The sequence below is a fragment of the Stenella coeruleoalba genome, assembly GCF_951394435.1.
Source record: "Stenella coeruleoalba genome assembly, chromosome: Y".
NCBI classification, from domain to species: Eukaryota; Metazoa; Chordata; class Mammalia; order Artiodactyla; family Delphinidae; genus Stenella; species Stenella coeruleoalba.
The window spans coordinates 2,373,374-2,445,462 of NC_137168.1; the positions used below are offsets into that span (position 1 = coordinate 2,373,374).

The 72,089-nt window shown below is 40.9% G+C and overlaps 1 protein-coding gene across 2 annotated transcripts; it reads left to right on the forward strand.

The window, feature by feature from the left end:
- The first annotated feature begins 5,661 nt into the window (after window positions 1–5,661).
- On the forward strand, window positions 5,662–33,954 carry LOC307181037 (protein WWC3-like). Of its 2 annotated transcripts, XM_079911794.1 has the most exons (3): window positions 5,662–6,021; window positions 32,387–32,614; window positions 32,761–33,954. In XM_079911794.1, the coding sequence occupies exons 1-3, from the start codon at window positions 5,896–5,898 to the stop codon at window positions 32,803–32,805; spliced, it is 399 nt and encodes a 132-aa protein (XP_079767920.1). In that variant the 5' UTR covers window positions 5,662–5,895; the 3' UTR covers window positions 32,806–33,954. The 2 variants fall into 2 exon arrangements, with proteins under 2 accessions (XP_079767920.1, XP_079767919.1); XM_079911793.1 differs by having other exon boundaries at window positions 32,387–33,954.
- The last annotated feature ends 38,135 nt before the right edge of the window (window positions 33,955–72,089 follow it).

Consider the following 72,089-nt stretch of genomic DNA (forward strand, 5'->3'; position numbering starts at 1 on the left):
CAACACCAGGGAGCCCAGGGCGTAGGAGCAGAGGACATTCTTCCTGCCAGCAGTATCATGCTGACCTTGGGGAGGTAGCTGGGCTGGCAGAGAAGTCCTGGGGAACAAGGATTTGCTGGGACAGGGCCTCTTTCCCCAAAATGATCTTCTGTGCTATCGCTGAAAATTGCTGTCCCTTTGGAATGTTCAAAGGGCACAATGACTAGAAGTCAAAGGTATGGACAGGGCCCTGTGCTCTGAAGGGCTTGTGCTTGTTTTAATTGTCTACCCTCTTGAAATTATTAGTATTTTTTTAAACAAGGGGTCTGCCGTGGTCTGAATGTTGGTGTGCCCCCCAAGTTCATGTATTGAAGTCCTAGTCCCCATGTGATGGTATTGGAGGTGGGGCCTTTGGGAGGTGCTTAGGTCATGATGGTGGAGCTTCACGAATGTGATCAATGTTCTTTTCAGAGAGACCTCACAGAGCTCCCTAAACCCGTCCACCATATGAAGACGCACCGGATCACGCTGGCACCCTGTTCATGGACTTCCCGGCCTCCAGACCTGTGAGAAAGGAATGTCTGTTGTTTATAAGCCGCTCTGTTTAGGGTGTTTTGTGGAAGCAGTCTGAAAAGGGTCCCGCCTTTTCATTTGGCACTGCAAAATGTAGACAGCAAACTGTGTAGCCAGTCCTGGGTGGGGATACCAGGCAGGGGAGAGGCAGGGAAACAGGCAAAAATCAAACATTGCTGACAGCATGGTTGGCTCGGGGCTGGCTTTTGCCCATTTCTACTTCTGTGCCAGGTTAGCCAGGCTGAAGTTCGCGGAGGCTTGGCCTACGGTTGAATGACACACAAATCCAGACTGTTAAATATGCTTCTCATGGAAAGCTGACTAGCTCTTGGCACCTCTTAAATGATAAATAAAGCCCTAACGATTATGAAGTTGAGTAACGGAAACACTAACCAGATGGCTCTCTGAATGAATATAGTAAAATCGTTTTTTTAGATGCCTGCACCCCCGTGCCACCCCCTTCCATGTGTGTAACATAGCGCTTCACAAACCAATGGGTCCGGGCTGGCCGTTTGGATGAGATCCCCCGCACTGCTGATGCTGCGGTCCATGAATCACTCTGTGGACATGAAGGGTTGTAGAAACACAGAGCAACTGGATATCAAGTCAGGAGGTGTAATGGGGAGTTTACGCGTCCACCTGACTGGACCACAGGGTGCCCAGATATTGGGTCAAACATTCTGGGTGTGTTGGTGTGGGTGCTTCTGGAGGAGAGGAAAACTTGAATCAGGAGACTGAGGAAAGCAGATGTGGGTGGGTCTCATCCAATCCGTCAAATGCTGGAGTAAAACAAAAAGATTGACTCTCCTGTGAGTCAGTAAGTAAGGGGGAACTCCTCCTGCCTGACTGATTGCACTGGGTCATCCGCTTTTTCCTGCCTTTGGACCTGAAGTGAAACATCAGCTCTTCTGGGGTCTCCAGCCTGCTGGCCTTGGACTGAAACCATATCATTGGCTCTCCTGGGTTTCCCATTTGCTAAGTCAACTTTCCTTACTCAACCTGCATAATCACGTGAGCAAATTCCTTATAATGAATCTTGGTATATGTATCCTATTGGTTCTGTTTCTCTGGAGAACCCTAATACAGAGGTCAGATGGGATAGCTGAGCTTTGATCTCAGGGCTGATGCTTTTTAGCAGTGGCCAGATCACATTGGCCTCGTTACTTACATTGTCTGGGCCTTGATTTCCCCACTAAAAGCCTAGGTAGAACAAATGTTACCATCAATTACACGCGTATTACAGGGCTTCTCTACATCAGCACTGACATTTGGGCTGGATAATTCTCTGTTGTGGGGTGGTCCTGGGCCCTGTAGGATGTTGAGCGGCAGCCCTGGCTTCTACTCACTGGATGCCCATAGCAAACATCTCCAGGTGTTGCCAAATGTCCCCTGGGGACCACAATCGCCCCTGGTTGAAAAGCACTGATATATAACAAACATCTCGGGGTGGTTGTTTCAGGATCTACCGACGTTGCCTGTGTTCCAAAACTGTTCCATTCATGCTACAAAAGAGACTAATTTATAATGCTGGTGTCATCAAATGTTAATAACCCAGAGACTGCTCATTTCTGTGTCGGATAAATCCGCCTTCCTGTTTCTGTAAGCCTGAGGCTTCCAAGCTGGTCTGCTTGGCTCTTAAAGCAGAGGTCTGCAGTTGAAGAATCTGTTTTTCCAAATCCACAGGGGACCAGAGTCATAATCCTAAACAAGAGAGAACCCAGCCAGGAGGAAGCATCGTGTAGTATGCCGGCTCATGGCAGCTGTGTCTTCTGAAAATTATGGTTTGCTTGGAATACATTTCCATTTGGCTCATTACCATTTTGTGCAACACAACCCAAGGGTTAGGAAGGAGAAGTAAAAATATAGCTTTGGGAGGGGAGACCTGGAGAGGAAGCAAGTGGGTGACAGCAAATATTCTAAGTTTGGGAGAAAAATTGGTCTTACTTTTTTTTTTCTTAAAACTGAAGTTTAATGACCCAGGTACAAATGCCGAGTCCGCCTACAACATGACAGCCATGAACCAACACCAAGGGCATTGCTGTACGCGAAGAAGCCAACACACAGCAGAATAAAGCACTAAAATGGCCAAACAGACGGCCTGGTTTATTCACACAGCTGACTCTTTCAGAATACTCTGCATCTCTTTGGAATGGAAGATCAGGACATGAGAAAAACCTCATCTCAAAATTGCACAAATTTACCCAAGTCAAGGAAGTCCCATTTGAGAAAAATGTTCCCAGGCTCCCCGTCCACACTCAAAATCCAAACAAGGGCGTTTCCGATCACAAGTCAAATAAGTGTCTAAAGTTGAAGACTTAAAGTCAGGAAAAATAACCTCAGGGAATAGCCCCACCCTCCCGCTTTTAGTTCCTGAGCCACAGGAGAGGTCTCAGGTTAGGCAGGCAAGACTTCGCCAGCAGTATTTATTTCTCTTATTTTCGACATGACGATTGCAGCCCTCCCGGTGCTCCCTTTTCCAGAAGCTTCCCAAGTATTGAATGTGGATAGAGGCAATTTTGTACCTTCCTTGATAACTCAAGGTTATCCTTTGGGAAGAGAAGGCGGAATCCGAGTAAAAATCTTCACACTCTGGGCATGCTTGCCTGGCATGCAAGGAGTGTGTTGGATTTACTCCTTAAGAAGCATTTTAAAGAAAATATTCTGCAAGCTCCACGTGAGGGCATTTTAACAGTTTGCGCAAGGGGATTCCCCAAAGGGTCTGCAAGGAGAACAAGTATCAATATTTGCGTCTCCAGTACCCAGGGCCTAAGTGGATTTTTCCTGAGCTGTTTTTCCATCAGAAATCTTGGTGCCAGGAGAGGTCGCTACAATGTTTGTACTTTTCCTTGTTGGCAAGGCTGTGGTATGAACATGGAGGCAATAAAGAATGCATAATTGTGCCTTCGGCTCAGACGAAAGCCTCCTTTCCCTGCAGTGCTTTGTGTATGCTTGTGTTTTTCAGTCCAACATGGAAAGCCCCACTTGACTGTGAGAAAGACAGGCTTTATTCTCCCTAACAATTAACACACGCACACAAGACTTCCCAATATATGGCAAAGCTGGGGAGGCAAGATTCCCCTCACCCCCCCCCCCCCCCCCACCAACATCTCTACCATCCCAATGCCCCGCACAGGTCTTTAGGGACCATCAGTTTCTGCCTAGGGCAAACATTACAAGGGAAGATGGAGGCCTCGGTCATCCCAAGTTCTGGTCTCTTCCTTTTGTTGGCTCATTTTAGGAAGACAAATGCGGCTGGCCTGCTTCACTTCTCTGACTCAGAGAGGTCCAGGGGCCGTGGGTGGGCCTGTGGATAAAGCCTTTTCAGTGAGGGGCTTCCATCTGTCTCCACTGGCACGCCGTGTGACATTTCTTCCCAATTCTCCTCTGTTAATGTGCAAATGAAGTTAGGACTATGTGTAGATGTCGCCACGATGGTCAAACGGTTTATATTCGCTAAGTGCTTGGAAGAATAAGCACAGCAGACTCTCTGGGTTCAGGCTCCCTAGAAGCAGTGCTCAAGGAGGGGTAGTTCTCATGCAAGTGATGGATGGGGGTAGGGGAGGCAGGCTAGAGAGGAGAGGAGCTAGCAAAGCCATGGTAGCCCAGGTGGGGGCCCTGGAGGGTGAGGTGCACTACACTTTGTCCCACCAAGGCCAGGGGCCTGGTCTGTCATACTGCAGGAGCAGTCCTGGGGCGGGGGCGGGGAGTATCACCTCTCAGACATCTGTCAGCCAAGGGTAATCCTCTGAGAAGGGTGTGCACCCCAGCCAGGGAGATCTGGCTGAGGCGCCATATCTGCTAGTAAATCAGCAAGTACTTGAGGACTGCGGCTACACGTGCCAAGGGGCAAGGGCTCAGGACTCGAGAATCTAAGGACCGGAGCCTCAGCTTCCTCATCCAAGCCATCTTCCTTTCGGTCTCACAAGGCCTCCCCTGAGTTCCCAGTCTGAACTGGCACCCTGGCTTGGTCTGTAGACAGGCCACAGTCCTAAATGCCTATTCTTAGTTTAGTCCCCGACTTGCGGGCTGGGGGTGCACAGACTCTTTCCTGTTCTCTGCAGCATCCCAACGCCCAGCACAGTGCCTGCATATGGTGGGTCTGCAGCCAGTCTGAGGAATCCAGAAGATCTCATCCTCAGGGAAAGGCCCATCAGCACTTGCCTCTTAGCTCCTCATGGGGTGTAGCTTCCCCCACCCCTTATTCTTTACCTGATACTTTTTCATCTTGCCTTTCCTTCTGTGAGTCCTTTGATGTGTGTGGCTGTTCTCTCTCTCTGTTGAGGTTGGCGTCACTCCAATGCACTCCAGCCCCATTCAGGATAATTTTTAGTGATAGCGCCCAGATTTGCGAAATTCTGAAAGGACACGATGCCTGGCAGGGAGGGCGGGATTGCAGCTTCAGCCCAGCCATGTTGGGTGGTAAGGTGACTGCAGCGTGGGCCGGGAGGGAGGGACAAGGCAGTGGCAGCCTCCTTGGTAGTAAAGCATGCCGATCAGAAGGGAAGATGTCAGGGTAGGGACACTCAGCACATGGGCATTCTCTGGAACATGCAAGATCACAAAGTATTTGCTTTTTTGATACGCTCCATCCCTTTCCCTTGGACATTTAATAACTGTGCACGTGTAACTAAAAGGACTCCCGTGGTGGAATTTCCGGCATATGATGTTCGGGTGGGGCTAGATTCTTGGGGAGCAAGGAAGTTTCTGCGTTGTGGTGGGAGAAGAGGAGGAAAGGCCTCCCTCGGATATGTCCCAATTACAGTCTCCATGCCTTCACATTCTTTTTAAAACAACTTTTCCCCTTATAAAAGTAATATAACCCTTTACAAACAATTTAGACAGTAAATACGATAATTAAAAAAAAAATCATCCCACTGAAGGAATGCGGCCGGGCGCGCCGCGGGAACTGAGGGGCCGCCTGTAGCGGCTGCGGCAGCGCTGGGGCTGTGACTCCATGAGCGGCGGCGACTCGAGTGACCCAGGCGGCGCGGGCGGCGGCGCGCAGGGCCGGGCGGCAGACGGGCGGCAGGCGCGCGCCGGTGCGCGGGCACCGGGCGGAGGATGCACCGAGCGCGGCGGGCGGCTCCCCGCGGCCGTCCCCACGCCCCGGACGCCGGGCCTTAGTGCTGGCGGAGGAGGCGGCGCGCGTGGGGCGGCCGGGCGGCGGTGGGGCCCGCGCCGCCATGCGGTGGCTGAGCGGCGGCCGGCGGCGGCGGCGGCGGGGACAGCCTCGCGAGGCCCCGCGGGAGCCGCCTCAGCCCGCGCAGCCCCCCCAGGAGCCGCCTCAGCTCGCGCCCCAGTCGCGGCCCCCGCGACCCCGGCGCCCTCCGCGCCGCCGCCCCCATGGGCCCGGGAGAGCGCCGAGCTGCTGCTGCCCACCGGCAGGGAGGAGGCGCGCGACTACGACGGCCGCGTCTTCTACATCGACCACAACACGCGCCAGACGTCGTGGATCGACCCCCGCGACCGGTAAGGGGGTGCGGACCCCGACCAGGATTAGGGCGCCCTATACCTTGGGCCCAGGGAGAGGATCGAGGATCCGGGAGGCCTCCGGGTGTGGGCGAAGATCGTGAGTCCTCCGCGTGTGGGCGAAGATCGTGAGTCCTCCGCGCCCGGCGACGATCCGGGCGCCCCCATCTCCGGACCCCTGGCCGAGGGTCGAGGCTCCCCCTCTCCCGGCCTCGAGCCCCAGGAGTGCGGAATCCCCGACCTCCACCGCGGGGCGGACACTCTGACTTGGTTCCCTCACGTCAACCGCTGACCGAAGCCTGGGAGCTGGGCATCTGGAATTTCCTCTCCAGGCGCTGACGGATGGCCCTCTCTTCCTTTTTCCTCCGCGGTCTCGCCCATCCCTGTCGGGCCTCCGCGGCCCACAGCCCCCAGGCTGTGGCCCTACAGGCGCCCCCGACCTCGCGGTGGCCAGATGAGCTGTCATCTTGGAGCACAAACGTGCGCCCCAGCCTCGTGGTGTGGGCTCCTTGTGTGGCGGGCTGAACCTAGTTTCCATTCGAAGACTGTGCCAGATGGGACACTTCAGGGATTCCCGATTCTTTGGAGTAACCATCAAACTTGTGACGGTTACTCTTTAGCGCCTTAAAAATTGAGTTAAAATTCTGATTGAAAAAGCCTGTGTACTGCGGTCAGAATGGGCTATGATTAGACCCATATGCTTTTGGAATAACGGCAACACAAGAGTTGAATTTTAGGTTTCCTTTTTGTGCAAGATCCGAGTAGAGCATTAAATTGTCTTATTATTCACGTAAATAAATCCTACGGAGTGAAAAACGGATGCTTCTAAAAGCACCACCAGATTACGATTAATTAAGTTCATGTAATGACTTCTTCGTTAACTTTTTGTTCGATTGTCTGTTGGTTTCAGTGGTTCAGCTGCTTTTGGGGAGAGGCATTTTTTTGTGGAGCTGGAATTCTGTTGAAACCAAGGGATTACAGTGATTATCTGATATCTTGTCCTGTCTGGAGCAACTTCTTTCCACACTGGGCCTGAGTGCCAGAAAGGAAATACTGCAAGCTTCCCAGTGACTTTGAGAGTTGAAAAGGCCCAGCGTGGTGAGAGGCTCCTGCTTCCTCCTCCCTGCACTGGAAAGGCAGCGCTGCATAGGTTCAGACAGGGAAAAACAAAGAAAGGCAAAAGGATCATGGTTCCCTAACATTCTCTTTGAACATGGCAAGCTTCTGGACTCAGAAACTTAGAGAGATTATAGCACAGTTTATTGGCTTAAAAAGATGCATAGTTATTTTGAAAATCAGGTGAGATCATATTATAATTTTAACCAAAGGCTAGAGCCACAGCTGTCTGATCAAGCCTTGGATGGTTCTGGAGTTGGTAGAACTGCTTGGAATGTGGTGCCCTTTTATGCTGTGTGTCTGTTAAAAATCCAAACAACTGGAAAATGAACCAATTAAAAAATACTGTTTTGCTTAGAAAAGGCAAAGACTCATTTTATGAGGGTAATATGAAACAGTTGTGGTTACATTGCAGTGTGGATTCATGATGAAAAGTATAAATGTAAGAGTTTCCATTGTAAACAAACTCTTCTAGGGTTTTATAGTAATTCCATTCAATGTTGTATTTAACAACATTGGGTCTTACCAGCTCAGGGTGTGTTGGTGAATTATTGTAGCTGTACTTTCTTTTTCAAGCTACAACAAAGAGGTTGCAAACGTGAGGAGACATCTTTACAGATGTGGCTACAGATGTGTAAAAAAAAATCTCAGTATTTTCAAAATGGAATTTCTTTAGTTGGAGTATGAACCCACTTAGGTTTAAATTCACTATGTCTGCAGATCAGTACTGTGCATATAATTTTCGTGGTTAGTTTTCTGGGAATCATACCCAAAAACTTTGTTAAAAAATATAACGTTGGGACTTCCCTGGTGGTCCAGTGATTAAGACTCCTCGCTCCCAATGTAGGGAGCCAGATTTGATCCCTGGTCAGGGAACTAAGACTCCCACGTGCTGCATGGCGTGGCCAAATAAATAAATAAATAAGATTAAAAATAAGGCTAATTCACCATTTTTGTGACTGGTAGTTTCTGTCGGTGAGTTGTATGTGGTTTACATTAGTGATACGTATGTGTTCCACATACATCAACACAGAGTTCAATGGCCACTTTATTAAAAGGTATTTACCATTTAGGTGGATAATATGGGAAGAACTTTTTTGCCTCTTTTGGAAAAATTCAGTGCCTTTGACATGTATATGTCTGCTTCTTGCAGGGTTGTATTGATATTAACCTATAGGTGGACTGATCTGTTGAAACTTAGTGTTCTGTTTCCGATAGCTCAGTTGGGGTTGTACGTTACTGGAAATGCCAACCTCGAGCAGTCTGAGTGGTGGACCATGTCACATTTGAGATCAAAGCAGAGTATTAAATGATCAGGATGATGGTGGAAGGCCCAGATTATATCATGACAAAAGCTTTTAGGGATCCATTTGTTCATGAGATGGGGTTTGACCTGTGCCACATGGAGAAATTCTGTGATATATTAAAAGTCTTTTGAACAGGCTGTTGCTTTAAGGAGAAAACAATCCACGGTTCCAGAATTTGCCAGGTTGGAGCCCCACGTAACAGGGCCAGATGGCATCATTGCTACCTTCTTGGAGCCTTTATTCGGTGTTAATTAATAGGAGGCTTACTATATTTACCCCACAGAGTCTATTCTGGGATTATATAAACTTTCTGATAAGCAAATAATGATTTTTCCATTTTTCATTCTTTAAGATTATAGGTAGTCTCTGTATACATGGGGGAGTGTCTTGTTTTTCAGGCTATAAGGAGTGGGCTTCTGTAAGAATCTTCTTCCATTTAGATGGTCAACAACCACTTCTTGGTTTGTTCTGCATATAATATCTTTCTTTCTTTTTTTTTTTTTTTAAGAGGAGTGAATGGAAAAGTCATTCATTTCCAAAAATAGCTCCCGGATGCTTGGAAATCTCTAAGTTTCCTTTTCTTCCCTTTCGCTCTGATTTTGGAAGTGGAAGCTGTGTTTCACCTCTGGTAGGTTCTAGTGCATAAACCGTTGGGTCAAGTGACATGTTAAAAGTCACCGGGTGAGCCCGGTGAACTGCTTCTAGCCTGGGTCCTTTTGCTAATTGGCTGCCTTTCCAGTAAATTCAGTAAAATTAATCTGATGGCATAAAAGCAGAGCTAAGTTTTCCTGAGTTCAGTTATTCCCTTTCAAATCCAGTAAAATGAAGTAATAGTTATAGATTCTTGGCCTCCTGTGTGCTGGGATGGTGGATGGAGACCAAGTTTGTCTGGGAGATGGGAGACACATAAAATGGAGACAGTGATGGTCGCCAGGCACCATTTTCATGTGGTGATGGCTTCAGAGAAAGGAGGAGGGCTCACTCAAGCCTGGGGGTTCTGTATCCTTGTCCATCATCTCCTAGGTCGAGCGTTTCTCGTGCTTTCTCAGTGCTGGGGCTGAGAAGGGGGAATGTGAGGAAAGTGCTGCGGAAGAGGAAGTGCTGGGTGCGTTTGGAATAAGAGAGCGAACCGTTCAGTTTGACTGACCCCGAGTCTTCGTGTACGGCAGGTCAGGCTCGGGCAAGACCACGCGTGGCTTGAATCCTCCAGCTTTGTTCTTGGAGGAGCCAGGGCCTCTTCCTTCAAACCCCTCATCTTGTATCTGAGGGCTGTAGCCAAGGCGTGCGCCCCACCGGCTGTGGGAAGGACAGGGACCTGAGCTGAGTCTTCTGACCCTGATGCAGTGCTCTGTCCCATACGCCACCCCATTGCCCAGTCCCTACTCGGTACAAGCATACCGCCTCTGTTCATTTGTTCATTCGATCACCCATTCATTCATTCAGTAACTTGCACAGCCTCTCCATCTCAGGCACGCTTCCATGTTCAGGGCTCCAGTGGTGACCGCCAGCAGACAGGTACCTGCCTCCATGGCGCTCACACGTGCCCGTGTCCTCTTCCCTGAGGCCTCACCGTGCTGTTCCTGCCTCCTGTTCTCCCCGCTGGGATCCCTTGGGTCTTAGGACCACGTGGAGTGTTTATCGTGTGCCAGGCACTCTAGGCACTTGGTGGATGCTCTCCCTGAAAGCCCACGGGGGCTGCATGAGTTGTAGGTGGACGGGTGGTGGAGCTGAGGCCAAGGGGGTTGACTTAGTAACCTCGCTTCCCAGAGCCAACGAGGAGGCGTCTGTCTGACTCCGGAGTTGAGCCGAAATTCACTACCTAACCTGACCTTCCTTCCCTTGGCTAGGTAACTGTGTGCCCCTTGTACTGTGTTATACCCACTGGTTACTTTTATCTTATATTCACTGTTGTTTGATATTTAACAGACACCTCCCCCCCGCCGCCCCGATAGAATAATGGCCCTCCAAAGATGGCCATGTCCTAGTCTCCTAAACCTGTTAGTAAGTTACCTTCCAACACAAATGGCATTTGTAGGTGGGATTAAGTTAAGAGTCTTGAAATGAGGTGATCATCCTGGATTATCTGGGTGGGCTCAGTGTCATCAGAAGAATCCTTACAAGAGGGCAGCAGGAGGGTCAGAGTCAGAGAAGAAGATGTGCCAGCAGAGTCAGATGTTGGAGTCATGTGGCCACGAGCTGAGGAATGCAGGCAGTTTCTGGAAGCTGCGAGAGCCAAGGAGGTGTATTTTTCCAGAGCTTGCAGATGGAACACGGCCCTGCTGACACCTTGATTTTGGCAGAATGAAACTGATTTTTGACTTCTGACCTCCGGAACTGTGAGGTAATAAATGTGTGTTGTTTTAGGCCACCTGGTTTGTGGCAGTTTGTTACAGCAGCAGTAGGAAACCGATTCGCCCCATGTGTTGTTTTCCCAGAGACAGTGGAAGCATGTGGTCAGCTTGGTGTCCATTGATAATATTTGGGGGTGGGTAATTCTTTATTGTCACGCTGTCCTGTGTAGTGTAGCATATTTCGCAGCATCCCTGGTCTCTACCTAGTGCCTGCCAGTAGCACACCCCTCCAAGTCATGACAACCAAAAGTGTCTTCCGACATTGCCAAGTGTCCTCTGGGGGCCAGATGGTCTGATGGAGACTCGCTGAGCTCCTTCTATCTACCTGGTTGCAATGATTCACATTTAGGAGCTGAATTTGTTTCGAGCAGATTGGTGGTTACTAAGATGTTCCATAACAGGGGATAAGACCACAGAGACCTGCTGTCTGTTTTTTCCATGAAGAACGGACGTTAAACATATTTATGTGAAAACCCCTGAATTTACTAACCATGCAAATGGTGATACGAGTACATGAAACTTTGGAAAAGTAGTATGAATGTATTCTTCAATTTGTAGAATATTCTCAATCAATGCGTAGATACTGAATGTCAAGTGTATACAAGTGTATATGCAGTGGAACAGAAGAAAATGAACCTTGGGACTTCCTTGGTGGTACAGTGGTTAAGAATCTGCCTGCCAGTGCAGGGGACACGGGTTCGAGCCCTGGTCCGGGAAGATCCCACATGCTGCGGAGAAGCTAAGCCTGTGCACCACAACTACCGAGCCTGTACTCTAGGGCCTGCGAGCCACAACTACTCCCACGTGGTGCAGCTGCTGAAGCCCGCATGCCTAGAGCCCATACTCCGCAACAAGACAAGCCACCATAATGAGAAGCCCATGCACCACAGCAAAGAGTAACCCCCGCTTGCCGGAACTAAAGAAAGCCCATGCACAGCAACGAAGACCCAACACAGCCGAAGAAAGAAAATGAATGTTAATACTTCAGTGTTCTGCAGTAATCCAGAGAGAGCTGGCCTGGCCTTCTGCGTGTGTGTGTCTGTGTGTGTGTCTGTGTGTGTGTCTGTGTCAGAGAGAGAGAGAGAGAGAGAGAGAGAGAGAGAGAGAGAGAGAGAGAGAGACAGGGATCAGGTTGCCTGGGATGCCCCCAAGAGACATCCCCATCCCTCTGTGGACGGAACCGCTGGTGAGAGGATGGCCTCTGCCTTTGCTCAGAAGCTGTAGAAAGACAGGGCAAGGGCATCCTGAAAGGTTGCTTGTGGAGCTGTGGAATCCTCAACATTTTCCATCTGGAGGGCCCTCTTTTTATTTCGTTAAAGCTCAAGGGGTTCAGGGAGGGAGAGGGAAAGAAGAAGGGAGCTGGCTGGGCCAACCCCTGGGGGACAAGCCCCACAGTTCAGTGCGTGGGACATCGAGCCAGGCAGAGGGCTCCTGTGTGCCAGCCTCAGTGCTGTCAGGAGATCGGGCACTGCCCCGGTGAGTGTGACATTTCCAGGCCACCTGGAGCTCGGGCAGGACACCAGAGAACCACTGCAGGAGGTGAGCTCCGTCCTGTGCAAAGGTGCCTGTGTGCAGTGTGGGGCAGCCCTCTAGTGTACGGGTCAACTGGGTTTGTCCTGATAATTACCGCGGTTTTTAAAAATTGAGATATGCTTCACATACCATAAAATGTGCCATTTTAAAGTGCCCTGCTTAGTGGTTTTTCGTGCACTCACAAGGTTGTGCACCTCACCACTATCTAATTCCAGAACATTTTCATTGCCTCAAAAAGAAACCCTGTGCCCTTTAGCAATAACTCCCATCTCCCTCAGCTCCTGGCAACCACGAATCTGTTCTCTGTCTCTATAGATTTGTCTGTTCTAGACATTTCATGTACATGGAGTCGTGCAGTCTGTGGCCTTCTGCGTCTGGCTTATCTCACTCAGCATCATGTTTTCGAGATTTGTCCGAGTCGCAGAGTGGATCAGGGCTCCATTCCCTTTCGTTGCCAAATACTGTTCCCTGGTGGGGCTGCACTGCGTTTTGGAAGCCGTCCTGAAGCGCCCTCCCTGTCCAGGTGTCCTTGCAGAATCTAGGAAATAGCTATGTCTTTAATTCCACGATGTCAGAGAAAACTGACCATTCATAGGTTTAAAGTGTCAAGATAGGTCTGTGTGTTTATTCCTGTCTTACCCCTAGGTTCTTCATGACATTTTTCCCCTTAAGTTCCATATATATGTGTTAGTATACGGTATTTGTCTTTCTCTTTCTGACTGACTTCACTCTGTATGACAGACTCTAGGTCCATCCACCTCATTACAAATAGCTCAATTTCATTTCTTTTTATGGCTGAGTAATATTCCATTGTATATATGTGCCACATCTTCTTTATCCATTCATCCGATGATGGACACTTAGTTTGTTTCCATCTCCTGCCTATTGTAAACAGAGCTGCAATGAACATATTGGTACATGACTCTTTTTTTCTTTTTACATCTTTATTAGAGTATAATTGCTTTACAATGGTGTGTTAGTTTCTGCTCTATAACAAAGTGAATCGGTTATACATATACATATGTTCCCATATCTCTTCCCTGTCGCATCTTCCTCCCTCCCACCCTCCCTATTCCACCCCTCCAGTCGGTCACAAAGCACCGAGCTGATCTCCCTGTGCTATGCGGCTGCTTCCCACTAGCTATCTACCTTACATTTGGTAGTGTATATACGTCCATGCCTGTCTCTCGCTTTGTCACAGCTTATCCTTCCCACTCCCCATATCCGCAAGTCCATTCCCTAGTAGATCTGTGTCTTTATTCCTGTCTTACCCCTAGGTTCTTCATGACTTTTTTTTTTCTTAAATTCCATATATATGTGTTAGCATACGGTATTTGTCTTTCTCTTCCTGACTTACTTCACTTTCTATAGCAGACTCTAGGTCCATCCACCTCATTACAGATAATTCAATTTTGTTTCTTTTTATGGCTGAGTAATATTCCATTGTATATATGTGCCACATCTTCTTTATCTATTCATCTGATGATGGACACTTAGGGTGTTTCCATCTGTGGGCTATTGTAAATGGAGCTGCAATGAACATTTTGGTACATGACTCTTTGAATTATGGTTTTCTCAGGGTATATGCCCAGTAGTGGAATTGCTGGGTCATATGGTAGTTCTATTTGTAGTTTTTTAAGGAACCTCCATACTGTTCTCCATAGTGGCTGTATCAATTCACATTCCAACCAGCAGTGCAACAGTGTTCCCTTTTCTCTGCACCCTCTCCAGCATTTATTGTTTCTAGATTTTTTCATGATATGGCCATTCTGACTGGTGTGAGATGATATCTCATCGTAGTTTTGATTTGCATTTCTCTAATGATTAATGATGTTGAGCATTCTTTCATGTGTTTGTTGGCAGTCTGTATATCTTCTCTGGAGAAATGTCTATTTAGATCTTCTGCCCATTTTTGGATTGGGTTGTTTGTTGTTTTGTTATTGAGCAGCATGAGCTGCTTATAAATTTTGGAGAGTAATCCTTTGTCAGTTGCTTCATTTGCAAAGATTTTCTCCCATTCTGAGGGTTGTCTTTTCATCTTGTTTATGGTTTCCTTTGCTGTGAAAAAGCTTTGAAGTTTCCTTAAGTCCCATTTGCTTATGTTTGTTTTTATTTCTATTTCTCTAATAGGTGGGTCAAAAAGGATCTTGTTGTGATTTATGTCATAGAGTGTTCTGCCTACGTTTTCCTCTATGATGTTGATAGTTTCCAGCCTTACATTTAGGTCTTTAATCCATTTTGAGCTTATTTTTGTATATGGTGTTAGGGAGTGATCTAATCTCATACTTTTACATGTACCTGTGCAGTTTTCCCAGCACCACTTGTTGAAGAGGCTGTCCTTTCTCCACTATACATTCCTGCCTCCTTTATCAATGATAAGGTGACCATATGTGCGTGGGTTTGTCTCTGGGCTTTCTATCCTATTCCATTGATCTATCTTTCTGATTTTTTGCCAGTACCACACTGTCTTGATGACTGTAGCTTTGTAGTATAGTCTGAAGTCAGGGAGCCTGATTGCTCCAGCTCTGTTTTTCTTTCTCAAGATTGCTTTGGCTATTCGGGGTCTTTGGTGTTTCCATACAAATTGTGAAATGTTTAGTTCTAGTTCTGTGAAAAATGCCAGTGGTAGTTTGATAGGGATTGCATTGAATCTGTAGATTGCTTTGGGTAGTAGAGTCATTTTCACAATGTTGATTCTTCCAATACAAGAACATGGTATATCTCTCCATCTATTTGTATCATCTTTAATTTCTTTCATCAGTGTCTTATAATTTTCTGCATACAGGTCTTTTGTCTCCGTAGGTAGGTTTATTCCTAGGTATTTTATTCTTTTTGTTGCAATGATAAGTGGGAGTGTTTTCTTGATTTCACCTTCAGATTTTTCATCATTTGTGTATAGGAATGCCAGAGATTTCTATGCATTAAATTTTGTATTCTGCTACTTTACCAAATTCATTGAGTAGCTCTAGTAGATTTCTGGTAGCATCTTTAGGATTCTCTGTGTATAGTATCATGTAATCTGCAAACAGTGACAGCTTTACTTCTTCTTTTCTGATTTGGATTCCTTTTATTTCCTTTTCTTCTCTGATTGCTGTGGCTAAAACTTCCAAAACTATGTTGATTAAGAATGGTGAGAGTGGGCAACCTTGTCTTGTTCCTGATGTTAGTGGAAATGCTTTGGGTTTTTCGCCGTTAAGGATGACGTTGACTGTGGGTTTGTCATATATGGCCTTTATTATGTTGAGGAAAGTTCCCTCTATGCCTACTTTCTGGTGGGTTTTCATCATAAATGGGTGTTGAATTTTGTCGAAAGTTTTCTCTGCATCTATTGAGATGACCATATGGTTTTTCTCCTTCAGTTTGTTAATATGGTGTATCACGTTGATTGATTTGCGTATACTGAAGAATCCTTGCATTCCTGGAATAAATCCCACTTGATCATCGTGTATGATCCTTTTAATGTGGTGTTGCATTCTCTTTGCTAGTATTTTGTTGAGGATTCTTGCATCTATGTTCATCAGTGATATTGGCCTGTAGTTTTCTTTCTTTGTGACATCTTTGTCTGCTTTTGGTATCAGGGTGATGGTGGCCTCATAGAATGAGATTGGGAGTGTTCCACCCTCTGCTATATTTTAGAAGAGTTTGAGAAGGATAGGTGTTAGCTCTTCTCTAAATGTTTGAAAGAATTCGCCTGTGAAGCCATCTGGTCCTGGGCTTTTGTTTGTTGGAAGGTTTTTAATCACAGGTTCAATTTCAGTGCTTGTGAAAGGCCTCTTCATATTTTCTATTTCTTCCTGATTCAGTCTTGGCAGGTTGTGCATTTCTAAGAATTTGTCTGCTTCTTCCAGTTGTCCATTTTATTGCCATAGAGTTGCTTGTAGTAATCTCTCATGATCTTTTGTATTTCTGCAGTGTCAGTTGTTACTTCCCCTTTTTCATTTCTAATTCTATTGATTTGAGTCTTCTCCCTTTTTTTCTTGATGAGTCTGGCTAATGGTTTATCTATTTTGTTTCTCTTCTTAAAGAACCAGCTTTTAGTTTTATTGATCTTTGCTATCGTCTCCTTCATTTCTTTTTCATTTATTTCTGATCAGATCTTTATTATTTCTTTGCTTCTGCTAACTTTGGGGTTTTTTTTGTTTTTCTTTCTCTAATTGCTTTAGGTGCATGGTTAGGTTGTTATTCGAGACATTTCCTGTTTCTTAAGGTAGGATTGTATTGCTGCAAACTTCCTTCTTAGAACTGCCCTTGCTGCATCCCATAGGTTTTGGGTCATCGTGTCTCCATTGTCATTTGTTTCTCGGTATTTTTTATTTCCTCTTTGATTTCTTCAGTGGTGACTTCGTTATTAAGTAGTGTATTGTTTAGCCTCCATGTGTTTGTATTTTTAAAGATCTTTTCCTGTAATTGATATCTAGCCTCATAGCGTTGTGGTTGGAAAAGATGCTTGAGACAATTTCAATTTTCTTGCCATTCGATTTTTAACTGGCAGAATGGCAGTGTCACCAGGGCTAGTGTAAGGCACAGTAAGCCCTTTCTTAATGTAAGCTGATATCAAAAGTTCTGTTTCTTCTGTGGCTTCCCGCCTCGATAGGTATTGACTGATATTGGACAGGGGTTTATTTTGGTCTGTGGTAATTTTAATGGCTGCTGCAGATGTATTTTCCCTATGTCAGTAGGATCAAGTGACCCCAATTCTTCAGGTACTAAGCCTGGCAGTTTCTTGTTCAGCATCACTCTCAGTCACAAACATTATATGATGAAGAAATCTGAGTAATCTTTTAGGGCTAAAACCATTTCTCCCTTAACAGTAAAAGAAATATGAGCATCATAAGTTTCTAATAAATCTATACCTTTCAGGTTCATAGGGGTATATTCTACTAGGAAAAAGGAGTTCCTTTGTTTAAGTTCTCCTAGTTATAATTCTAAAGGTAATGATCTGAGCGTCTTAATATTTGCATTAGAAACCCCTACCATCTGTACTGAGGTGTTAGAGAGAGAGAGCCTTTAATTTTGATAGGGTTCAAAATGTAAAAGGTAGCTTCTGTATCTATTACTGCTTTAATTGTTTTCTCCTCATATAATCATTTGTATTTCTTCCAGGGTGTTAGAGAGGAGGAGGTTCCCTCAGATCAGCCTTACTCTTGTTTAACTTGAAATTACAGTCTGTATCTGGTTTCCCTTCTAGGTCTCTCTTTTCTTGTCTTGCAGTTTCCCCAGTAATGACCCGGTGTTGTTCAGTAAAAGCAAATTTCAGAATTTTACCAGTCGCGGATTGAATAGGGTTGGGTTAACTTTAGACTGACGTTGATTATTTAATTGTTGCAACTGAATGTTCATAATTTTTATAGAGGCATCTTTTTCTTTTTAGTACTTTTGAAAAGTTGGTCAGCCAGCATGACAAGGGCATTTGTATGTGATACAGACAAATCATGTCTAAATGATTAACATGCCTAAATCGTGTTGTTTAGAGCAGCCGATTCCTCATCCAGACCTTCTAAAAAGATGGAGTTAAGCAAAGAATCATCTTGGTGGTTAAAGAATGATTCGGGTGTCATGCCGTAATATTGTTTAAAAGTTTCCTTGAACCTCTCATAGTGATCCAGGATTGATTCATCTCGTGTTTGTTTACATTGCTGAATCTTTGACCAGTCGGCAGTTTTTGGAAAAAGCTCTGTGATAATTCTGAGTAATTTGTGAGCTAACTCCTTGCATTCACCTTGAGCCTGTGGGCTGTATAAATCAAACTTTGTTAAGGGGTCTCTCCATCCTGCTTTCTCTACTTATTCCTTTGTTTGACTTTTAGAAACTAATAGCTGTATTACTTGATACAAATCGGAAAACCTGAGCTCATAGGTTTGGACGATTAGCTCAAATTCCTTAGCAAATCCCAATGGATCTTGACTACATTCGAGAAAGTCCTTAGCTAAACTAAGTTCTGCTCGGGTCCAGGATGTGTACGTAAGCGCAGAGTACAGTTCACCTCTTCCTGTAATAGGTTTCTCCTTCAAGGGAGCTATGAGTACTTCTGATCTTATGTCTTCCTTTCCTGGGGAAGGGGAATCAGCAGGAGAATGGTGGAAGAGAGAAAGAGAGCGCGTCTGGGTTAGGCAGTTCGGATAAAGGAGGATATAAAGAAGGAACGGAGTGAGAGACAAGGTTAACGCTAGTGGCTTTTAAAAATTCTAGTAGCATTTTGAGCAACCTTTTGTTGATTTTTTGCGAAGAAGTTACTTTATCATTTCCCCTTTTAGACGCTTCTAAATACCAATTGAAATAAGCATTCCATTTCTGTTTGATCTTTTTCTAGCTGCATATGCAAAAAAAAATCCCCCGGTTTTCAAATGTCAAAACAGACCCAATTGGGCCATTTAAGGTTGAGATCTCTTAGTGTAATTGCCCTAATTCGGTTGGTCCTTGCAAGCGTGAGCTCCATACGTATTGCACGTGAATCTGGCTAGAGTGTTAGCGAGGAGGCTGGCTTTCTGACACTCCATGTTTCTCTGTTTGAGAGTGTCTGTTTCCCATTTTAAAGTTGAATTTGTTGGGGATAAAATTTTCTAGTGAAATTGTGGGGTGGGCCAGTGTGCTGCTTGTGAGTCTAACTCCTCCGGGATTTTGCCCTAAAGTCGTTTTAGCTCCTTTTACGTGTCTTGGGTTTTCCCTCTGGTAGTGTAAAACCACCACAATGCTCAGAACTTATCCGTGCTCCCAGCAGAGCAAGCTTTCGTTAAAATGAGTGGGTTTCCGCATAGGGATGTTGCACAGTACAAGGACTTGCCTCCACCACTGCTGCAAGTTAATTATAGAAAACCGGACATCTCAAGTGAATGAATGCAGCACTTTTCTACATAGGGGAAGATACAAGAGTCTGGGCTCACTGAAAGCATTCCTTTGATATGCACCTTAGCTATCTAGGGTCAGAATCATGTTCTTTCCCATCCTGAGTCCCCTCTGGGTGCACCATCGGGGGCGGCTGTAGTGGCTGAGGGCTTGATGGTGGGCTTCCTGTTTTTATCTTGAGTTCCCTCAGGGCTCAGCATTGGGGGCAGCTGTAGTGGCTGATGGCTGTTGTTCACTGATATGGCAGGTGGCATCCTTAGTCCACAGCTTCATAAGTATTTTTTAAAAGTTAGGTATTTCCTTTGAAGTCCTATTTGTTTATTATTTAGTTGCATTTTGGTTTGTTTCTTTTGTTGTTTATTTGGGATCCAGTTAACAATCAAGTGTTCCATTTACTTAACATGATATAATTTCTTTTCTGATTTGAGAATACCTTATAGATATCATACCCTTTTCCAGTCAAATTCTTCAGTGTATTTTCCTAAAAACAATGATTCTGCCTCATTACCATAGTAATCAAAATCAGAAAATTAACTAATTAGTACTATTTTCAAATCTATAGACATATTTAAATTTAACCAATTGAAACACAAATGTGGTTTAAAGAAAAAGAAAAAAAGTTTGTCAAGGTTCCAATAAAGGTTTATGCTTTGCTTTTACCTCTCAAGTCCCTTTATCTTCATTATTCTGGAACATTTTTGTCTTTTATGACCTTAACATGTTTGACAAATTCAGGCCCATTATTTTGTGGGGTGTCCCTGCATGTGGCTTTGTCTGATTTTTCCTCATTAGATTCAGGTTTGTGTTTTTGGCAGAAACATCTAGAAGTGACGTCGAGTCATATGTGTACTATCAGGAGACACATGTTGTGAATTTGCTATACTGCTAAAGAAGTCAGCTTTATTTATGTTGTTAAAATGACGTCTGTCAACGTTTCTCCACAATAAAATTAATATTTTTCCCTTGTAGTTAGTAAGTGTCTTGGGGGGAAATCGTCCCCCTTAATTTTTAAAAGTAAATTTTTTGTTATAAGTTTGGAATCACAGCTTTGTTTTCCTGTCCTCTGTATCATAATCCAACACTGTCATTTATTTTGATGCTAGTTTTATGCTTTTAAAAGAAAACATGAAGTTGTGAGTTTCGGTCTTTGCTAAAAATCCTGAAGCAGTCCTAGGAAACCATGTCCCTAGAGAGCAAACAGTTTATAGATCTAAAAATCAAAATATCGGTCAATTTTAGTCCTATTTGATTTATGTGAATGGATCCATAGTACAAGTGTCTGATTTTAAGTTTTTTTTACATTACTTTATTGTAAACTCCTAGATTTAATCATGCCATTCTCTTTTCACAGCCAGTTCTTTAGCCTAGGTCTGAGGTCCTCAACCTGATAATCATATGCCACACAACGTATATGGATTTTTTTCTTGGGGAGAGGATCCATAGGCTTCGGTATATCTTTAACGGATCATTATGGGAACTTTTTGCATAAATTGCCTTTATTTTCCACCCACATTAGTTTATTTTTCATTTCAGCCTCAGATTGATTCCCTTAAACATCTTTCCCTTAGGTCATCACTTTGCTTAGGATGCTGTATCTTTTTTCTGACTCATCAGTGCAAACCTAGGTACTTTATCCTAACTTGCAGACCTGCTATTAGCTAAATAGATCTAATAGGCTTTTTATGGCTTCCCCCAACCCCCTAGTCTTTTTGGTGCCACTTTAAAGTTTTCTCCTGAATTTTTACATTTGCTTTGTGCCCACTCTATGCCATTTCAGACTGCGTTCTTTTTCCTTTTATGTCGCACATTACTCAGATTTTCTTCTTGATGATTTTCCCGTAGTAATTCATCCTGAATTCCGTGAGTATTTACATATTACAGTCAATACTACACTGTTGCATATTGTTTTCATGTTTCTTTGGAATTCTTCAGGTATTTAATGCGTGTAACTGATCTGCTCAATGGATGACACATTTATTGATAGCAGGGACAATATATAGTTTTCTTTAATTTTTGTAGATACCAGTACCTACTCTCCATATCTATTCTTTCCTCAGGTATTTATTGAACACCTGTTATGTACCACCGATTGCACATGCAACAGCACAGAAAAGAAACAGCCCTGCTTTCAAGAGCATGCATGCAAGAGACCAAATAAATCAGTAAAGTATAATACTGATTGTTTTGAGCTTTTAAAGCTTTATTAAGTTTTTTATTGTGGCAAATATATAACATAAAATTTACCTATTTAACCCTTTCAGGTGTATAATTTAGTGGCATTAAGTACGTTCGTAATGTTGTACAGTCATTGCCATTACATTTCCAGAACTTTTCCGTCATCTCAAACTGAAACTCTGTACCCATTGAATAGTAACTCCCAGTTCTTCCCAAACCAGGTCTTAGTAAACACTGTTCCACTTTCTGTTTCTCTGAGATTGCCTAGTTTGGCTACCTGCTATAAATGCGGTCATACAATATTTATCATTTTGTGTCTGAATTATTTCACTTAGCATATGTCTTCAGCGTTCATCCATGTTGGTTGCATCAGAATTTCCTTTCTTTTTAAGGCTGAACAATATTCCTCTGTACATATGTGACACATTTTGTTTATGCATTCATCTGTCGATGTACACTTGAGTTGCATCCATCTTTTGGCTATGATGAATAATGTTGCTAGAAAATTGTTATACAAATATCTGTTTCAGTCCCTGCTTTCATTTCTTTTGGGTGTATACCTAGAGATAAAAATGGGTCATCATATGGTAATTCAACAGTAAATGTTTTAAGAATCCATCATATTTTCTTCTACAGTGGCTGCACAATTTTGCATTCCTGTGAGCAGTGCACTTGAAGTTCCATTTTCTCCCAGTCTTTGCCAAAACTTGTTGTTTTCTGCTTCTGTCACAATAATTATCCTAATGGATGTAAAGTAGTATTTGTTGTGGATTTGCTTTTTATTTCCCTAGGGATTCATAGTGTGATCATATTTTCATGTAGTTTAATGGCTATTTGTATATCTTCTTTAAGTTCTTTGCCAGTTTTAAAATCAGATTTGTTTGTTTTTGACTTGTAGGAGTTCTTCAGCTACTTTGGATATTAATTCTTTACTGGATACCAGATTTGGGTATATTTTCTCCCATTCAGTGGGTTGTCTTTGAGGTCTGTTGATTGTGCCCTTTTTACTTTTGTGGCCTGTGCTTTTGGTCTCATATCTAGAACATCATTGCCACATTGTGGGAAGTTTTCCTCCTCTCTACTAGGACGGAAATTAATGGCTATAAACTCTTACCTTACAAAGGAAGAAATATCTCAAATCAACAAACCAAAACCTTACAACTTAAAGAACTAGAAAAGAGGAGCAAATAAATGACAACTAACACAAGGAAGGAAATAATGATTAAACCAGACATAAATAAAATAGAAATCAACCCTGCTGACAACCCTCCTGACCTAGGACTTGAGTTCCATAATTGTGAAAAAATACTTTTCTGTTGTTTAATCTCCCTAGTCTGTGGTATTTTTTTAATAGATCTTTATTGGAGTATAATTGCTTTACATTGTTGTGTTAGCTTCTGCTGTATAACAAAGTGAATCAGCTATATGTGTGCATACATCCGCATATCCCCTCCCTCTTGCGTCTCCCTCCCACCCTTTCTACTCCACCCTTCTAGGTGGTCACAAAGCACTGAGCTGATCTCCCTGTGCTATGCGACTGCTTCCCACTAGCTATCTGTTTTGCATTTGGTAGTGTATATATAAGTCCACGCCTCTCTCTCACTTTGTCCCAGCTCACCCTTCCCCCTCCCCATGTCCTCAAGTCCATCCTCTGCGTCTGCGTCTTTATTCCTGTCCTGCCCCTAGGTTCTTCAGAGCCTTTTTTTTTAGATTCCATATATATGTGTTAGCATACAGGTATTTGTTTTTCTCTTTCTGACTTACTTTACTTTGTATGACAGACTCTAGGTCCATCCACCTCACTACAAGTAACTCAATTTCGTTTCTTTTTATGGCTGAGGAATATTCCACTCTATATATGTGCCACACCTGCTTTATCCCTTCGTCTGTCAGTGGACACTTAGGTTGTTTCCGTGTCCTGGCTATTGTAAACAGAGCTGCAGTGAACATTGTGGTACATGCCTCTTTTTGAATTAGGGTTTTCTCACGGTATATGCCCAGTGGTGGGATTGTTGGGTCGTATGGTGGTTCTATTTTTAGTTTTTTAAGGAACCTGCGTATTGTTCTCCATGGTGGTTGTATCAATTTACATTCCTGCCAACAGAGAACCTCAGATCCCAGGGAATATTCATCAGAGTGAGGTCTCATGGAGTTCCTCATCTCAGCACCAAGACAGCTTTACCCGATAGCCTACAAACTCCAGTGTTGGAAGCCTCAGGCCAAACAACCAGTAAGACAGGAACACAATCCCACTCATTAAAAAAAAAGAGAGAAGGCAAAAAAATACGGCACAGATGAAGGAGCAGGGTAAAAACCTACAAGACCAAATAAATGAAGAGGACAGAGGCAATCTACCCCAAAATGTAAGAGCAGACGCTGTGCTGCTTTTTAAGAGCAGCTGTGGCAAACTAACACCTGAAGAAAAAATGATTTGACCACCGTCATTGTCAAAACACTCAAGGACTTAAGTAGAAATAAAATCCCTCAACATATTAAAGTCCATGTATTGAAAATCCATAGCAAACCTCATATTAATGTTTGCTTCACATACTATAGAGCTCTTACGTTTGGTTCAAATGTATTTATAATTGTTAAATTTTTCTGAGGAATTGACATTTTTATCAATAGACTTTTCATCAATATGTCAATATTAAATTGACATATATATCAATCTTTGCATTTTGTAATGGTTTTTGGCTTGTATATCTCCCTTCTCTCTTCTGGTTACTATTTCCACAGAATATTTTTTCTTTTACTTTCAAGCTATCTGTGTCTTTAGATCAAAAATGGGTCTCCTGAACAATATGTTGTTGGTTTCTGTGTTATGTGTTCTGTCAGTGCATGTCTTTGGGGAGTTTAGTCTCTTTACATTTAAAGTAATTTCTTACAAGGATGCTTTCTGTTGCTGTGTTGTTACTTGTTTTCTCTGTATCTTACAGGTTTTTTTGCCCATGATTTCCTCCATTTCCTCTTTCTTTTACATTTAGTTGATTTTTTGGTTGTTTGACATGTTTCGTATCCCTTCTCATTTCCCTGTATGTATATGTGATAGGTTTTTTTGTGTGTGTGGTTATCATGGGGATTACATGTAGGATCCTAAAGTTACAACAACCTAATTTGAATTGACACCAACTTCACTTCAGTCGTGTACCAGAGCCACTGATAATAATCCTCAGAGTGAGAAATCAACAAGATGGCAGACGAGGAAACTCTAGGCTCTCTTCCCCCATGGAAACATCAAATATATAATATACAGGTCAAAATAGTTTATAAGAACTTTAGAAATGAGTTAAGAACCAAGTACATGTCTAATCAAGAAAAGCTGCATTCAAAACAGAAGGAAATTTCATGCCATTTTGCTCACCTTTATCCCAGACCCTTTCCAATGTAGCACAGCGTGTTTGGGAAGAAAATGCCAATCCTCATTTCTTCTCTCAGGCAAAGGTAATGAGTGGAACCTGCTTACAGTGTTCTGCCTTACCTGGGGACTACCGTAAGGGCTGGTTCTTGTCTTGCCAGACTCACACCACTAATGGTATAGTTTGGATATCAGCTTTGAGGCCACATATATCAGGGCTGGTGCCGCAGTATGTTAGAGCCGCAGGGGGTCTGCAGTCCTGCTGTCAGCCAGGAATAAGAGGTTATAGGCAGATGAATATAACAGAAAATACGGTCCAGAAAAGAACCAGGGTGAGAATTTAGTTATATTAAGACGTTTAAAGGCAGCTGTATATACTGGTAACAGGAATCAAAGCAAGCCCAGTCCTAGGAAAGAAACGTCCTCAGACAACTTTTCTAATTGCCTGTGTCCTCCACGCTTCTCCTTATCATCTTACTGTGGTTTCCTTAAATGTGTCCAGGAATTTCTCTCTTGCTGCTTTCTGTGTTACATCATTATCTTTGTTCAGTTTGATACTAATGTGTCTTGTTGTGGGTCACCCTGAGTTTATCCTACTTGTAGTTGTGAAGCTTCTTGTATTTATATGTCTATTTTGTCAAATGTGGAAAGTCTTCCTATATCTTCAAAAAAATCTTTCTACTACTTTCTCTTTTCTCCTTATAAGGATCCCATAATGGTCCACTGACACAGTGTCCTATAGATCCTATGGGCCGTGTTCACTTTCCTTCAGTCCTTTTTCTTTGTTTGCTGGATTCCTTCTTTTCAATTGTCCTGTCTTCCAGTTTGCCTCTTGTTTTTATATCTAGTTAAATATGTCATTTTACCTCTTTAGTGAATTTTTTCTTTCACTTGTTTTATTTTTTTCACCTCCAGCTTTGCTTTTTTAAAAAGTAATTTATATCTTTTACTCATTATCATCATTATTATTTTATTCATATATTGTTTCCTGATTTCCTTATTTTTTGTCCATGTTTTTTTCCTTTTGCTCTTTGGACATACCTAATACAATTATTTGAAATTGTAGGTTTGTTGTCTGTGCTTGCTTTGAGATGATTTCTGTTGCTTTATTTGGTTCCTTTGAATGGGCCATCTTTCCATGTTTCTTTCTATGCCTTGTGATTTTTTTTGGTTGTTGTTGAAAATTGCACATTTGAAAAAACAGGCACTTTTCCCAGATTTTGCAGACTGTGAGCCTCGACATCACCTTGAAGTGAAAGCTTATGACCTCCCCAGTTTTTTCCGTCAGTGTGTGTTGAGTCTTTCCTTCAGCGTGTGTTGCCTGACCCCGCTTTCTGCTTCCTCAATTCCCCTATATAAATAGCTCAATTTTTGAAGGCTCAATTTTCCAGATTGTGTGTACCCAGCTTATTGTAGGGCTTTTTGTGGTCTATTGTATGTTTATACCAGTAGGTCAGTCCAGCAGCAGCTTTCAGGAGTCCCGCCTGCTGCTTCTGATCCTTTTCTATGACTAAGATGGGCCATGCTGCTTCTCCTGCACCTGAGATTCAAGTGAGGCAAAACTAGTCCAAACCTTTAGCTCCCTAACATGTAAAAATGTTACAAGTAAGGTCTACCCTACTTTTTCTAGTTTAAGGGAGGGAATTGGGAACTAGGCTGCTGTCTCCTCTAAGTTAAAAGACCATGGTCAAGGGTTAGTAAAAAATGAAATGCTGTAAACTTTCCTACCACTTGAATATTTTTTCACTTTGAATATTTTATCATTTTTCTTCATTCATTTGCTCACTAAAGACTGCGATTGTTTGCAGAGCTCCTGTGGGTCTATTCAGCAGTGTATGGTTTTGTTTTGTTTTGAGGTATAGTTGAGTGCTTTTTGATGTTTCCATGAAGAAACCAGGACTTAGAGCTTCCTAGTTCACCATTTTCGCAAAATCACCCTGTTTTAAGAAAGCATTTTAACAGAGAGGCTAACGAACAAATAATATCATGAGGGTTTAGATTTTTAGGAATGGTGGTCATTTTGAGGCATCTCTGAGAAGGTGAATTTTGAGTAGAGACCTTAAGGAAGGAAGTGCAGGAGCTGGGGAAGAGCATGAGGCACTGAGGCACTGAGGTGGAAGGCCTAATATGGTCAGAGAATAGCAAGGAGCATGGGCTGGGGCGATGAGCAGAAGCAGTTGTCACAGCTGAGAGCAGAGTTAGTGAAGGGGCCAAATTATGTAGGGTCCACTCAGGACTCTTGTTTTTTTTCTGAAAGGGGTAGGAAATTGAGGAGTAGTTTTGAGGCCAGGGGTGACGTGATTGTACTTCAGTTTTATGGGGATCTCCATAATTGCACTAAGAATTGACTCAAGGGGAGGGTAGGCATGGAATCAGGCAGGGCAATGAGAAGTGTGTAGCACTAATGTGCTGAGTAGGAGATGATGGTGACTTGGATGAAGGGTTGGTGACAAGGGGTCAAAAAACGCCTGATTTTTTCTCTCTTCACTTTATTGAGATATAATTGACATAAACACTGCGTAGGTTTAAAGTATACATCATAACGGTTGGACTTACACACATGTTAGAATGATACCAGAGTAAGTTTAGTGACCATCCATCATCTCACATAGACACAAAATTACAGAAATAGAAAAAAATATTTTTCCTGTAATGAAAACTCTTAGAATTTACGCTCTTGACCACTTTCATATATAACATACAGCAGTGTTCATTCTATTTATCATGCTGTACATACATGCTTAGTAGTTGTTTATCTTGTAAGTGGAAGTTTGTACCTTTTGACTGCCTTCATTGAATTCCCCCTCCCCCAATCCCCACCTCTGGTAACCACAGATCTTGTCTGTTTTCAGTGAGCTTGTTGGTTTTTGAAATATAACTGACCTACAACACTTTGTTAGTCCCTGTTATGCAACATACTTCTGTACATGTCAGAGTGATCTCCACAGTAAGTCGAGTTAACATCTGTCACGACACAAAGATAGTGTGCAGGTATTGGCTCCGTTCCCCACCCTGTATATTCATACCTGTGATTCATTTGTTTTGTGATTGTAAGTTTGTACCTCTTAATCTCCCTCACCTATTTCTTTCCTCCCATCACCTGTCTCCCGTCTGACAATCCCGTTTGTTCTCTGGATTTATGACTCTGCTGCTGTTTTGTTAGTTTTGTTCAGTTATGTTGTGTTTTTAGATTCCACATATAGGTGAATCCGTACAGCATTTGTCTTCCTCTGTGTGACTTATTTCACTAAGCCTAATATGCTCTAGGTTCATGCATGTGCAAAATACTTGTAATTCTGAAAATTGTGCCAACGCAGTTTCTCTTGGTCTAGATAATGGAGTGTGAGAGAAAGACAGGAGTCCAGGATGACACTAAGATTTTTTTGCGTGAACAAATGAAAAACTTTTGGTAGAGTACAGAAATTCACGTTTAGACTCATTAAATGTGAAATGCCAGTTAGAGCTCCAGTGGAAATGGCAAGGTTGTTTGGTGACTCCACTAATTTAATGCTTGTGTTCTAGAAAGAGTCATGGTAAACAATAAATTACTATCTAGGTTGATAAGGAAACCAACACAGAAGATCTCTTCCCGGAAGAGGTGGCGAGTCTGCCGAAGGGGAGGCCCGGCCGCAGGGCCCGCGGCTCGCCCTTCACGCGGAGCAGCCCCGTTGTCCGTTCCCAGACTTTTTCGCCCGGAGCGCGAAGCCAGTACATTTGCAGAGTAAGTCGGGAGTCCTTTGCCACCTGCCTGGAAGGATTCTTCATCGGTCGCGGGTGGGGCTGGGCAGCAGAGGGTTGGAGCTCCCGGCAGATCCTCATCTGCACGCAGGGTTGAGAACTCTGAGACAGGTGGAGGGGGAGACCCCACCTGCTGTGGTCCGTGGAGACAGGACAGCAGGTTGGAGGTTGGCCGGCCGTGGCCGTGTGACAGTGACGGCACGGACTAGCAGAGACGAGGCGCTGTTGAGGATAAGTGCTCACGACGCAGCACACTGGGGCGCCGTTTGGCTCGAGCAGAGCTGTGACCCTCCAGCTCCTCTGACGGGGCTCCTTGGAGAAAGCATCTTCCCTTGAAAGGGCTACCAAGGGGCCGCTGCATTAGGGCAAAGCCAGAGTTTGATCATATGAGAGAGGCAGACCCTCAGGCCTCCGTGGGAGACACTGAGGGGTCTCCAGGCCCACCCTCAGGCTCAGAAATTGGCTAGGACTCACGGAACTCAGAAAAGCCGTCGTATCCACGATGATGATGCGCCGCAGGGAAGGGGTGCAGACCGACGCGCAGAGGGAAGAGGCGTCGGGCAGCGCTCCGGAGAGACGTGGTGGAACTTCCAACCCTTCTCCCGCAGCGGAGTTGTGCGGCAGCTCTCACTTCCCGGAGCAGTGGCAGCGTGCCCGGAGCACAGCCGACCAGGGACGCTCACCCGAGGCTTGGTGCCCAGGGGTTTTGTAGGGGTGGTCATGGGGCACAGCTCGTGGCCGGCGTGGCTGACCTTCATCTGCAGCCCCTCCAGGGTCAAGCTGGTGGCCCAGGGCCCCCCTCACATTGTCAGCAGAGACGGTGCGGCCGGGCCAAGGTCCCCAGGTAAACAGAGACACTTAGAACGTTCTAGGGACTTACAGGTCACTGCCCAGGAGCTGAGCAGGGAGCCCACCTTTCTTGGGCAGGGAATCCTTTACTCACAGGAGGGAGCAACAGGGGCTGGGGCCCGGGTGGCCACGTTTGCGAGGCCTGCAGCTCCTCTCCCCACACAGTGAGGTGTCCCGGTCGCGCTGCCCCGGGCAGCCCAGGGTCAGGCGGGGCACTCCCGCCCCATCAGGCTGCGGCCTTGTGGGGCCTGATGCTTCATCACGCGGCTGGAGGTGCCTGATCGAAGGCCATCCTTCCTTATCCTAGACTCCTGCTGAACCCCTGTGGAGCAGCCTCCCGCCTGCTTGCTGAGGAGGACGGGGCGGTGAAGGAGGAAGCCCTTCACCTCCCCAGAGACAGGCCTCCAGCCCCTGCACTGTGCTTTGCGCCCTGCACAAAGGCACACGCACTGACCGGCGATGCTTCTAGAGGCCTCTGTTTTTATATATGTTTGTGATGACTGGGAGGCACGTAAGTGCAGTGCTGCAACATTTCCTGCTATCTGGGGTTCACTGGCATGGAAAGTAAGGCCGTGAAGGCCAGGACTTTGCTTTCACACAGATACATGTTGATCCTGAAATGAAAACCTGCCGCCAAATGAAATACGTAACGTCTCGGCTCCCGTGAAGTCGGCATTATTTATTTTTCTTTTTAAAGACAGGCCTTTTCCCTTGACGGGCAGGGTGGGTGTTAGTGGTGTGGGCTTGTCCTCCTGCCAGGAACGAGGCTCTTATCTGGAATGCCACTCTTCCCAGCTCTTGCCAAAGCTAGAAACACAGCAAATGAGAATGACTGATAAAAAGTGAAAAGCGCTGAGGGGAGTGCGGGTTTTCATGAGCGTCACACCGTACCAAGTGGCAGTTGGCATTGATAGGACCGAAATTGTGTTGCGCGATTAGCCTGGAAAACCTCAGCTGGTTCGGTTGATGGACCTGAAGCAGGGGTGGGGCCGGGGGTTGGTCTGCTTATTTGGTTTGTCTTTGTTTGGCCTGAAACTCTTGTGTGGGGTTTTCTTGTATGCGAAACCCAAAGTCTTGGTAAAAGCTCTAAACGTCATAACTGTTTGAGTACCTGCACGAGAACCAAAATAATCCAGTTCAGAGTACACAGAGAATGAATGTTGAACTCTTGAGGAAGTGTTTCTGAACCTCCGTCTTTTTGGTGTAGCTTTATCATAGTGACAGCGACAGTTCAATGCTGGCCCGCAAGTCCCCCCTTGTCCGAAACACTTTGGAAAGACGAACCCTTCGCTATAAGCAGGTATGTGCCACGTAGACTAATCTGCCGTCTGTATGTATGCTGGGAGTTATTTCCACAAACCTGAAGGGGTAATATTTTAGGTAAGATTAATTGAAAGGTAATATGTTTATTTCCTTGTTTACTTAGATATAATTTTTAAAAGTGTATGTAATGTCAATGTTACCAGTATTTGTTAATTTCCTAAGATGTCATAATCTAAGATAATACATGATCGTTACATTTTAAAATATAATAAATTAATAAACAGCCATTCTGTATGAGAGATTCTTCTTTCTTTTTTGACAAGGGAGTATATACAGTTTAGAAAATTTGGGTCTTTCACTGTGGCGCATTCTCCTACATAGGACTGTTCTACAGTTTTCCTTTATATACACCGGAGTTTTTCTCCACGTCACGCCAGTTTACACAGTTTTGCTCCTTTTAATTTGTAAGGTAGTGGTTCCCTGACCTTCCCGGGCAAGAATTCTGTGAAAGAAAAAGAAATTCCCAGATCTCCTTGTGGTGGTTGTATTTAGAGTAGCCGCTGACTGAGAGTGATAAGAAAATACATAACTCAGCAACAAAAGTATTTCTCAGCAGCCATGCTGTTGGCATTTTGGCCTAGGTCTGTCTTTGTTGGGGGCTGTCCTGTGCACTGTGGGCCGTTGAGCTGCATCCCTGGCCTTGACCCACTAGTTGCCGGTACCACCCCCTCCCCCAGTTGTGACGACCAAAAATGTCCCCGGAGGGCCCAAGTCACCCGTGGTTGGGAACCAGTGAGCTCTACTATGAATTCAGGAGAGCTTTTAAATGAGTTTGTGTATATTAAGTCACTTACATTTGCATTTAACTTCTGTATATGTGCAAAATAGTGTTATGGGTGTGTAAAACGCATACAGTTATTCAGTCCTCCCAACAACGCTGATAGGCTCGTGGAGTTGTGATTTTGTTGCACTAACTGCCTTCCCCAGCGTTGTTAGCCGTGGCGTGGGAAGTACTGCTCTCAGCTCCGTGTACAAAATTCTATTCTCGTCTTAGAGCTTTCTTGAAAACAGGAGACTTGCTTACTTCAGGCGTGTGTGGGGAGGAGCGTTTTTTGTTGTTGTTGTTGTTGATGTTCGGCCTCGCTGTGCGGCTTGCAGTTGTAGTTCTCTGACCAGGGATTGAATTTGCAGCCCAGCATTGGAAGCGGGGAGTCCTAACCATCGGACTACCAGGGAATTCCCTGGGGAGGAACGTTTTTGACAGCTTGTGTGTGTTTAACCAGAAAGCCCTCAACGTGGTTTATAACGTGCTTTTTTCCCGTTATACAGTAGGCCATTAAGATTTTGCCATGTCGGTCTATTTTTCATCTTTCTACAGTAGCTGCGTTTTCTGCGGGCCTTATAATGTATTTGATCACTTTTCTCTTGTCAGGTATTTAGGAATTTTTCTGTCATAAAGCTTTTGCACATCATCAGCTGTGCCTTTCAGGTGCAAGTCACATGAAATTTCAGAACCAAAGAAAACACAACATTTTGTGGCTCTTGCTTATATTGTCAAGTAGCACTTGAGAAAGATGACGCCCTCCTGCCCCGTGTGAGAGGGTCTGTTTCTCTGCGCTTTAGCCAAAGCCTAGGTCGTCATTACAGCGGACAGCTTGCTGTCACTGGCTCGTTACCGGAGTGGAGGTTTGAACCCGTGTGGCCCCCATCCGTGTTGTGTTGGCGTCGGGCCACGCTGCGGCTGTCTCTCTCCAGTGGGGTCGGTCACTCGGGGAAGAAGCTGCGGGAAGGGCGCGGGCGGGGTGGGCGCGCTCACGGCCGCGGTCTCGCAGCCCTGCAGGTCCTCCGTGGCGGCGCTGGCGGCGCGCACGTCCCTGGACCTGGAGCTGGACCTCCAGGCGTCGCGGACGCGGCAGCGGCAGCTGACCGAGGAGCTGTGCGACCTGCGCGAGCTGCGCCAGCGCCTGGAGGACGCCCAGCTCCGCGGCCACGCCGAGCCCCCGGCCTGGCTGCTGCGCGACGAGCGCTTCCGGAGCCTGCTGCGGGAGGCCGAGAGGCAGGTGAGGCCCCGGCCCGCCAACGCGGGGAGGGGGCAGGCGGCCGGGCCTTTCTCTCCTCCCGGTGCCCGGAGCTGGCAGGGGCTTCCATCGCTCTTCCTTAAAACTGGAAGCAAACCCGTCTGGTTCACCCCGCGTTGCTGTTCCAGACGAGACAGACCAAACTTGACTTCCATTCAAGAACAGGCCGCTGAGAAGACGCTGAAGAAGGCCTCCAAAGGGGTGTGCCAGCTGCGCGGGCGGAACCTCAAAGAGCCCATCCAGCTGGGTGCAGGCGTTCAGGTGGGGAGAAGCCCAGGCCTCACTCTCGCGCTTGATTTTTACTGTCATACCTTTGTCATTATGAAGAGTAAAGTAAGTATTGAGAGAGACCCACAAGGAAGTCGAGAACAAAGCTGGAATCCCCACTGCTGTTAGCATTGTGCGATTTTTCTCCTGATTTATTTTCTGTGGAGCTTTAATTAAGGCCAGGTGTGATCATTTTTGTTTAATTTTGCATTCAGCTTATTAAGAATTAACATACCACATGTTACTACCTAACCTGTTATTTTTTTCATGACTGATTTCATCTAATAAACATAATTCACTTACCGGCTCTTGTAATATCTTTTTATGCTTATGATCATAAATAACAGCAATTTACATATGTACAGTATGTGTTATCTTTGCTTTTTAAAATTTAGAGTGAAGCATACTCTATATTCAGGAAAATGTTCTTTTCTTACCAAGACAGTTTAGTGAGTTCTCATAAACTGAACATGACAGAAATCAAAACATTATCAGCATTTCCAGATTACTCTGCAAATTTCCTTAAACACTGTGTTGAATTCTAATGACATAAATTAGTTTTGCATGGTTTTGTTCTTTTATACAGCCGCAGTTAACACAGTTCTATCCATACTACTTTGTGCCTGACTTTTAGCTTTGTTTTTTTCTATACCTGTAATTTTTATGTCCTTATCATAAAATAACACAAGATATTATAACCACTTCCTTCAGTTTTGATTTAGAATTCATCTATTGATATATTTTTAAAATGTATTCATTTGTTGATAGAACAAGAGTTAACACTATGTAGCAGGCACTCTTCCAGCCACTGGAGATAAATCCCTGCCCTCCTAGGAGTATCATAACTTCTATTAAAATTTTGAGAATTTGTATACGAACATATATTATGGAAATTCAAATTCTGATTGTTCTTTGAACAAGGAAAGCCATCATTGATATGAGAGCTTCCTGCCAGCTTTCAGTGTCTGCATATCACCTTCTAACATAATTTTTTCCATGCCCACCCACGGAGAAGATAACATTTTTCACGAGACCACGGGCTAACATACCCCTGCTGCCGGTTGATGATGTTTGCTGGAGTATTTATCTGCCTATTTTATTTCTGCGAAGTTCTAAAATTGTCTAGCTAAAATTGTCTTTCAAATATTTGTGCAAAGTTATTAATATACAATTTTTTTTCAAAAGTCCAATTTTTTTTCGAAAAGCCAAGCAGGGCTTGGCTTTTCCTTGTTGTTAAATTAACATCTCAAACAGGTTATTTTATAAAAGAGTAGCTGTTGTGTGAAGATTCGACAGTTTCCATGCTGTTTTCTTTGACTTGAAGGGTGGAAGACAGAAACTCAGGCAAATTCACTCTATTGTCATTTATTCATGGTTCTTTTCTTCCTCCTTGAAGGAGAATACTGACTTTAAGATGTATTTTAAGACTGAAACTTGGTTCTTCAGTATTTGCCAGGTGGTAGAATGATCTTTGGGGCCGGTTTTGTGTTCTGACATCGGAAATTCAAACACTATGTGCTGAACTCGTCACTCGTCCCGTTTTTCCTGTGTGCATTTATCATGTATAGTGTACACTTTCGCACCCTTTATGTTCTGTTAAGATGCCACCTTAGGGGCTCAGTCCTAAGTCAGTGCGGGGTGCGCTTTGCGGAGCTTGGTCTCCCGCGCGGGCTGGGCACCCATAGCCCCTGGTTTCCGTGCACCTTTCCGTGCCCACCCCGGGTCTGAGGCTGGTCACGGAGCCCCCGGCAGGCACACAGCCCACCCTCACCCGGCCTCGGCAGCCCCGCCTGCCTTTCCAGTCCGCCCCATCTGATCTTGACCGACAAGGAGGGCACTGGTGGAGCTACCGCTCTGCTGCTCTGCCCTGCAGGAAAGTGAAAATAGAAGAAGGAAGGTGCGTTTTCACTGAGTCACTGGATCCGCTGATGGATAGAGCAGTCACGACATGGACACGATAACCTTTGAAGGCGCTTTCTTGAGGAAGCCAGCTTCCGTGGGAACTACAGCTACTAGGCGAGTCACTCACAGGAGAGCATGTGCTTTTGCTCAGAAGGCGCCCGCCCCATGCTGGAGTCTTGCCAACATTTCTTAAGAAATCTTAGAACTAGCTCATGAGGAAAAATATTTTTATTCAATAAAAGGGTACAACTATTCTTTGAATTGCCAAGTGATATAAATATTTTGCCTAATATATACTTATTATATTTAAATGGCACTCTTCTTCATGACGCTTTGGATGAATAAACAAGATCAGTCACAAAATGTGAAAGAAAGAAAGACAGAAAGAAAATACAACTCTTCCTGTAGCTTTCTTCTCCCTCTTTTCCGTTGAAAATATGGACAATAGTTTGTAAGTAGTACTAAGACTGAAAACTTTATGCTATTCACAGTTGTCATCTGTTGCTATGTGTTTCTAATCTTTGTTTTGATTTTTTTTCCCTCGTCAATTTCTTAGTGTATATACTGGCAGTGGAAGTAGAGACTCACAAAACATTCCTTAGTAGAATGAGCAGCCAAGCAGACAGCATGGGTAAGCAAGTGAGGACAGTTAGGCCCTCTCTAACTTCCCTGAGCTATTTGAAACTTTAAAATCAAACAAAGAACTGTCGACCACGGGACTCTAGAGGATGCAAATGGCAAGTTATTTATATCTGAGGTACAGTCTCCATTCATGTGGGGAGGCTTGCAGAATGCATTTTCTCTGTGCTTCTTCTTAGCAGCTGTGCCAGCATAGAAATGCCCCAGACAGGTGCTTTTGAATAACACTGAATAACATACCCCCCTCCACCCTCTATCCCCAGCTCAAACAGATTTCCATTTGGAAGTGTTTCCCTGATAGAGAGCTGGGGGATTTTTGTTGTTTTAAATCCCATCTTAGCCAAATGCAGCTTCTATGGCCGTGCAGTGGCCTCTTACATTTGCCACTTCTCTGTTTTACTTCTCCATGCTCTGCCTTGCATGTGATTGCTTTTATAAGATCATAGTAAGGAAGTAAAATCGAGACCAATGAAGAAAAGTTCTGTGCTGCCTGTGGAGGACCCCTTTTTGAGTGTTCATTGTTCATGCTGGAAAAGACAAATGGTCTGTGTTAGAGGCTGTGGTGGAGCAGATGGTGGGCTTGATTTTGCAACTTCTGATCAATTAAGACTGTCAGGAGCATATCCCACATGAACGAAAAGTTAAGTCCTGTTGCCTTATGTTTATCTTTGTATATCCTTAAGTTTTGTGTCCCCATGGTGAAGTGATATAAAATACTATATCTTCCTCAATTAAAATTTAGAACTCGGTCATTCGTATGTTTTTTCATGTATTCATTCCTTTATTAATAAAACATATTTACTGAACACCTGCTACTTACCTGGCACTATTGTAGGCCCTAGAATAAATTCCTGACGTCGTGGGAGCATCATAAACTGTATGACATAATATGGTTATATGTTTCCTTTGTCATTAAGAAAACTGCCCTATTTTATTGGCAGTCTTACTCAGGGTAGTCAGAGGTAGATTGCAAATGTTGATATCCCTTTTCAAGAAACTGTCAAAATGCTGCCACCAGCTTCTTTTAAAACAGAGCTACAAGTAAACTAATTTTTTTTTCCTATGATCACTGAGTTGTCAAACTTTGGTTGAAAACTCCTTAAATAAATATTCTTCTGTTGTGGGAATAAGTAATAATCAATATTCCTCTCTTTGCTTATGTCACCATTTCCTCCGATTTGTATTGTTTGAAAGTATTTCTTAAAATTAGAGTTCTTAAAACAGAGTGGAAATACATTTTAAAATTCCTTTTAAGTTTTGGAGAACTATAAATGTATAAAAATAGTAAAATAAATCCCTATGGTCCTCTGACCAAATTTCAACATGGATCAGTCATGGCCAAATTTGTTTCTCTTACACTTCCATTCACTTCTCCTCATATTTCGAAGCAAATCCCACACACAATATCATTTTGTCTGTAAATATTTCAGCTGCCATCCTATAGTAATCCAGGGTTTTCCAAAAGTCTCCTCATTAAAATAAACTCATGGTTGAAAAGCTTGTTAGGGATAAAAAAAGACATTGATTTCACCTTTTCACTGATTTCTGTGTTAGGAAGAACCTTGGATGAAGACCAAAGTAACATATTTCTTATTTTAAATCAAACTATCATAGCGTTCTATTGACCTTACTTTATTTTATCTTACTTTATTATTTTTAAAATTTTATGTATCCTGAATCTTTCATCCCTGTGAGATTTCCTTTGTCTCACTCTTGGGCTGCAGGCCAGAGGCCTGCAAGCCCTAGGCCTGCAAACCCTGCACTTGCCCAGCTTTAAGACCAAAGAAAGAGCCTGGGGTCAGCAAGGTAGACATCAGTGGTTTAATGGCTGGGGGCGGGGCTTACACATCTAAGCAAGGTCCTGGAGCAACACCCCATTATGTGCAGCTCACAGCAGGCAGGACTCCTGGGGTAGGGGGAAGGTTACCAGTTATAGGTGGAATTGACACCAGGTTGGCTCATTAGTTACCAGGGAAACTAGTAGAGGGGCACACCCCTCACTGCCCCTTTGTTAAGCTATCCTGGTAAAGGTGTTCTGATCTAAAGCTACAGCAATCACTAGCTGGGGCAGGGGCAGGTATGTAGGACAAAGTCAATCATGTGAGTAGGGTGTAGGCGAAGCAGGCACTGGTCCAGCAGGGGATGTACAGAGAGCAAGAGGACAGCCATCTGGGGGATCTGATCATGCAGATGGGATAATAATTAGGTGGTGGTTTCAGTTGGCTTTGCTTTTACACTTTATATCGGTTTTCTTTGCTGTGTGAGATAGTACGCAAAGTGAGGAAGTTAACTGTGGGTTCAAAGGGAATCCTGCACTTGGTAACTCATATGCTTGTACCGTTCAATACCCAGGTTGTCTCGTCAAGGTGAACGACACAGTACTGATTGATTTAGGGACTGGCAACATACCCAACTTTATCAAATTGGACACAGGTAAGTATTTGTTTCCTTTCTTCCCTCCCAACCTTCTCTCTCTTTCTTCCTTTTTCCTGTTGCTCCTTCTATTTTACTTGTACCCTACCTTCATTAGATAGAACTGCAATGTGGAAGTCAGAGAGATAAGTGACGGTTGCTTCTGGCAGAGATGTTCTCCTTGAGTCCCATTCTCATCCCAGTCCACACATTTGGGACGAGAAGTTGCCAGACGGTCTCTTGAACTTGACGCTAAACAGTTGTGTGACTTCCCTTTGGGCTGCATCCATCAGCCCAGTCTCTGCAGGTTAGCTATATAAACTACAGTTGGCCACGAGAGGGAAACTTTGTTTCGAGTGTGATGACTTTAGGTGAGTTCCTTGAGGTAAAGGGCTAAAGGTGTCCGAATAACCTTAACCTGGTGTTGATGAAATGTTTCTCTGCAGAGTTGTTTCCCCTCTCCACTCCTCAGATTCCTCTGACAGAGGTTCACATCCAGTGTTAGCTGGTATCTGATGTGCTAATGAAGTACAATATTTTCCCCAACTGGTTTTAACAAAAATACTACAAAATATAGAAAGACTGAAAAAATAGGGCAAGGACAAATAACCGATGGCAGCTTATTTTCTGCCTACCTGCAAATGATTGTTCACATCTTGTTCTATTGCTTTTACATTCTTTCTTTCTTTTCCTGTGCCTGTGTTCCCTTCCCCACGTGGATCCAAGGACCAGCCAATGTTCTCACACACAGTTTTCTGTAGTGTCTCTTTGGGACTCTTTTAACCTGAGTTTTCCTCCCTGTTTTGAATTTTAAAGAGTGCAGGCTTCCTGTCTAATTCAGTACTCCACAGTCTGGGATTGTTCAAGTATTATTTCACCATAAGGACTTTGCACCTGTGCTACCTGCACTCCTGATTATTTACTACTCACCTGGAAATTGTAGACCAGAATACTTCATTGGTGTCAAAGTTCTTTTCCTTAAGTGTCCATCATCTGATGAATAGATAAAGATGTGGCAGATATATACAATGGAATATTGCTCAGCCATAAAAAGAAACGAAATTGAGCTATTTGTAATGAGGTGGATAGAAGACCTAGAGTCTGTCTTACAGAGTGAAGTCAGAAAGAGAAAGACAAATACCGTATGCTAACACATATATATGGAAATGAAGAAAAAAAAATGTCATGAAGAACCTAGTGGTAAGACAGGAATAAAGACACAGACCTACTGGAGAATGTACTTGAGGATATGGGGAGGGCGAAGTGTAAGCTGTGACAAAGTGAGAGAGTGGCATGGACGTATATACAGTACCAAACGTAAAATAGATAACTAGTGGGAAGCAGCTGCATAGCACAGGGAGACCATCTTGGTGCTCTGTGACCACCTAGAAGGGTGGGATAGTGTGGGTGAGAGGGAGGGAGATGCAAGAGGGAAGAGATATTGTAACATATGTATAACTGATTCACTTTGTTATAAAGCAGAAACTAACACACCATTGTAAAGCAATAATACTCCAATAAAATGTAAAAAAAAAAGTAAATAAAAAAATAATAATAATGTTGTACACTTTAAACTTATGCAGTGCAGTTTGTCAATTATGTCTCAGTAAAACTGGGAGAAAAAACTATGAAACATTTAAGAGAATTTTGTGACCACTGGTATAAGATTGATTTATCGCTATTAGATTTACAAGAGTTATGTAAGTACTTATAAAATTTCACTGCCAAGATGTTAGATATATTACATTTGTAACTGTAGTTTAAGATATCTAAGAAGATTTAATTAATGGAGTATGCAAGTGATGTTACATATTCAAGAAGTATATAGTCTGTTATGCTTATGAATTAATTAAATCATAAAGAATAAGTGAAAGTGATTGTCCATATTTTTATGCAAAGATTTATAAATAGACTAACAAGATTTATAAATTGAGCTTTTTAAAGGCTTAAGAAATACAAGTTTCCCATTTTAATGTCTTTACCTATTAATAAAGAAATTAGTCATGTCAAAAAAAAAAAAAAGATTATGTGGAGGGGCTTCCCGGGTGGCGCAGTGGTTGAGAGTCAGCCTGCCGATGCAGGGGACACGGGTTCGTGCCCCGGTCTTGAAGATCCCACATGTGGCGCAGGGGCTGGGTCCGTGAACCATGGCCTTGAGCCTGTGCGTCCAGACCCTGTGCTCCACAACGGGAGAGGCCACAACAGTGAGAGCCCCATGTACCAAAAAAAAAAAATTATGTGGAATAATATTTTGTCCAACAACATAGGGGTATCATTATAAAACAGGATTTCTGTGAAACAATCTTAGTTTTGAGTGAAAAGTTTCTTCTTTTTTGAAAAATAAAAACACTCCATTATCAGTAAGAATTTCTCTTTGTTCATGGCTGAAAGAATTATTATAATAACATTGTGACTATTTGACTACTTTGGCTTTGGTAAGTGTTTAATATGTGCACAAAAAGTTAGTAATGACTTTTATATTTATTATATTTTAAGAGGCAGTTTTTCAAACCTAGAAAGAGTGCCATTATTAGGAGTATGTCTTTGTGTAATATAGTTTTTAAATCAGAATTTTGTGTATTTAGAGTAAGTAATAAAATTTCACATCATTAAACATTTTGTGAAGATAAAACAGATACTCCAATGAAATACAGGTTCATGAATTTTGACAATTACTTCATTCAAAATGTTTTTGCAGAATTGTAAAGATTTTTTTATTCACTTTTCAGGGAATTTCCTTAATTTTCAGGCCTCTTAATTTTCTACATACAGCTTTTGTGGGGGACTAGTGATTACTTAGGACTGCAAACAATGGCAGGTACATGTGTAGAAAACAGGGAGTTAATTGGGAGGAACAGAAAGCAGACATTACTTAAATGTAAAAATGTCTCATCAAAATTGTGGCTGAGAATTTTGGGAAGCTAGAATGGGTGGATCATGTAGGAAAGAAGGCGGCTTTATGGACTTCAGGGGAAGATGGCCTCATTCAGTTGTCTCCTGGCTCCAAATTACAAACTTTACCTTGAGTCATAATGATAGGAGAAAATGAACAGTTTTATCTTGAAACATGACTGTAATATGTTGTATCTACTTAACTATATAAAGAGTAAAATTTCTTCCTGTTTTTGCAATCTCTAGCAGACAGTGTGTGATGCATATCACATTCCGTCTAATCAATCAGTTTTATTATTCCATAATAAAACTGTTTTCTTTCCCTTCTCTCTTTATGAGAAGATTTTCTAGATTGGATGGAGATGTTGTTTTTATCATATTTCTCCAATATGTGTAAATTTTAACCTTCGGACAGAATGTGTATGGGAAGGGGAAACCACAGGGGAGATGGTAAGTTAGCAAGCTGAAAATAGGAGACCAGAATGGTGGTGCTTAAGGGAGATGAGTAGAGTCCCCCATTTCAATAAAAGTCCTAGGAAGTTTCCGGTTGAGAGTAAAATCACATTTACCATGTTCCAAAAACATGGAGCAGCAAATAAACAAGGTGTATCTTCCTGTAAACATGCAAGAGCAGCTCCTTTACTTTTCTTGGGTCAGCTACTTCTACCTCTCCCATTCTCTCTCTGCCTAAACCCAGATATTTCACTGTACTTGAGTGGCATAAATCTGGTGACCTAAGGGATTGCTTTTTGGAAGCTTGAGACCTCAATTCTGATTCCAAGAGAAGTAAGAAGGCTAGTGAGCAGTCGAGTTGGAGAAAGGTGAAGTGTTAATTTATTACAAATTTCAGAGTTAAATATCAAGCTAAGTCTCAATCAAAGCAGCAAGTGAACCATATTCTGAATTATTCAGATGTACTAAGGCATGGGCTATATCGGTGTAAACAAGTACTATTACCATGTACATCTGAAGTCCATTGCTCTGTGACTCGACTTCTCTTTAGTATTCCACCGTAAATTTTTGACTAATGATAACCCACTTCTAACCTCCAAGGCTCTTCCGTATGTAGATGTTTTCATGAGTGTTTTCCAAAAATAAACCTTAGAGGCTAGCCTATGTGTTCTGAGGATAATGGAGTGGGTGGACTAGACAGAAAGGTATAATCTACATTAACATTACTTTGATTTATGGATGGCTTGGGAGAGAAAGTGTTTCATTTCTTTTTTTTCCCATAAATTTATTTATTTATGGCTGTGTTAGGTCTTTGTTGCTGCATGCGGGCTTTTTTCTTGTTTCTAGTTGTGACGAGCAGGGGCTACTCTTCGTTGTGGTGTGTGGTCTTCTCATTGTGCTGCCTTCTCTTGTTGCAGAGCACGGGCTCTAGGCACCTGGGCTTCAGTGGTTGTGGCACACAGGCTCAGTGGTTGTAGCACATGGGCTTAGTTGCTCCGTGGCATGTGGGATCTTCCTGGACCAGGTCCCCTGCATTGGCAGGCAGATTATTAACCACTGCGCCACCAGGGAAGTCCCTTCATTTCTTATCATACTGATTTCTCTTCTCTGAAGCTCAGAAAGACTTTTGTATAATGATTTACTTGTGGCTTACATTGTGTTCTTCATCTACTTTAATAGTGTCTATCTCTCCCTCTCTCAATCCATTCTTCTCTGTTCTCTTTCTTCCCGTACTGGTTTTTTTTTTTTTCCTTTTCTGTTTTTTGTATTCACTTAGTCACTAGGTGTTTTATATACATTTTAAAAAGTTATTTTAAATAAGATTCTTCTTTTGCTAACATGTATCCTTAGCTTGCATTACTTGGAAAGAATGTTTTTATGATATTTTTGGGTGAGTAGCTACATCATCTGCAAATGCCTACTGTTTCCATATTTATACTACTTTGTAGGTAGATGTGGATGTTTCATTTGTCTTATCTCTTCTCTACTTGTAGCTACAGTGTACTTTCAGTCTCATCCCTTTAGGAGATACATTATTTTCTCTCTTTTGTGATAGTATAGTTGATTAGTTCAGATGTTACCTTTCTGATCTATTTGTTGCAAAGATACATTCCATTTGTATTTCTTGTAGATCAGCCTGGCTAGCAAGCAATTATCTCCATCCTTTTGTTTATCTGGGCATATCTATCTAATCAGTCCAAGAGGCAAATATTGTTGTTCGCAATTATTGTTTCTCCTCAGAATTTCTCAGCCACTAGTTTTAGCAGACTTTGATGATCCTGCTCCGGATCTATATTTCATCAAAATTGCTAAAAGCTAATATGTTAATTCTGATACTCATCTATTGGTTGGAATTTTTCTGTTTTAGAAAAAGAACTTTCTTTCATTTACTTTTTGATCACCCTGTTTATTTTTATAAATTGTTGAGAGACTTCTTATTACTATTGTTTTTATCGATGGAGGGGACTAGGCAATGCTTAGCTTCCCTCTTTTTGCGATCTGTATTTTCTAAGTGTTTCAGAGTAAAAGTTTATAACTCTGTTGTAATGCAAACATCAATCAATAAATTTTAAAGGAACAAGGTGCACCCTTCTGTTTTTTCTTTGTCAGCAGACATCTCAAAACTAAGATGTTTCTTTTTTTTTTTTTTTTAGATTCCATATATATGTGTTAGCATATGGTATTTGTCTTTCTCTTTCTGACTTACTTCACTCTGTATGACAGACTCTGGGTCCATCCACCTCACTACAAATAATTCAATTCCATTTCTTTTTATGGCTGAGTAATGTTCCATTGTATATATGTGCCACATCTTCTTTATCCATTCATCTGCTGATGGACACTTAGGTTGCTCCCATGTCCTGGCTATTGTAAATAGAGATACAATGAACATTTTGGTACATGACTCTTTTTTGAATTATGCTTTTCTCAGTAGTGGGAGGGAGGGAGATGCAAGAGGGAAGAGATATTGGAACATATGTATATGTATAACTGATTCACTTTGTTATAAAGCAGAAACTAACACACCATTGTAAAGCAATTATACTCCAATAAAGATGTTAAAAAATTAAAATAAAATAAAATATTATCTCTCAAAAAAAAACACCTAAGACGTTTACACTTATGTTTTATTTTTCTCCCCACATCCTGCTTCGAAAAACATTCTTTCCAAGCTTCACCAATGAGATACCCAGTGTCAGTTAAGGCAATTCCTTCTCCTTCATCCCACTGCCAGATACTATTAATCAGTCAGTCCCATCCATTCTGTTTGACAAAGAGATGACGAGATGGTGATGATAGTGATGTCACTATGTCCCCAAAACTTCTACATGCCGTTGGTGTATTGTTTATTTACACCACTTTCTCAGGTTTTTTCAGGTAGGTTCTCATATCATAGTAATTTTATAGGTGTGGAGACCATAGCTTCGTGAGGTTAAGTAACCCAAAGAAGTGACAAAGCCATTCTAATCCAGAAGATTGCACTTCTTACCAGAGCTGATTTGGGAGCATCAGTTGATCTCTTTTATTAGTAATTGACATCCTTTATTCTCAGAGTTTTTTTTTTTGCTCTGAAATCTACTTAGATATTAATATAACCACCCAGCTCTTTAATGACTAGGACTAGGAGGATATGCTTTGCCTTCTATGCCTTTATTATTAACCCGTGTTTCTTTTTTACTTAATCCTTACTAATTATCCATGTTTTTATATGTATTGTATGCTTCTTGCAGGCAGTATATATTTTGAATAAAAAAAAATCCAATCCAAAAAGCTCTGCCTTTTTATCAGGGCATTTAGACCATTTACACTTAATGTGCTTATTCATATAATTTTCTGTTTTCTCCTTTTGTTGTTTTCCCCATTTTCCTCATAATCTCTCTCTTTTAAAATGAAGCAAGTATGTTTCATTCCATTTATTCTCTTTTGCTCTTTTATTAGCTGTAACTCTGTGTTTAATTATGCTAGCTCTTGCTTTGAGGTTCGTAGTATACATCTTTAACGTATCACAATCTCCCTTCAGGAGATATTTTATATTTTCATATACTATATAAAAAGCTTAAAATTGTATATTTAGAAAAGAAAGGGACTGAGAAAATATTTGAAGAGATTATAGTTGAAAACTTCCCTAATGTGGGAAAGAAAATAGTTAATGAAGTCCAGGAAGCACACAGAGTCCCATACAGGATAAATCCAAGGAGAAATATGCCAAGACACATATTAATCAAACTGTCAAAAATTAAATACAAAGAAAGCATATTAAAAGCAGCAAGGGAAAAACAACAAATAACACACAAGGGAATCCCCACAGGGTTAACAGCTGATCTCTCAGCAGAAACTCTGCAAGCCGGAAGGGAGTGGCAGGACATACTGAAAGTGATGAAGGAGAAAAACCTGCAAACCAAGATTACTCTACCCAGCAAGGATCTCATTCAGATTTGTTGGAGAAATTAAAACCTTTACAGACAAGCAAAAGCTGAGAGAGTTCAGCACCACCAAACCAGCTTTACAACAAATGCTAAAGGCACTTCTCTAAGCAAGAAACCCAAGAGAAGGAAAAGACCTATAATAAGGAACCCAAAACAATTAAGAAAATGGGAACAGGAACATACATATCGATAAAACCTTAAATGTTAATGGACTCAATGCTCCCATGAAAAGACATAGACTGGCTGAATGGATACAAAAACAAGACACATATATATGCTGTCTACAAGAGACCCACTTCAGACCTTGAGACACATACAGACTGAAAGTAAGGGGATGGAAAAAGATATTCCATTCAAATGGAAACCAAAAGAAAGCTGGAGTAGTGATTCTCATATCAGACAAAATAGACTTTAAAATAAAGACTATTAGAAGAGACAAAGAAGGACACTGCATAATGATCAAGGGATCGATCCAAGAAGAAGATATAACAATTGTAAATATTTATGCACCCAACATAGGAGCACCTCAATACATAAGGCAAGTACTAAGAGCCATAAAAGGGGAAATCGCCAGTAACACTTTCGTAGTAGGGGACTTTAACACCACACTTTCACCAATGGACAGATCATCCAAAATGAAAATAAATAAGGAAACACAAGCTTTAAATGATACATTAAACAAGAGGGACTTAATTGATATTTATTGGACACTCCCTCCAAAAACAACAGAATACAAATTTTTCTCAAGTGCTCATGGAGCATTCTCTACTATAGATCATATCTTGTGTCACAAATCAAGCTTTGATCAATTTAAGATAATTGAAATTGTATCAAGTATCTTTTCTGAACAGAACTCAATGGGACTAGATATCAATTACAGGAAAATATCTGTAAAAAATACAAACACATGGAGGCTAAACAATACACTACTTAATAACAAAGTGATCTCTAAAGAAATCAAAGAGGAAATCAAAAAATACCTAGAAACAAATGACAATGGAGACACAATGACCCAAAACCTATGGGATGCAGCAAAAGCAGTTCTAAGAGGGAAGTTTATAGCAATACAAGCCCATCTTAGGAAGCAGGAAACATCTCAAATAAACAACCTAACCTTGCACCTAAAGCAATTAGAGTAAGAAGAAAAAAAAAAAACCCAAAGTTAGCAGTAGGAAGGAAATCATAAAAATCAGATGAGAAATAAATGAAAAAGAAATGAAGGAAATGATAGCAAAGATCAATACAACTAAAAGCTGGTTCTTTCAGAAGATAAACAAAATAGATAAACCATTAGCCAGACTCATCAAGAAAAAAAGGGAGAAGACTGAAATAAATAGAATTAGAAATGTAAAAGGAAAATGACAACTGACACTGCAGAAATAAAAAAGATCATGAGAGATTACTACAAGCAACTCTATGCCAGTAAAATGGACAACCTGGAAGAAATGGAAAAATTCTTAGAAATGCACAAAGTGCCAAGACTGAATCAGGAAGAAAAGAAAATATGAACAGACAAATCACAAGCACTGAAATTGAAACTGTGATTAAAAATCTTCCAACAAACAAAAGCCCAAGACCAGATGGCTTCACAGGTGAATTCTATCAAAGATTTAGAGAAGAGCTAACACCTATCCTTCTCAAACTCTTCCAAAATATAGCAGAGGGAGGAACACTCACAAATTCATTGTATGAGGCCACCATCACCTTGATGCCAAAACCAGACAATGATGTCAACAAAGAAAGAAAACTACAGGCCAATATCACTGCTAAACATATATGCAAAAATCCTCAATAAAATACTGGCAAACAGAATGCAACAGCACATTAAAAGGATCATACACCATGATCAAGTGGGGTTTATTCCAGGAATGCAAGGATTCCTAAATATATGCAAATCTATTAATGTGATAAACCATATTAAGAAATTGAAGGAGAAAAACCATATGATCATCTCAATAGATGCAGAGAAAGCTTTTGGCAAAATTCAACACTGATTTCTGATAAAAACCCTGCAGAAAGTAGGCATAGAGGGAACTTTTCTCAACATAATAAAGGCCATATATGACAAGCCCACAGCCAACATCGTCCTCAATGGTGAAAAACTGAAAGCCTTTCCACTAAGATCAGGAACAAGACAAGGTTGCCCACTCTCACCACTCTTATTCAACATAGTTTTGGAAGTTTTAGCCACAGCAATCAGAGAAGAAAAGGAAATAAAAGGAATCCCAATCAGAAAATAAGAAGTAAAGCTGTCACTGTTTGCAGTTGACATGACACTATACATAGAGAATCCTAAAGATGCTACCAGAAAACTACTAGAGCTAATCAATGAATTTGGTAAAGTAGCAGGATACAAAATTAATGCACAGAAATCTCTGGCATTCCTATACACTAATGATGAAAAATCTGAAAGTGAAATAAAGAAAACACTCCCATTTACCATTGCAACAAAAGGAGTAAAATATCTAGGAATAAACCTACCTAACATGACAAAAGACCTGTATGCAGAAAATTATAAGACACTGATGAAAGAAATTAAAGATGATACAAACAGATGAGAGATATACCATGTTCTTGGATTGGAAGAATCAACATTCTGAAAATGACTCTACGACCCAAAGAAATCTATAGATTCAAGGCAATCCCTATCAAACTACCACTGGTATTTTTCAGAGAACTAGAACAAAAAATTTCACAATTTGTATGGAAACACCAAAGACCCCCGAATACCCAAAGCAATCTTGAGAACAAATAACGGAGCTGGAGGAATCAGGCTCCCTGACTTCAGACTATACTACAAAGCTACAGTAATCAAGACAGTATGGCACTGGCAAAAAAACAGAAAGATAGATTAATGGAACAGGATAGAAAGCCCAGAGATAAACTCACACACATATGGTCACCTTATCTTTGATAAAGGAGGCAGGAATGTACAGTGGAGAAAGGACAGCCTCTTCAATAAGTGGTGCTGGGAAAACTGCACAGGTACATGTAAAAGTATGAAATTAGATCACTTCCTAACACCATACAGAAAAATAAACTCAAAATGGATTAAAGACCTAATGTAAGGCCAGAAGCTATCAAACTCTTAGAGGAAAACATAGGCAGAACACTCTATGACAAATCACAGCAAGATCCTTTTTGACCCACCTCCTAGAGAAATGGAAATAAAAACAAAATCAAATGGGACCTAATGAAACTTCAAAGCTTTTACACAGCAAAGGAAACCATAAACAAGATGAAAAGACAACCCTCAGAATGGGAGAAAATATTTGCAAATGAAGCAACTGACAAAGGATTAATTTCCAAAATTTACAAGCAGCTCATGCAGCTCAATAACAAAAAAACAACCCAATCCAAAAATGGGCAGAAGACCTAAATAGACATTTCTGCAAAGAAGATATACAGACTGCCAACAAACACATGCAAGAATGCTCAACATCATTAATCTTTAGAGAAATGTAAATCAAAACTACAATGAGATATCATCTCACACCAGTCAGAATGGCCATCATCAAAACATCTAGAAACAATAAATGCTGGAGCGGGTGTGGAGAAAAGGGAACACTCCTGCATTGCTGGTAGGAATATGAATTGGTTCAGCCACTATGGAGAACAGTATGGAGGTTCCTTAAAAAACTACAAATAGAACTACCATATGACCCAGCAATCCCACTACTGGGCATATGCCCTGAGAAAACCAAAATTCAGAAAGAGTCATGTACCAAAATGTTCATTTCAGCTCTATTTACAATAGCCTGGAGATGGAAGCAACCTAAGAGCCCATCATCGGATGAATGCATAAAGAAGATGTGGCACATATATACAATGGAATATTACTCAGCCATAAAAAGAAACGAAATTGAGCTCTTTGTAATGAGGTGGATAGACCTAGATTCTGTCATACAGAGTGAAGTAAGTCAGAAAGACAAAGACAAATACTGTATGCTAGCACGTATATATGGAATTTAGAAAAAAAATGTCATGAAGAACCTAGGGGTAAGGCAGGAATAAAGACACAGACCTACTGGAGAACGGACTTGAGGGTATGGGGAAGGGGAAGGGTGAGCTGTGACAAAGTGAGAGAGAGGCATAGACATATATACACTAACAAACGTAAGGTAGCTAGTGGGAAGTAGCCGCATAGCACAGGGAGATCAGCTCGGTGCTTTGTGACCACCTGGAGGAGGGAGATAGGGAGGGTGGGAGGGAGGGAGACGCGAGAGGGAAGAGTTATGGGAACATATGTATATGTATAACTGATTCACTTTGTTATAAAGCAGAAAGTAACACACCATTGTAAAGCAATTATACTCCAATAAAGATGTTAAAAAAATTGTATATTTAGTTTTCCCCTCAGTTTGTATTATTGACATGCATTTTACTTTTTCTATTTTATGTATACACAATACATTGCTAGTATATTTTCTTCAATAGTCAATTCTGTGAGATTTATACAAAAGGAAAAATATCTCACAAATTTATCCTTGCAATTACCATTTTCAGGGTATTTTTTTGTGAAGATTCACCATATATTTGTACCATATGTAATAACCATTTTATAAACTAATTTGTAGATAGACTCAAAATACCAGATATTTGTTAAAATTTTTAATGTTTTAGCTTGTAACTTTCTTATGATGTCAGTTATTCAGTAATTTTTCTAATGAAAATAAATAGCCAGAGTCACTGTTTCATAAAATTGAATTTTCATGTCCTTATTAAACTATATAATCACATGTGACAGCTATAGCACACTTTGATTGAAGCTTACACAAAATAGATACCTTGGAGTCTAAAAATTTACAATTTTTATATACCTTTTTATAGGAAATTGTAACGCTAGGTTTTCTACATAACTGCTACCTACTGAACTGAACTAGAATCTAATTATCTCGATGATTATTCTTGTTATAAGAACTTTTGAAATTCTAAATTCTGAGGGAGAATGTGTCAGTGAAATGTATAATACTGTTTTCTCGTGCATTAGCATCTATGAACAGAGAAAAATAGGGTAAAAATATCTGTTGTGTTTTTCCTTATTTACCAAATCTTGCTTAGTATTCAAAATCAACACTTGAAAAACATTCTTGATCCATTGTACCAGATAACTGTCAATATACCTGGTAAGCAAATACATTTAGTTTATTTGCTACTATTTTCTGTTACTTAGAAAATTAGTCAATATCAATAAAATTTTATCTATTACTGTAGTGTTTAGATAAAGTTGGAGTTGCTTTAAATATTCTTTTATTGATATTTTTCTCAAATTTAGTTGCATTTTCAAAAGGTAGCTTTCTAGAAAGGAAAGAAGTAAGGTTGTTTAACAGGGTTCCTCCCATCACTCCAGATTAAGCCAATGATACAGTAGACACATACATGCTAACCAATCTCTTACTCTTAAAACATTTTCATAGCAGTTATTAGCCTTGAACTCTAAAACTTTACGTAATATTTTAATTTTATTAAATTCACTCCTTTCACATATTTTATTGGTTTTAGTTACAACTATTTTATGAATTATTTCTTTCCATTTTATTTTAGGGGGTATAACTATGATCCAAGTATGAAGTAACTATTCTATTTCTAGTATGCAGTTTATTTTCTAATCTGTACCTTTGAATGACATTTCCTCATCATTTAGTTATTTAGTTATTTCCTGGATATTATCTAATTAAAGTTTGGGTTCTAAAATAGGGACCCCAGAGAGAGGCATGAGATGCTAAAGCTGCTGCTGCTGCTGCTGCCACCAAGACCCCTGTGTGCAAGCCCAGGTCACTGTCCACACCTACCCTCCCAGGAGCCTGTGCAGCCCACCACTGCCAGGGTCCCGTGATCCAAGGACAACTTCCCTGGGAGAATGCACGGCACACCTCAGGCTGATGCACCGTCATGCTGACCTCTGCCACTGAAGGCTCACTCTGCATCTGTACCCCTCCTTACCCCTGGCCTGAGTGAGCCAGAGACCCCGAATCAGCTGCTCCTTTAACCCCGTCCTGTCTGAGCAAAGAACAGATTTAATGAAATAACCTTCTCTCAATATTATGTGCTGAAAGGTGACATCAGCAAGCTGGTAGGGTAGGAATATATGGGTTCATGTTCTCCCACTGAGACAGTGAGTTAACAACAATGTATGAAAAAGAATAACTTTATGAATGCTCTAGAGACGACTTGAGAAGCTATGGTACCCAAACCAGTGTAAAATCAAGAAGAAATTCCAGCTAAAGAGGTAGAAAATTAGTCCTGTTTTGTGTGGACTAATCCACCTAGGTGGTGCATAGCATGGTGCAACTGGGAGAAAACTACTCATACTAAGGCTTTTCCATCAGAATGGAAAAAACAAAGTAGACCTTGCATCCAACATTCTGACTGGGTGTTAACCAGGGATTGATTTCTGTCTCACCTGACTTGGAGCATTGGGAGGCCAATTGGCCACGTGGGAGTCATAGTTGTGAAGACAAATGAAAATAAAGACAAGCACCACCCCCTTTTAAAGCCACAGTTCCACAGGCAGACATCAGAAGAAGATCAAGAAATCAGAAAAGACGTTGGTGAAAGTTTTCATTTGCACAAAGTCAGGAGAAGGGGTTGAGTTTTCAAATGCTCAAAGTCAGCAAAAGATTACACTGAACACAAAGTAACAGGGTAATATGGCCCAGTCACTGTAACAAAATGAAACTCTGGAAACCAAACCTAAAGAAACTCAGACCCCAAAATACCTCAAAAAAAAATTTAAAACAGCTGTCTTAAAATAGTGAGCTAGTAGAGTACACAAGTAGACAACAAAATGAAATCAGGAAAATGGTGCTCAAATGAAATGAGAATATCAACAAAGTGATTAAAAAAGAACCAAACAAATTCTGGAGCTAAAAAATATAAATGGACTAAAAAATTCACTAGAGGGCGCAACAGCAGATTTGATCAGGTAAATGAATCACTGATCTTGAGACAGATCACTTAAAGTAATTAAATCAGATCTGCAAAACAAAAAGAATGAAGAAAATTAAAAAGGGCTGATGGGACATTATCAAATGGACAAATATATGCACTATTGGAATCCCAGAAGGAAAGAGAGAAAGGAAATTAGAACTTATTTGGAGAAATGATAGCTGAAAATATTCCAAATCTGAAGAAAGAAATGGAGACACAAATTTAGGAGGCTTAATGCACCATAAGTAGGATATATCCAAAGAGATTCCCACAAAACACAGTGTAATCAAAGTGTTGGAAGTTAAAGAGATAATCTTAAAAGCAGCAAGAAAATAATTGACGTATCACAAAGGAGATTCCATAAAATTATCAGTGAATTTCTTAGCAGAAACTTTGCCATGCTGAGGGGGTAGGATGGTCTATTCAACATACTGAAAGAAAAATCTGTACACAGAGAATATTATTTAGGGCAAAAATGCCGTTAAAAAATGAAGTGGAAATTAAGACTTTAGCCACATAAACAAAATCTGATAGTGTCATTACATTAGAGCTCCTCTACAAAATATATCAAAGAGAGTCCTTCAATATGAAATAAAAGGATAGTATATAGCAACTCAGTATAAATATCAATATAAGGTTCTTCAGTAAATGTGAACATGTGGACAAATATTGTAATTTAGCTGCATAGAATGATAAAATGATAGAAATATTTTGAAAATGATAAATATGTTGATAGTTATATAAAGATGTAATATATGACATCAATAATAAAAAGAGGTTAGTGGTAGAAATGAAAAAGATTAGAGTTTTGTCTGTGATTGAAATTGCTATCAGTTTAAAATAAATGTTATCTGTTTAAAATTGTTATCAGTGTAACTTTAAGATTTTTTTGTAATTGTGATTAACACAAAGAAAATATTTACAGAATACACACAAAAGTGAACAAACTAATCAAATCATTTCACTATAAAAAATCAATGGAACACAAAGGAAGGCAATAAGAGGAAAAGGGGGATAAAAAAGCTACAAAACAACTAGGAAACAACAAAATGGCAATTGTAGTCCTTCTCTTTCAGAAATTACTTGAAATGAAAATGGATTAAACTTCCCAATCAAAAGACACTCAGAAGTAAACAACAAAAAATCAAATTACCCAATTAAAGGATGGGCAAAAAACTTGTAAAGATATCCATTCAAAGATGATATACAATGTCCAGCAAGCTTAAGGAAAGATGCTCAACACCTGATAATCAGATAAGTGCAAGTGAAAACTGCAGTGAAATAATACCTAACAACCACTAGGATGGCTCTTATAAAACAAAACAAAACAGTAAATAAGTGTTGTTGAGGATGTGGAGAAATTGGAGCCATTGTGCACTGTTCCTGGGCTTATAAAATGATGCAATTTCTGTGGAAGAGAACAATGGAGTTTCCTCAACAATCTTTAAAATATGACTACTTTAGATCAACATTATATTCTTAATGAATTGGATGTACTTTTTTTGTTTCAAACTTCAAGATATGTTTATCTTGGTAATTAATGAAATCTCCAGTATTCAGGACATATTTTTAATACAAAGAACAGAATAAAAGAGTGATTCCTAAATGTCTTTCAGGTTATAATATTATTCTGGGAAGGGGTAATTTCTAACCTATTGATCTTTCTAATCTAGTAGTTCATATTTGACAGGGTAATGTAATTAAAAGATTTTTAATGTAATGAGAGTAAAGTGTTTCACATGGCAGCTGTCTTACTGCCATGGCTAATTAGAACAAACTACACTGCAAAGAAATTACTAAAGAAAGAGAATTCCACTTGTAGTTAGAGTTAAGAAAAAAGTTGTCAAAACTGAGTGAACTCAGAGAAGACGTTGAAAAGATGGCAGAAGAGTAAGACGTGGAGATCACCTTCCTCCCCACAGATACACCAGAAATACATCTACATGTGGAACAGCTCCTACAGAACACATACTGAATGCTGGCAGAAGACCTCAGACCTCCCATAAGGCAAGAAAGTCCCCACGTACCTGGGTAGGGCAAAAGAAAAAAGAAAAAACAGAGACAAAGGAATAGGGACAGGACCTGCTCCAGTGGGAGGGAGCCGTGAAGGAGGAAAGGTTTCCACACACTAGGAAGCCCCCTCGTGGGCGGAGACTGTGGGTGGCGGAGGAGGGAAGCTCCAGAGCCACGGAGGAGAGAGCAGCCACAGGGGTGCGGAGGGCAAAGCGGAGAGGTTCCCGCACAGAGGATCGGTGCCAACCAGCACTCACCAGCCCGAGAGGCTTGTCTGCTCACCGCCAGGGCGGGCAGGGCTGGGAGCTGAGGCTCGGGCGTCAGTCGGAGCGCAGGGAGAGGAATGGCAGCGTGAACATAGCCTGAAGGGGTTAGTGCACCACGGCTAGCCAGGAGGGAGTCCGGGAAAAGTCTGGAGCTGCCGAAGAGGCGAGAGACTTTTTCTTCCCTCTTTGTTTCCTGGTGCGCGAGGAGAGGGGATTCAGGGCACTGCTTAAAGGAGCTCCAGAGATAGGTGTGAGCCGCGCCTAAAAGTGCGGACCCCAGAGACGCTGCGGGCATCGGGGGAGACGCTAAAGCTGCTGCTGCTGCTGCTGCCACCAAGACCCCTGTGTGCAAGCCCAGGTCACTGTCCACAACTCCCCTCCCAGGAGCCTGTGCAGCCCACCACTGCCAGGGTCCCGTGATCCAAGGACAACTTCCCTGGGAGAATGCACGGCACACCTCAGGCTGATGCACCGTCATGCTGACCTCTGCCACTGAAGGCTCACTCTGCATCTGTACCCCTCCTTACCCCTGGCCTGAGTGAGCCAGAGACCCCGAATCAGCTGCTCCTTTAACCCCGTCCTGTCTGAGCAAAGAACAGACACACTCAGGTGACCTACATGCAGGGACAGGGCCAAATCCAAAGCTGAACCCGGAGAGCTGTGCAAACAAATAATAGAAAGGTAAATTTCGCCCAGCAGCCTCAGGAGCAGCAGGTTAAATCTCCACAATCAACTTGATGTACGCTGCATCAGTGGAATAACTGAATAGACAGCGAATCATCCCAGATTGAGGAGGTGGACTTTGAGAACAGATTTATTATTTGTTCCCCTTTTCCTCTTTTTGTGACAGTGTATGTGTATGCTTCTGTGTGAGATTTTGTCTGTATAGCTTTGCTTTCACCATTTGTCATAGGGTTCTGTCCATCCATTTATTTTCATTTTTTTAACTTAAAAACTTTTTTCTTAATAATTTTTATTTTAATAACTTTATTTTATTTTATATTACACAATTTTATTTTATCCTCTTCCTTCCTTTCTTTCTTTCTTTCTTTCTTTCTTCCTTTCTTTCTTTCTCTCTTTCTACTTTTTCTCCCTTTTATTCTGAGCTGTGTGGATGAAAGGCTCTTGGTGCTACAGCCAGGAGTCAGTGATGTGTCTCTGAGGTGGGAGAGCCAACTTCAGAACACTGGTCCACAAGACACCTCTCAGCTCCACGTAATATAAAATGGCAAATATCTCCCAGAGATCTCCATCTCAACACCAAACCCAGCTTCACTCAGCGACCAGCAAGATAGAGTGCTGGACATCCTATGCCAAACAACTAGCAAGACAGGAACACAACCCCACCCTTTAGCAGAGGGGCTGCCTAAAATCATAATACGGCCACAGCACCCCAATCCACACCACAAGACATGGAACTGCCCACCAGAAAGACAAGATCCAGCCTCATCCACCAGAACACAGGCATTAGGCCCCTACACCAGGAAGCCTACACAACACACTGAACGAACTTTAATCACTGCAGACAGACACCAAAAACAATGGGAACTACGAACCTGCAGCCTGCAAAAAGGAGACCCCAAACACAGTAAGATAAGCAAAATGAGAAGACAGAAAAACACACAGTAGATGAAGGAGCAAGATAAAAACCCACCAGACCTAACAAATGAAGAGGAAATAGGCAGTCTACCTGAAAAAGAATTCAGAATAATGATAATAAAGATGATCCAAAATCTTGGAAATAGAATAGAGAAAATGCAAGAAACATTTAAGAGGACCTAGAAGAACTAAAGAAACAAGCAACGATGAACAACACAATAAATGAAATTAAAAATACTCTAGATGGGATCAATAGCAGAATTACTGAGGCAGAAGAACGGATAAGTGACCTGGAAGATAAAATAATGGAAATCACTACTGCAAAGCAGAATAAAGAAAAAACAATGAAAAGAACTGAGGACAGTCTCAGACACTTCCAGGAATACATTAAATGCACCAGCATTCGAATTACAGGGGTCCCAGAAGAAGAAGAGAAGAAGAAAGGGACTGAGAAAATATTTGAAGAGATTATAGTTGAAAACTTCCCTAATGTGGGAAATGAAATAGTTAATCAATTCCAGGAAGCACAGAGAGTCCCATACAGGATAAATCGAAGGAGAAACACGCCAAGACACATATTAATCAAACTATCAATAACTAAATACAAAGAAAACATACTAAAAGCAGCAAGGGGAAAAAAAACACAAATAACACACAAGGAAATCCCCATAAGGTTAACAGCTGATTTTTCAGCAGACACTCTGCAAGCCAGAAGGGAGTGGCAGGACATATCTAAAGTGCTGAAGGAGAAAAACTTACAACCAAGATTGCTCTACCCAGCAAGGATCTCATTCAGATTTGATGGAGAAATAAAAACCTTTACAGACAAGCAAAAGCTGAGAGAGTTTAGCACCACCAAACCAGCTCTACAACAACTGCTAAAGGAACTTCTCTAGGCAAGAAACACAAAAGAAGGAAAAGACCTACAATAACAAACCCAAAACAATTAAGAAAATGGGAATGGGAACACACATATCGATAATTACCTTAAATGTAAATGGACTAAATGCTCCCACCAAAAGACACAGATTGGCTGAATGGATACAAAAACAAGACACATATATTTGCTGTCTACAAGAGACCCACTTCAGACCTAGAGACACATACAGACTGAAAGTAAGGGGATGGAAAAAGGTATTCCATGCAAATGGAAACCAAAAGAAAGCTGGAGTAGCAATTCTCATATCAGACAAAATAGACTTTAAAATAAGGACTATTAAAACAGACAAAGAAGGACACTACATAATGATCAAGGGATCGATCCAAGAAGAAGATATAACAATTGTAAATATTTATGCACCCAACATAGGTGCACCTCAATACATAAGGCAAATACTGACAACCATAAAAGGGGAAATCGACAGTAACACATTCATAGTAGGGGACTTTAACACCCCACTTTCACCAATGGACAGATCATCCAAAATGAAAACAAATAAGGAAACACAAGCTTTAAATGATACATTAAACGAGATGGAGTTAATTGATATTTATAACATTCCATCCAAAAACAACAGAATACACATTTTTCTCAAGTGCTCATGGAACATTCTCCAGGATAGATCATATCTTGGGTCACAAATCAAACCTTGGTAAATTTAAGAAAATTGAAATTGTATCAAGTATCTTTTCCGACCACAACGCTATGAGACTCGATATCAATTACAGGAGAAGATTGGTAAAAAATACAAACACATGGAGGCTAAACAATACACTACTTAATAATGAAGTGATCACTGAAGAAATCAAAGAGGAAATCAAAAAATACCTAGAAACAAATGACAATGGACACACGACGACTCAAAATCTATGGGATGCAGCAAAAGCAGTTCTAAGAGGGAAGTTTATAGCAATACAATCTTACCTTAAGAAACAGGAAACATCTCGAATAAACAACCTAACCTTGCACCTAAAGCAATTAGAGAAAGAAGAACAAAAAAACCCCAAAGTTAGCAGGAGGAAAGAAATCATAAAAATCAGATCAGAAATAAATGAAAAAGAAATGAAGGAAACGATAGCAAAGATCAATAAAACTAAAAGCTGGTTCTTTGAAAGGATAAACAAAATTGATAAACCATTAGCCAGATTCATCAAGAAAAAAAGGGAGAAGACTCAAATCAATAGAATTAGAAATGAAAAAGGAGAAGTAACAACTGACACTGCAGAAATACAAAAGATCATGAGAGATTACTACAAGCAACTCTATGCCAATAAAATGGACAACTGGAAGAAGCAGACAAATTCTTAGAAATGCACAACCTGCCAAGACTGAATCAGGAAGAAATAGAAAATATGAACAGACCAATCACAAGCACTGAAATTGAAACTGTGATTAAAAATCTTCCAACAAGCAAAAGCCCAGGACCAGATGGCTTCACAGGCGAATTCTATCAAACATTTAGAGAAGAGCTATCACCTATCCTTCTTAGACTCTTCCAAAATATAGCAGAGGGAGGAACACTCCCCAACTCATTCTACGAGGCCACCATCACTCTGATACCAAAACCAGACAAGGATGTCACAAAGAAAGAAAACTACAGGCCAATATCACTGATGAACATAGATGCAAAGATCCTCAACAAAATACTAGCAAAGAGAATGCAACAGCACATTAAACGGATCATACACCATGATCAAGTGGGATTTATTCCAGGAATGCAAGGATTCTTCAATATACGCAAATCAATCAACGTGATACACCATATTAACAAACTGAAGGAGAAAAACCATATGATCCTCTCAATAGATGCAGAGAAAGCTTTTGACAAAATTCAACACCCATTTCTGATAAAAACCCTGCAGAAAGTAGGCATAGAGGGAACTTTCCTCAACATAATAAAGGCCATATATGACAAACCCACAGCCAACATCGTCCTCAATGGTGAAAAACTGAAAGCATACCCACTAAGATCAGGAACAAGACAAGGTTGCCCACTCTCACCACTCTTATTCAACATAGTTTTGGAAGTTTTAGCCACAGCAATCAGAGAAGAAAAGGAAATAAAAGGAATCCAAATCGGAAAAGAAGAAGTAAAGCTGTCACTGTTTGCAGATGACATGATACTATACATACAGAATCCTAAAGATGCTACCAGAAAACTACTAGAGCTAATCAATGAATTTGGTAAAGTAGCAGGATACAAAATTAATGCACAGAAATCTCTGGCATTCCTATACACTAATGATGAAAAATCTGAAGGTGAAATCAAGAAAACACTCCCATTTACCATTGCAACAAAAAGAATAAAATACCTAGGAATAAACCTACCTAAGGAGACAAAAGAAAATTATAAGACATGATGAAAGAAATTAAAGATGATACAAATAGATGGAGAGATATACCATGTTCTTGGATTGGAAGAATCAACATTGTGAAAATGACTCTACTACCCAAAGCAATCTACAGATTCAATGCAATCCCTATGAAAATACCACTGGCATTTTTCACAGAACTAGAACAAAAAATTTCACAATTTGTATGGAAACACAAAAGACCCCGAATAGCCAAATCAATCTTGAGAACGAAAAATGGAGCTGGAGGAATCAGGCTCCCTGACTTCAGACTATACTACAAAGCTACAGTAATCAAGACAGTATGATACTGGCACAAAAACAGAAATATAGATCAATGGAACAGGATAGAAAGCCCAGAGATAAACCCACGCACATATGGTCACCTTATCTTTGACAAAGGAGGCAGAAATGTACAGTGGAGAAAGGACAGCCTCTTCAATAGGTGGTGCTGGGAAAACTGGACAGCTACATGTAAAAGTATGAGATTAGATCACTCCCTAACACCATACACAAAAATAAGCTCAAAATGGATTAAAGACCTAAATGTAAGGCCAGAAACTATCAAACTCTTAGAGGAAAACATAGACAGAACACTCTATGACATAAATCACAGCAAGGTCCTTTTTGACCCACCTCCTAGAGAAATGGAAATAAAAACAAAAGTAAACAAATGGGACCTAATGAAACTTAAAAGCTTTTGCGCAGCAAAGGAAACCATAAAGAAGACCAAAAGACAACCCTCAGAATGGGAGAAAATATTTGCAAATGAAGCAACTGACAAAGGATTACTCTCCAAAATTTATAAGCAGCTCATGCAGCTTAATAACAAAAAAACAAACAACCCAATCCAAAAATGGGCAGAAGAACTAAATAGACATTTCTCCAAAGAAGATATACACAGTGCCAACAAACACATGAAAGAATGCTCAACATCACTAATCATTAGAGAAATGCAAATCAAAACTACGATGAGATATCATCTCACACCAGTCAGAATGGCCATCATCAAAAAATCTAGAAACAATAAATGCTGGAGAGGGTGTGGAGAAAAGGGAACCCTCTTACACTGTTGGTGGGAATGTAAATTGATACAGCCACTGTGGAGAACAGTATGGAGGTTCCTTAAAAAGCTACAAGTAGAACTACCATATGACCCAGCAATCCCACTACTGGGCATATACCCTGAGAAAACCAAAATTCAAAAAGAGTCATGTACCAAAATGTTCATTGCAGCTCTATTTACAATAGCCCAGAGATGGAAACAACCTAAGTGTCCATCATCGAATGAATGGATAAAGAAGATGTGGCACATATATACAATGGAGTATTACTCAGCCATAAAAAGAGACGAAATTGAGCTATTTGTAATGAGGTGGATAAACCTAGAGTCTGTCATACAGAGTGAAGTAAGTCAGAAAGAGAGAGACAAATACCATATGCTAACACATATATATGGAATTTAAGAGAAAAAAAAAGTCATGAAAAACCTAGGGGTGAAACAGGAATAAAGACACAGACTTACTAGAGAATGGACTTGAGGCTATGGGGAGGGGGAAGGGTAAACGGTGACAAAGCGATAAAGAGGCATGGACATTAATATACACTACCAAACGTAAGGTAGATAGCTAGTGGGAAGTAGCCGCATAGCACAGGGAGATCAGCTCGGTGCTTTGTGACCGCCTGGAGGGGTGGGATAGGGAGGGTGGGAGGGAGGGAGACGCAAGCGGGAAGAGATATGGGAACATATGTATATATATAACTGATTCATTTTGTTGTGAAGCTGAAACTAACATACCATTGTAAAGCGATTATACTCCAATAAAGATGTTTTAAAAAAAAAAAAAAAAGGGAAACAGATACTCTCAAACAGAGAAACATGGAGTGTCAGAAAGCCAGCCTCCACACTAACACTCTAGCCAGATTCACGTGCAATACGTCTGGAGCTCACGCTTGCAAGGACCAACCGAATTAGGGCAATTACACTAAGAGATCTCAACCTTAAATGGCCCAATTGGGTCTGTTTTGACATTTGAAAACCGGGGGATTTTTTTTTTGCATATGCAGCTAGAAAAAGATCAAACAGAAATGGAATGCTTATTTCAATTGGTATTTAGAAGCGTCTAAAAGGGGAAATGATAAAGTAACTTCTTCGCAAAAAATCAACAAAAGGTTGCTCAAAATGCTACTAGAATTTTTAAAAGCCACTAGCGTTAACCTTGTCTCTCACTCCGTTCCTTCTTTATATCCTCCTTTATCCGAACTGCCTAACCCAGACGCGCTCTCTTTCTCTTCCACCATTCTCCTGCTGATTCCCCTTCCCCAGGAAAGGAAGACATAAGATCAGAAGTACTCATAGCTCCCTTGAAGGAGAAACCTATTACAGGAAGAGGTGAACTGTACTCTGCGCTTACGTACACATCCTGGACCCGAGCAGAACTTAGTTTAGCTAAGGACTTTCTCGAATGTAGTCAAGATCCATTGGGATTTGCTAAGGAATTTGAGCTAATCGTCCAAACCTATGAGCTCAGGTTTTCCGATTTGTATCAAGTAATACAGCTATTAGTTTCTAAAAGTCAAACAAAGGAATAAGTAGAGAAAGCAGGATGGAGAGACCCCTTAACAAAGTTTGATTTATACAGCCCACAGGCTCAAGGTGAATGCAAGGAGTTAGCTCACAAATTACTCAGAATTATCACAGAGCTTTTTCCAAAAACTGCCGACTGGTCAAAGATTCAGCAATGTAAACAAACACGAGATGAATCAATCCTGGATCACTATGAGAGGTTCAAGGAAACTTTTAAACAATATTACGGCATGACACCCGAATCATTCTTTAACCACCAAGATGATTCTTTGCTTAACTCCATCTTTTTAGAAGGTCTGGATGAGGAATCGGCTGCTCTAAACAACACGATTTAGGCATGTTAATCATTTAGACATGATTTGTCTGTATCACATACAAATGCCCTTGTCATGCTGGCTGACCAACTTTTCAAAAGTACTAAAAAGAAAAAGATGCCTCTATAAAAATTATGAACATTCAGTTGCAACAATTAAATAATCAACGTCAGTCTAAAGTTAACCCAACCCTATTCAATCCGCGACTGGTAAAATTCTGAAATTTGCTTTTACTGAACAACACCGGGTCATTACTGGGGAAACTGCAAGACAAGAAAAGAGAGACCTAGAAGGGAAACCAGATACAGACTGTAATTTCAAGTTAAACAAGAGTAAGGCTGATCTGAGGGAACCTTCTCCTCTCTAACACCCTGGAAGAAATACAAATGATTATATGAGGAGAAAACAATTAAAGCAGTAATAGATACAGAAGCTACCTTTTACATTTTGAACCCTATCAAAATTAAAGGCGCTCTCTCTCTAACACCTCAGGACAGATGGTAGGGGTTTCTAATGCAAATATTAAGACGCTCAGATCATTACCTTTAGAATTATAACTAGGAGAACTTAAACAAAGGAACTCCTTTTTCTTAGTAGAATATACCCCTATGAACCTGAAAGGTATAGATTTATTAGAAACTTATGATGCTCATATTTCTTTTACTGTTAAGGGAGAAATGGTTTTAGCCCTAAAAGATTACTCAGATTTCTTCATCATATAATGTTTGTGACTGAGAGTGATGCTGAACAAGAAACTGCCAGGCTTAGTACCTGAAGAATTGGGGTCACTTGATCCTACTGACATAGGGAAAATACATCTGCAGCAGCCATTAAAATTACCACAGACCAAAATAAACCCCTGTCCAATATCAGTCAATACCTATCGAGGCGGGAAGCCACAGAAGAAACAGAACTTTTGATATCAGCTTACATTAAGAAAGGGCTTACTGTGCCTTACACTAGCCCTGGTGACACTGCCATTCTGCCAGTTAAAAATCGAATGGCAAGAAAATTGAAATTGTCTCAAGCATCTTTTCCAACCACAACGCTATAAGGCTAGATATCAATTACAGGAAAAGATCTTTAAAAATACAAACACATGGAGGCTAAACAATACACTACTTAATAACGAAGTCACCACTGAAGAAATCAAAGAGGAAATAAAAAATACCTAGAAACAAACGACAATGGAGGCACGATGACCCAAAACCTATGGGATGCAGCAAGGGCAGTTCTAAGAAGGAAGTTTGTAGCAATACAATCCTACCTTAAGAAACAGGAAATGTCTCGAATAACAACCTAACCATGCACCTAAAGCAATTAGAGAAAGAAAAACAAAAAAAACCCCAAAGTTAGCAGAAGCAAAGAAATAATAAAGATCTGATCAGAAATAAATGAAAAAGAAATGAAGGAGACGATAGCAAAGATCAATAAAACTAAAAGCTGGTTCTTTAAGAAGAGAAACAAAATACATAAACCATTAGCCACACTCATCAAGAAAAAAAGGGAGAAGACTCAAATCAATAGAATTAGAAATGAAAAAGGGGAAGTAACAACTGACACTGCAGAAATACAAAAGATCATGAGAGATTACTACAAGCAACTCTATGCCAATAAAATGGACAACCTGGAAGAAATGGACAAATTCTTAGAAATGCACAACCTGCCAAGACTGAATCAGGAAGAAATAGAAAATATGAAGAGCCCAATCACAAGCACTGAAATTGAAACTGTGATTAAAAACCTTCCAACAAACAAAAGCCCAGGACCAGATGGCTTCACAGGTGAATTCTTTCAAACATTTAGAGAAGAGCTAACACCTATCCTTCTCAAACTCTTCCAAAATATAGCAGAGGGAGGAACACTCCCAATCTCATTCTATGAGGCCACCATCACCCTGATACCAAAAGCAGACAAAGATGTCACAAAGAGAGAAAACTACAGGCCAATATCACTGATGAACATAGATGCAAAAATCCTCAACAAAATACTAGCAAAGAGAATGCAACAGCACATTAAAAGGATCATACACCATGATCAAGTGGGATTTATTCCAGGAATGCAAGGATTCTTAAATATATGCAAATCAATCAACGTGATACACCATATTAACAAACTGAAGAAGGAAAACCATATGGTCATCTCAATAGATGTAGAGAAAACTTTTGACAAAATTCAACACCCATTTACAATAAAAACCCACCAGAAAGTAGGCACAGAGGGAACTTTCCTCAACATAATAAAGGCCATATATGACAAACCCACAGCCAACGTTGTCCTCAACGGCAAAAAACCCAAAGCATTTCCACTAAGATCAGGAAGAAGAAAAGGTTACCCACTCTCACCACTCTTATTCAACACAGTTTTGGAAGTTTTAGCCACAGCAATCAGAGAAGAAAAGGAAATAAAAGGAATCCAAATCAGAAAATAAGGAGTAAAGCTGTCACTGTTTGCAGATGACATGATACTATACATACAGAATCCTAAAGATGCTACCAGAAAACTACTAGAGCTAATCAATGAATTTGGTAAAGTAGCAGGATACAAATTTTAATGCATAGAGATATCTGGCATTCCTATACACTAATGATGAAAACTCTGAAGGTGAAATCAAGAAAACACTCACACTTATCATTGTAACAAAAAGAATAAAATACCTAGGAATAAACCTAACTAATGAGACAAAAGACCTGTATGCATAAAATTATAAGACACTGATGAAAGAAATTAAAGATGATACAAATAGATGGAGAGATATACCATGTTCTTGGATTGGAAGACTCAAAATTGTGAAAATGACTCTACTACCCAAAGAAATCTATAGATTCAATGCAATCCCTATCAAACTACCACTGGCATTTTTCACAGAACTAGAACAAAAAATTTCACAATTTGTATGGAAACACAAAAGACCCCGAATAGCCAAAGCAATCTTCAGAAAGAAAAACGGAGCTGAGGGAATCAGGCTCCCTAACTTCAGACTATACTACAAAGCTACAGTAATAAAGACAGTATGGTACTGACAAAAAAAAAAAACAGAAAAATACATCAATGGAACAGGATAGAAAGCCCAGAGATAAACCCATGCACATATAGTCACCTTTTCTTTTATAACGGAGGCAGGAATGTACAGTGGAGAAAGGACAGCCTCTTCAATAAGTGGTGCTGGGAAAACTGCACAGGTACATCTAAAAATATGAGATTAGATCACTCCCTAACACCATATACAAAATAAGCTCAAAATGGATTAAAGACCTAAATGTAAGGCCAGAAACTATCAAACTCTTAGAGGAAAACATAGACAGAACACTCTATGACATAAATCACAGCAAGGTCCTTTTTGACCCACCTCCTAGAGAAATGGAAATAAAAACAAAAGTAAACAAATGGGACCTAATGAAACTTAAAAGCTTTTGCGCAGCAAAGGAAACCATAAAGAAGACCAAAAGACAACCCTCAGAATGGGAGAAAATATTTGCAAATGAAGCAACTGACAAAGGATTACTCTCCAAAATTTATAAGCAGCTCATGCAGCTTAATAACAAAAAAACAAACAACCCAATCCAAAAATGGGCAGAAGAACTAAATAGACATTTCTCCAAAGAAGATATACACAGTGCCAACAAACACATGAAAGAATGCTCAACATCACTAATCATTAGAGAAATGCAAATCAAAACTACGATGAGATATCATCTCACACCAGTCAGAATGGCCATCATCAAAAAATCTAGAAACAATAAATGCTGGAGAGGGTGTGGAGAAAAGGGAACCCTCTTACACTGTTGGTGGGAATGTAAATTGATACAGCCACTGTGGAGAACAGTATGGAGGTTCCTTAAAAAGCTACAAGTAGAACTACCATATGACCCAGCAATCCCACTACTGGGCATATACCCTGAGAAAACCAAAATTCAAAAAGAGTCATGTACCAAAATGTTCATTGCAGCTCTATTTACAATAGCCCAGAGATGGAAACAACCTAAGTGTCCATCATCGAATGAATGGATAAAGAAGATGTGGCACATATATACAATGGAGTATTACTCAGCCATAAAAAGAGACGAAATTGAGCTATTTGTAATGAGGTGGATAAACCTAGAGTCTGTCATACAGAGTGAAGTAAGTCAGAAAGAGAGAGACAAATACCATATGCTAACACATATATATGGAATTTAAGAGAAAAAAAAAGTCATGAAAAACCTAGGGGTGAAACAGGAATAAAGACACAGACTTACTAGAGAATGGACTTGAGGCTATGGGGAGGGGGAAGGGTAAACGGTGACAAAGCGATAAAGAGGCATGGACATTAATATACACTACCAAACGTAAGGTAGATAGCTAGTGGGAAGTAGCCGCATAGCACAGGGAGATCAGCTCGGTGCTTTGTGACCGCCTGGAGGGGTGGGATAGGGAGGGTGGGAGGGAGGGAGACGCAAGCGGGAAGAGATATGGGAACATATGTATATATATAACTGATTCATTTTGTTGTGAAGCTGAAACTAACATACCATTGTAAAGCGATTATACTCCAATAAAGATGTTTTAAAAAAAAAAAAAAAGGGGAAACAGATACTCTCAAACAGAGAAACATGGAGTGTCAGAAAGCCAGCCTCCACACTAACACTCTAGCCAGATTCACGTGCAATACGTCTGGAGCTCACGCTTGCAAGGACCAACCGAATTAGGGCAATTACACTAAGAGATCTCAACCTTAAATGGCCCAATTGGGTCTGTTTTGACATTTGAAAACCGGGGGATTTTTTTTTTGCATATGCAGCTAGAAAAAGATCAAACAGAAATGGAATGCTTATTTCAATTGGTATTTAGAAGCGTCTAAAAGGGGAAATGATAAAGTAACTTCTTCGCAAAAAATCAACAAAAGGTTGCTCAAAATGCTACTAGAATTTTTAAAAGCCACTAGCGTTAACCTTGTCTCTCACTCCGTTCCTTCTTTATATCCTCCTTTATCCGAACTGCCTAACCCAGACGCGCTCTCTTTCTCTTCCACCATTCTCCTGCTGATTCCCCTTCCCCAGGAAAGGAAGACATAAGATCAGAAGTACTCATAGCTCCCTTGAAGGAGAAACCTATTACAGGAAGAGGTGAACTGTACTCTGCGCTTACGTACACATCCTGGACCCGAGCAGAACTTAGTTTAGCTAAGGACTTTCTCGAATGTAGTCAAGATCCATTGGGATTTGCTAAGGAATTTGAGCTAATCGTCCAAACCTATGAGCTCAGGTTTTCCGATTTGTATCAAGTAATACAGCTATTAGTTTCTAAAAGTCAAACAAAGGAATAAGTAGAGAAAGCAGGATGGAGAGACCCCTTAACAAAGTTTGATTTATACAGCCCACAGGCTCAAGGTGAATGCAAGGAGTTAGCTCACAAATTACTCAGAATTATCACAGAGCTTTTTCCAAAAACTGCCGACTGGTCAAAGATTCAGCAATGTAAACAAACACGAGATGAATCAATCCTGGATCACTATGAGAGGTTCAAGGAAACTTTTAAACAATATTACGGCATGACACCCGAATCATTCTTTAACCACCAAGATGATTCTTTGCTTAACTCCATCTTTTTAGAAGGTCTGGATGAGGAATCGGCTGCTCTAAACAACACGATTTAGGCATGTTAATCATTTAGACATGATTTGTCTGTATCACATACAAATGCCCTTGTCATGCTGGCTGACCAACTTTTCAAAAGTACTAAAAAGAAAAAGATGCCTCTATAAAAATTATGAACATTCAGTTGCAACAATTAAATAATCAACGTCAGTCTAAAGTTAACCCAACCCTATTCAATCCGCGACTGGTAAAATTCTGAAATTTGCTTTTACTGAACAACACCGGGTCATTACTGGGGAAACTGCAAGACAAGAAAAGAGAGACCTAGAAGGGAAACCAGATACAGACTGTAATTTCAAGTTAAACAAGAGTAAGGCTGATCTGAGGGAACCTTCTCCTCTCTAACACCCTGGAAGAAATACAAATGATTATATGAGGAGAAAACAATTAAAGCAGTAATAGATACAGAAGCTACCTTTTACATTTTGAACCCTATCAAAATTAAAGGCGCTCTCTCTCTAACACCTCAGGACAGATGGTAGGGGTTTCTAATGCAAATATTAAGACGCTCAGATCATTACCTTTAGAATTATAACTAGGAGAACTTAAACAAAGGAACTCCTTTTTCTTAGTAGAATATACCCCTATGAACCTGAAAGGTATAGATTTATTAGAAACTTATGATGCTCATATTTCTTTTACTGTTAAGGGAGAAATGGTTTTAGCCCTAAAAGATTACTCAGATTTCTTCATCATATAATGTTTGTGACTGAGAGTGATGCTGAACAAGAAACTGCCAGGCTTAGTACCTGAAGAATTGGGGTCACTTGATCCTACTGACATAGGGAAAATACATCTGCAGCAGCCATTAAAATTACCACAGACCAAAATAAACCCCTGTCCAATATCAGTCAATACCTATCGAGGCGGGAAGCCACAGAAGAAACAGAACTTTTGATATCAGCTTACATTAAGAAAGGGCTTACTGTGCCTTACACTAGCCCTGGTGACACTGCCATTCTGCCAGTTAAAAATCGAATGGCAAGAAAATTGAAATTGTCTCAAGCATCTTTTCCAACCACAACGCTATAAGGCTAGATATCAATTACAGGAAAAGATCTTTAAAAATACAAACACATGGAGGCTAAACAATACACTACTTAATAACGAAGTCACCACTGAAGAAATCAAAGAGGAAATAAAAAATACCTAGAAACAAACGACAATGGAGGCACGATGACCCAAAACCTATGGGATGCAGCAAGGGCAGTTCTAAGAAGGAAGTTTGTAGCAATACAATCCTACCTTAAGAAACAGGAAATGTCTCGAATAACAACCTAACCATGCACCTAAAGCAATTAGAGAAAGAAAAACAAAAAAAACCCCAAAGTTAGCAGAAGCAAAGAAATAATAAAGATCTGATCAGAAATAAATGAAAAAGAAATGAAGGAGACGATAGCAAAGATCAATAAAACTAAAAGCTGGTTCTTTAAGAAGAGAAACAAAATACATAAACCATTAGCCACACTCATCAAGAAAAAAAGGGAGAAGACTCAAATCAATAGAATTAGAAATGAAAAAGGGGAAGTAACAACTGACACTGCAGAAATACAAAAGATCATGAGAGATTACTACAAGCAACTCTATGCCAATAAAATGGACAACCTGGAAGAAATGGACAAATTCTTAGAAATGCACAACCTGCCAAGACTGAATCAGGAAGAAATAGAAAATATGAAGAGCCCAATCACAAGCACTGAAATTGAAACTGTGATTAAAAACCTTCCAACAAACAAAAGCCCAGGACCAGATGGCTTCACAGGTGAATTCTTTCAAACATTTAGAGAAGAGCTAACACCTATCCTTCTCAAACTCTTCCAAAATATAGCAGAGGGAGGAACACTCCCAATCTCATTCTATGAGGCCACCATCACCCTGATACCAAAAGCAGACAAAGATGTCACAAAGAGAGAAAACTACAGGCCAATATCACTGATGAACATAGATGCAAAAATCCTCAACAAAATACTAGCAAAGAGAATGCAACAGCACATTAAAAGGATCATACACCATGATCAAGTGGGATTTATTCCAGGAATGCAAGGATTCTTAAATATATGCAAATCAATCAACGTGATACACCATATTAACAAACTGAAGAAGGAAAACCATATGGTCATCTCAATAGATGTAGAGAAAACTTTTGACAAAATTCAACACCCATTTACAATAAAAACCCACCAGAAAGTAGGCACAGAGGGAACTTTCCTCAACATAATAAAGGCCATATATGACAAACCCACAGCCAACGTTGTCCTCAACGGCAAAAAACCCAAAGCATTTCCACTAAGATCAGGAAGAAGAAAAGGTTACCCACTCTCACCACTCTTATTCAACACAGTTTTGGAAGTTTTAGCCACAGCAATCAGAGAAGAAAAGGAAATAAAAGGAATCCAAATCAGAAAATAAGGAGTAAAGCTGTCACTGTTTGCAGATGACATGATACTATACATACAGAATCCTAAAGATGCTACCAGAAAACTACTAGAGCTAATCAATGAATTTGGTAAAGTAGCAGGATACAAATTTTAATGCATAGAGATATCTGGCATTCCTATACACTAATGATGAAAACTCTGAAGGTGAAATCAAGAAAACACTCACACTTATCATTGTAACAAAAAGAATAAAATACCTAGGAATAAACCTAACTAATGAGACAAAAGACCTGTATGCATAAAATTATAAGACACTGATGAAAGAAATTAAAGATGATACAAATAGATGGAGAGATATACCATGTTCTTGGATTGGAAGACTCAAAATTGTGAAAATGACTCTACTACCCAAAGAAATCTATAGATTCAATGCAATCCCTATCAAACTACCACTGGCATTTTTCACAGAACTAGAACAAAAAATTTCACAATTTGTATGGAAACACAAAAGACCCCGAATAGCCAAAGCAATCTTCAGAAAGAAAAACGGAGCTGAGGGAATCAGGCTCCCTAACTTCAGACTATACTACAAAGCTACAGTAATAAAGACAGTATGGTACTGACAAAAAAAAAAAACAGAAAAATACATCAATGGAACAGGATAGAAAGCCCAGAGATAAACCCATGCACATATAGTCACCTTTTCTTTTATAACGGAGGCAGGAATGTACAGTGGAGAAAGGACAGCCTCTTCAATAAGTGGTGCTGGGAAAACTGCACAGGTACATCTAAAAATATGAGATTAGATCACTCCCTAACACCATATACAAAATAAGCTCAAAATGGATTAAAGACCTAAATGTAAGGCCAGAAACTATCAACATCTTAGAGGAAAACATAGGCAGAACACTCTATGACATAAATCACAGCAAGATCCTTTTTGACCCATCTCATAGAGTAATGGAAATAAAAACAAAAATAAATGGGACCTAATGAAACTTCAAAGCTTTTGCACAGCAAAGGAAACCATAAACAAAACCAAAAGACAACCCTAAGAATGGGAGAAAATATTTGCAAATGAAGCAACTGACAAAGGATTAATTTCCAAAATTTACAAGCAGCTCATGCAGCTCAATAACAAAATGACAAACAACCCAATCCAAAAATGGGCAGAAGACCTACATAGACATTTCTCCAAAGAAGATATACAGACTGCCAACAAACACATGAAAGAATGCTCAACATCATTAATCATTAGAGAAATGCAAATCAAAACTACGATGAGATATCATCTCACACCAGTCAGAATGACCATCATGAAAAAATCTAGAAACAATAAATGCTGGAGAGGGTGCAGAGAAAATGGAACACTCTTGCACTGCTGGTTGGAATGTGAATTGGTACAGCCACTATGGAGAACAGTATGGAGGTTCCTTAAAAAACTACAAATAGAACTACCATACAACCCATCAATTCCACTATTGGGCATATACCCTGAGAAAACCATAATTCAAAAAGAGTCATGTTCCAAAGTGTTAATTGCAGCTCTATTTACAATAGCCCACAGATGGAAACACCCTAAGTGTCCAACATCGGATGAATAGATAAAGAAGATGTGGCACCTATATACAATGGAATATTACTCAGCCATAAAAAGAAACGAAATTGAGCTATTTGTAATGAGGTGGATGGACCTAGGGTCTGTCATACAGAGTGAAGTCAGTCAGAAAGAGAAAGACAAATACCGTATACTAACACATATATACGGAATTTAAGAGGGAAAATGTCATGAAGAACCTAGGGGTAAGACAGGAATAAACACACAGACCTATCTTGACACATTAAACCTATGAATGGTCAGTTTTCTCTGACATCGTGGAATTAAAGACATAGCTATTTCCTAGATTCTGCAAGGACACCTGGACAGGGAGGGCGCTTCAGGACGGCTTCCA

What these genes read in the sequence shown, in the direction of transcription:
- LOC307181037 (XM_079911793.1), top strand. Translation starts at nt 5,896, where the DNA reads ATGGGCCCGGGAGAGCGCCGAGCTGCTGCTGCCCACCGGCAGGGAGGA. An exon ending in TGGATCGACCCCCGCGACCG is followed by an intron (nt 6,022 to 32,386) that starts GTAAGGGGGTGC and finishes GCGGTCTCGCAG; the next exon opens with CCCTGCAGGTCCTCCGTGGC.